General features: G+C 40.2%; 1 protein-coding gene across 2 annotated transcripts; it reads left to right on the plus strand.

Annotated features, from left to right (window-relative positions):
• The first annotated feature begins 15,432 nt into the window (after nucleotides 1–15,432).
• LOC105059853 (GTPase LSG1-1) lies at nucleotides 15,433–34,626 on the plus strand. 2 transcript variants are annotated; one of them, XM_073251587.1, is made up of 8 exons: nucleotides 15,433–15,891; nucleotides 16,022–16,123; nucleotides 16,239–16,325; nucleotides 28,289–28,382; nucleotides 30,990–31,046; nucleotides 33,011–33,090; nucleotides 33,170–33,456; nucleotides 33,544–34,626. In XM_073251587.1, the coding sequence occupies exons 1-8, from the start codon at nucleotides 15,662–15,664 to the stop codon at nucleotides 34,347–34,349; spliced, it is 1,743 nt and encodes a 580-aa protein (XP_073107688.1). In that variant the 5' UTR covers nucleotides 15,433–15,661; the 3' UTR covers nucleotides 34,350–34,626. The 2 variants fall into 2 exon arrangements, with proteins under 2 accessions (XP_073107688.1, XP_010941628.1); XM_010943326.4 differs by having other exon boundaries at nucleotides 33,170–34,626.
• The last annotated feature ends 37,463 nt before the right edge of the window (nucleotides 34,627–72,089 follow it).

A 72,089-nucleotide genomic window follows, 5' to 3' on the forward strand; every position in this document is an offset into this window, starting at 1 on the left:
CCGATGACTCGATTATAGAAAATCTGATTTAAAACTTGAAGAGTATGACTCCAGTTTTTAGTTGGACATAATAATAGCAAGAACGTGTCAGAATAAATCATTATCCTAAATAATGGAGCAATTTGCTGGAATGATTTCAAATAGAAAAATATAGCTAAATTCAAATTGCGAGGCAGAATGCATTGCAGCATTCGATGCTTGCAAGAAAGCTATGTGATTGTACAGGTTTATTGACAAGCTAGGAATGGCACCCTCCGATGATGGTCCTGTTGTATTGTACAGTACTGGAGCCATAGCTCATGCTAAGGAGCCAAAGTCTCATTAGCTTACTAGGTATTTTGCATCGCTACCATCTTATTCGAAAAATCTATTAAAGTGACGTCGAACTTTAAAAGATTGATGGAAAGGAGAATGTAACCAATCTATTTACTAAAACCTCAGTATCTAAAAATTTTGAGATGATAAATCGAAGATGAGTATATGATACTATACTGATTGGTTTTAGTCTAAGTGGGAGTTGGTAGGAAATGTGTCCTAAAGCCAATCGTTTAACGATTGTGCTAAATATAATTGCATATGAATTGATAAATAATAAAACTTATTTGGCCTTATTCATCATAAGGTTACATCTTCTAATAAACTTCTATGCTGTGATAAAGTCTTTAAAATTATTTTGATTGATAAAGGAGGATTTATCGCATAATCCTTAAATTAGTTCGCGACCAAACGATACGCTATTACTAGGACGATAATGATATCAAGTATAGGTCGTTGTGTGCCATATGCGTTGATTGTTCTCATAACTAAATAGTGTGAAGATACTAGTATGGCATGTAGGTGAGATATAGGAGTACATCATCATGGAATGTGATCAAGTGTAGAGAACTCTACTGTCAAGGGTAGCTCACGAAGGGTATGGGTATAAGTATCCCTCCGATCTGAGATCATCACAGTGACTTACAAGTAACTCACTGTACTTTGATGTCAGACTAATTGAGTTTTTAATTCAGTGATAAAATATTTCTGAGTGCAATTAAGTATTTATCAAGTCGATGCATGAGTCAAGATGGGATTGACCCCTCCGAATTAGTAGAAGTTAATGTATCAATGTATTTCAATTTAGTAATATTTGAGCTCGGATAATCCATGAGATAGATTTAAAAAAGATTAAAATACAATGTGACTGACTTATTTAGGATTGACAGTTAAATCTTTGGTCATCCTTGAGTATTAGGGTCAAAGAAATGAATTATACAGTAACCACACGCCAATAGGTTCTTGAATGTTGCTTCATCTTCATTCGACCTATCCGAATATCGGATCATCATTGCTAGATGGTTATATTAATTAGTTCAGAAAGTTATTTCTATGCTACTAGCTTAGGTTCAAACCTATGGGGTCACACTCAAAAAAAATTTTTGACTGATCATATGGTTGATCAACGATTGAGAATCGTTCAAGGGCTTAATCATCAATTCGATTGATGATTAATCTTATGCAAAAGTTGTAATAAATTTATTCACTAAGTATTAATAAATTAGTAAAATATTAATTAATAATTAAATTATTGATTAGCTTAATTTGATTGAGTAAAAAAGATTAAATAAAATCTAATTGAATTAGATTCAATTAGGTTTGACCTGATTAGGTTATGAGATGACCTAATCGCTAAGGGAGAATAGTCCTTGATTTGATCAGGACTTTAGTTCAATCAATTTCTACTTTGATTGAGATTTGATTAAAAATTTATGAACCTAATTAAATTGAGTTTCATATATTTTATTTGGACTAAACCAGATTTAATTTGATTTGGATTCAAATAAGAAAATTAAGAGTCCTTATTGGAATAGGACTCTTCTCCCATGCACCTCCCGCTTTGATGCCATATATCCTTACGCACAAATAGTTTTTGTATGAGATTTTTTTATGCCAAAGAGTTCTTTTCTCTCTCTTTCTCATGTCCAAAATTGGATGAGATCTAATTTTAAAAGGTATGTTGAAGTCAGATTTGAAATAGGATACCTTTTAGATAATGTTTGACATTATCTACAAACTCTCCACGCACTTATTTTATTCTTATATTTTGTGTGATCAAAAATAGGAGTTTCTCACTATAAGAAATTAGATAAGGATCTAATTTAATGTGAAAAATTTTTTGTTGGGGTGTCCCATATTTCTTTTGGGTGTGAAATCATGAGAGGAGGCGACAATGTATGGAAGAGTCCAAACATTGTTGGACTCTTCACTCCACCTCCTTACATGCCTATAAAAAGAACTTTTGAGGTTTCTTTTGTATGTGTAAGATACTAAAAGAAGAGTTCTTCACATGAAGGGGCTTGGGGCATTGGTTCATGGTGTGAAAAAGAGGAGGAGAGTCCTCTCTCTTTGGGTTAGCGCAAAAGATGATTTCTAGGGTTCAGTCCTTAAGGTTTGGGAAGAGAGAAAAATATGAGAAAAAATTATTTCTTTTCTTTTCTTCTTCTACATCCTCATCTCCTCTAGATGATTATATTTAATCTCTAAAAAAGTTTCAGTAACTTGAAGAAAAAAATCTAGATCAGTCAAGAAAAAGGTCTTCGTGCGAGCTAGCACTCCCGAAAAGATCGATCAGATCGGGGCTTCATAGAGGCCGGATGTATGTGCAGCTGCGAACAATCAGCAAGGATCCTCTTTATCATGTCTCTCAGTAATGATGATCATCGATCTACGCTCAGATATCAAGTTCTGAACTCAGATTAGAAGTAGATGTGATTTACTGCTCACATGCATGCATGCTGATTTTGTCTTCAATATTTTTCAGATTTTATATGTAATATATCATGTTATAGATCCTAGAGTAGATTGATTTGATGATTAAATCATATGCATGTTAGATTAATTTGATAAATCTAATTGTCTTCTACTATAATGTATTCGAAAAAATTTTAAAATGTATGCATGAAATTGCCTACGTTTTCAAACACTATAATTTTAACATATTCCTGTGTATCAACATTTTGTTCTTAACATCCACAATAGAACTTATTGACTTTATGACAAAGGTTATAAAATATATAACTTCAACTTAATATTCCCAAATAAGTGTTTGTTTTTAGAAACACTCTCTAAATGAATATGTTTTTGTACTTAAAGTTTATCAAGTACCTTTTATAGTCATAAGTTAGTATAAGATACGTTTCATATGTGGTACTTTTACTATAGTACTTTTTAATATCACCAAATCACCCTAAGCTACAAAAACTAAGAGTTCATGATAACTAGATTGTTGTATTGTTGCTCGAATTGGTCAAAATATTGGTTAGCTTAATTTTGTGGGTTTTCTTAAATAAAGCATGCTGATGTGGCTGCTCAGATAGTTTCATTTACCACTCTTATGTCCTCCATTTTGTTACTTGCTATCACCTTAACGAGATCATTTTTTGGGATTGGTGTTCGAGGCATTGCTACCTAGTACCACTTGCTTCACTACTCACACCACTCAAGGGAAGTTAACCTTTGAGAGCAATATACACTTCTAGTATCGCTACTTACACACCCTAGCATATTCACTGTTTTGACTGTATTGATTGGTAGCCCAATATGGCCACGTGGGAATATGTTGCCTTTATTCAGGTTGCATTCAATTAACCATCCAAAAATATCGTGAAGATTTAAAGCTTGGGCATGTACATCCAAATTAAACTTGTTTCATCTTGATGTATTGTCATGGACTTATTAAAATTTATCAGTTGGATAATTGTTAAAGCTTGTTGATAGGAGTATTATGCAACACCAAGGGCATTGTATGATCCCAACAATAAGTAGTTTAGGAGAGCTTCAGCGTGTTAGAGATGGGGTCCTCATTTAAGCCAATAATATAGACTCATCCTCAAAATTCTCTGTTTCCTTTTCTCATCTTCCTACAGGATACAAAACTTAACAATTTGATCATTGGTGCTATCTTTGAAGGTGCTACTGAGGGAGGGTGGTTTTGGAGGAAGTATTAAGGCATTAGATACACTACAAGAAAAAATATTTTTATGATAAAATTATTTATGACGTAAATATTTTCATCATCACTCATTGTATTTATGATAAAAAAATAAAATTAGTCATAAAATAATAAAATATTTAAGATAAAAATAATTTTTCATCACAAATAGTTGTCTATCAGTGATGATAAAATTATTTCATCATAAATAAGTACTATTTATGATAAATTTTTTTATCATAATAATATATCATTTATTTTAATTTTAAATTTTTAAATATTTATGATAAAAATATTTTAATCATAAATAATTTAAGTATTTATGATGAAAAATATTTTTTCATCGGTAATAAGATTCTTCCCAATAAAAATATTTTCATTGTGAATATTTGGAAAAAAAATGAGAACTTTAAAAAATTGAAAAATTATAGATTATTTATGATAAAAATATTTTATCATAAATAATCTAGTATTTGTGATAAAAAAAATTTTCAATGTAAATACTTGATTCATTACAATGAAAATATTTTTATCATAAAACGTAAAAAAATTAAAAACTTAAAAAAATCAAAAATTACTCATTATTTATGATGAAAATTTTTCATCATAAATAAGTTCTTTTTATGATAAATTTTTTTTTTATCATAAATACTTGATTATCTATGATGAAAATATTTTCATTGTTAATAGTTAAAAAAATTAAAAATTTAAAAAAATTCAAAAGTTGCTCATTATTTATGATAAAATTTTTTTATTGTAAATAAATATATTTTATGATGAAAATAAAATTTTTATCATAAATACTCAATTATTTATAATAAAAATATTTTATCATTGATATTTAAAAAAATTAGTAATTTAAAAAAATCATATTATTTAAGATGAAAATTTTTCATCATAAATAAATAGTTTTTATGATGAAAATAATTTTTTTATCATAAATACTCGATTATTTATGATAAAAATATTTTTATCATCAATATTTAAAAAAATTAATAATTAAAAAAAATTAAAAATTACTTATTATTTATGATAAAAATTTTATCATAAATAATTGAGTATTTACAAAGAAACTTTTATTTTCATCATAAATATATTTATTTATGATGAAAATATTTTCATCATAAATATATTTATTTATGATGAAAATATTTTCATCACTAATATATAAAAAATTAAAAATTTATAAAAAATATAAAATTTAAATTTTTGATATTATGTAAGGCAGCTGTATCTATTTTTTGTAGTAGCTGTATACATCTTTTGTCCTTTTATATGGTAAAGAAGTAAATGTGAGTTATGATTCAGATCGAACTTTTTATATAAAAAAATTATATGAAAGTGGATGATTTTTGCGAATTAGAATGAATAAATCTATTTAAATGAAATGAGCTATACGTTTATTTACGACGTAAGATTTATCTGTTCATCGCTGTCAATGTTATTAGTGATATCAATAAATATTTCTGATGGAGTGTCTGCCTTAAGCTGTATGAAAGGAGCCTCATTTCATGTAGAAGCCATATAGTTAAGCAGCACATTCTAACATATATGCAATATACGAGCTTTGATACTCACATAATTTCTGACGAATTTCTCAAGCTCGATCCTCGCATGCATGCAATATACGAGCTTCTGAACTTATAACTTTCTATCTCTATCTTATCCTCTAAATCTCAATTTTGATGAATTTCTCTCATAATCTTAGAATCACCATGATATTCTCATACTTCGACTTTCAAAATGAAGAATCCAAGAAGAAGAAGAACTTTTTGAAGATTGAAGACCTCAAAACTATTGATCTCCCATAGTGCCCATTTCATTACAGAAGTCAAAAAGCTATTCTTATAACAATTATAAACAACGTAAATTAAATTTTTTACCATAATTATATTTTTTATATATGTAATTTTTTTTAAAGAAAAAAAATTTTTTAAAGAAAAAATTACAAATTAACTATTTATATAAATTTTTTTTATTAATAAAAAATTAATTTTTTTGATGAAATTTTTTAAATTTTTTTAGATCAAAAATTTTTTAGATTAAAAAAAATTAATTTTATTTTTCATCATGAATATTTTTTTAATGTCATTTTTTTGATTAAATTTTTTGGATAAAAAAATTTTTGATAGAAAAAATTCAAAATTATTTTTTTATAAAATTATTATTGAAAATATATTTAATTATTAGTGACACAAAATGAATATTCATCACAAATAGTCTTTAAATTTTTTTTAAGAAAATATATTTATGATGTAAATTTATTTTTCATTGATAATCATATTTTAAAAATATTATTTTAATCAATTTTTGTGAATGAAAAATTTGTTAATGAAAAAAAAAATATTAGTAATGAAAAGATGTTTTCATCAGAAATACTATTTTTAAAATATTTTTTTAATTTTTTTGAGGGAAAATTATTGGAGGAAAAAAAATATTTTTTTTGGCAGTATTTATGAGTGACGGAAATTACATTTCCTTTGCTAGTAATCTTAGTAATGAAGAAATTTTTTTCATCACCAATAATTTATTTTTGAATACTTTTTTTTAAAAAAAAAATAATAAAAATTTTTTTTGACGAAAATTATTGGTGATGAAAATAATTTTCCATCACTAATAATAGTATTAGCGATAAAAATTTTTGTCACTAATAGTTCTGCATTAATTGGACGTCAACTCGACGTCTCTTCGCACGAAACCCTCTTCCTTCCCCCTCCCTCTCCCCTCCCCCCTCTCCCCTCTCTGAGCTCTCCCCTCTCCCCTCTCTTCTCTCCGATCGAGATCTCCCTCTCCCCTCTCCAAGCTATCCCCTCTCTCTTTTCGCCGACGAGCACGACTCCATCGTTCCCATCCGTCGTTGCCACCGTCGTTGTCGTCCGATGCCCCTGTTGCTGTCCGACGCCACTGTTGCCATCCACCGGAGGTAAAGGTTCTTCCCATTCTTTTTTTTTTTGATTGATCGGGCCACCGAGGAGTGGAGGGGGTTGTGGGGGTGGGGGTGGGCGGTCGGGGGTGACACAAGGGCCGGGGGTTTGGAGGATGGAGGGGGTTGCTGGGGTGGGTGGTCGGGGGTGACACAGGGGCGGGGGGAGGGGGGATCAGGGGCCGACACTTGGGTGGGGGGGGGGTCGGGGGGCAGTCGGGGACGACACAGGGGCAGGGAGGGGGTCGTGGGTGATCGAGGGCGACACGAGGGCAGAGAGGGGGTTGCAAGGTGGGGGTGGGCGGTCAGGGGCGACAAGGGAGCGGAGATGGGGTCGGGGGGCGGTCGGGGGCGACACGGGGGCGGGGAGGGGGCCGGGGGTGACACGGGGGTGGGGGTGACACGAGGGCAGGGAGGGGGTCATGGGCGGTCGGGGGCAACACGGGGTCGGGGAGGGGGTCAGTCGGCAGAGGGGGTTGCAGGGGTGGGGGTGGGCAGTCGAGGGCGACAAGGGGGCAGGGATGGGGTCAGGAGGCGGTCGGGGGCGACATGGGGGTGGAGAGGGGGCCATGGGCGGTCGGGGGTAACACAGGGCCGGGGAGGGGGTAGGTCGGAGAGGGGTGGGTGATGGCGGGGAGGGAGGAAGGGAAGAGAGAAATAAGGAAGAAAAAATAAAAAAATAAAAAAATAAAAAAAATTAAATATTAATCAAATATTTTATTATTTGATGAATAAAAATAAAATTTGGATTCACGATCTAAATTAGATCGAGGTCAGGATCCAAATCGAGATTTCGATTTGGGTTGGGATCTAGATCGAGATCTGATCAGAATCCGAGTTGGAATCCAGGTCGTGGGGGGTTGGAGAGGGCACCGACACCGTGGGGGTGGGTTGCGAGGGATGGGTGACAGTGGTGGCACCGTGGGAGCAGGGATCGCAGGGGCCGAGTCCAGACGATGTGGGCTGGGTGACGATGGTGGCACCATGGGAGTGGGGCTCGACGGGGCTGAGTTCAGGTGGTACGGGGTGGGTGATGGCTCCAACGCTGCAGGAGCGGAGGTCGTGGGGGCTGAGTGCAGGCGATGGGGGGTGGGTGATGGCGACGGCACCATGGGGGGTGGGTCAGGCTGTGGGGGGTGGGTCAGGCCGCGGATGGATGATGTTTAGAAAAAAATAATTTTTAGAGAAAAATATTTAGGATAAAATATATTTAAAAAATAATAATTATTAAAAAAAATATTTAGGAGAAAAATATTTAAGAAAAAAATATTTTTAGATAAAAATATTTTAAAAAAAATAAAAAATTATTTATTGTATATATAAATATTAAAATATAGATTAGATCGGGGTCGGGGGAGAGGGGGGTTAATCGATCCGAACCCAATCGAGTCGGCTCTGGGTCAGGCCAAATGTCTGTCCGAGCCCAGCTCGATGGCCAAACGGGCCTTATTTTTTTGGCTAGAGCCTGGTTTGAATGGTTTGCATGTTCAACTACTTATAGTTTATTTTATATTTATTGCATAAATTTTTTAATGTTACTGGTGAAATTTATAAATTTTTTTTATTCTACTAGCACAATATGCATTGCTTTTGCTTATTACAATTTAATTATTTTGTATACTATTTTATATATTTTTATTTATTATAATTAAATATAAAAAATATTTTTATTTTAAAAAAAAATTTATTGAAATTTTTGATGAAAAAATTTCAATACAGAGTTACTCTTTTTTGATAAATTAAGAATCTATCTTTGAATGTATATTCGGAGATGGTAGTTAAATTGCATTAAGCTATAAATTCTTATTCAAAAATTAATTTCGATCGAGATCGACTCTTGGATGTCCCGTATTCAAATTTTTTAAAAAAATAATAATCTTATTATTATTAATAGTTGATATTTTATTTCATTATATGGTATTCAGCAGTTATCTGTCCACTGTTCTCCATATATATAGTGGATAGGGTACATAGGCACTATATTCACATCATATACTTGAAGAACTATGGAGAGATACTGTCAAAATTTTTATAATAATAAAATAAAATATTGATTAATAACAATAATAAGATTATTACTCTTTTGAAAGGGATAGGGCCACACCTGTTAGTAATGATTTGAAATGGATAGGATTATGCAATTTTACTTCATTAAATTGGTGGAAGGAGATTTTTTGTATTACTATTCAGTCTGTATTATTTAATGCATGTTGTTTTGTATAAAATGATCCATGTCTGGATGCAGATCGAGATTTGGTCTGAAATCCAGATCGGGATTCGATCCAGAATCTGGGTCGAGATCCGATTCGGATGAATACCACTGAAAGTTTTTTTGTTTATAATGATTTTTATATTTGTTGTTAGATGGATATCAATAAAAGTTGGATGAATGCTAGAGGTATTTTTTTTGTCTAAATATCAAAAAAATATTTGAGATTTTATTGAGTTTGCACAGTATAAGGCTGACAGTACTAGTCGGATAAAGTATCCATGCAAAAGATGTGTCAATATGGTATATCATCACATAACACTATTTGAGGAACATCTACTACATTATGGTATGGATAAGAAGTATACTTGCTAGATATGGCATGGAGAGGGTGATCCGAATGAAGTTGTACGCGATGATGATGATACTGAAGATGATAGTGATGTTGCTGAACCTGTCGAATATTGGTGGTATAGGAGAACTATTGGATGATTTATATTAGGATGTTTCTTCAAATATATGCATGAGTATTAGTGCATCTGAAGGCAATTCTGATCATGAATACAATATCTGACTTGAGGTAGAAAAAACTTCTGAATAGTTTGCAAAGTTGGTAAGGAATGCATGAGAGCTACTCTATCCAAATTGTGTAAAGTTCTCTAAGTTAGAGTTTTTGATAAAATTTTTTCTTATTAAAATCGTGAATCGATGGAGTCAGAAGTCATTTGACTAAAATTTAATATTGATTAAAGTAGCTCTTCTCGTTGGAGAGAGACTTCCGAAATCGCATTCTGAAGCAAAAATATACATGTGAAAATTGAGACTTGACTATATTTTTATACATACCTACAAAAATGACTGTATATTATTTTATAAGGATAATGAACAGACAACTAAATATCTAAAATAAAGTGAGCTTAGATACAAAATCGATAATAAAAAAAAAAAAAGATACCTCAAAAGATTTTGAGGTATTTTTCATTAATTCTAAGACTTCAAAGGTTGTATATATCCACAAAGACAGCTAAAGAAATAAGATGGCATCATGAGCAGTGGGTTCTGGAGGAGAACATACTTAGCCACCCGACCGACTTCATAGTGTGAAAAAACTTTAATGCAAAGCATCCACACTTTGCGAGTGACCCGCGCAATATTCGGCTAGGTCTAACGACAGATGGATTTAATCTCTTTGGTAATTTGAGTACTTCTTACAGCATGTGGCCTGTAATGCTAGTTGTATATAATGTGTCACTTTGAAAATGCATGAAAGAATCATTTAGTTTTATGTCACTGTTGATTCTGAGTCTGAAAGTATTAGATAATAAAATTGATGTATATCTATGACCGTTAATCGATGATCTGAAGAAGCTATAAAAAAATAGAGATCAGATATGGTACCAGAATATCATAGAACTGAAGTATGGATCCAGTAATTCTGTATTTTTATTTCAGTATAAATGGTGGGATATTAGCAATAAAAAAATTTATATTCATATCGATCCACACTTTATCAGTATAAATTTTGCATGAATATGGTACCAGAATGAGCCGTATATGTTAGCAACTCAAGCGAAATAAGTAATATATTTGAAGGATCTAAAGTATCAAAGTAATTGATATATCGTACAAAAAATAACACCTAGAGGTATATATGATATACCAACCTGATTAGAGATGAATAAAAATTCAGATTTACATAAAAAGAAAATTTTTTAAGAGGAAGAATAAATATTAGCCGAGCTTTTTGTTGATGAATAACTTAAAACAGCTTCTTTAAATGGGACTGATCTGTCGCCCAACGAAGTTGAAGTTGATTTTATATTTAATCTTGATGAGTCAGAGGATAATGATCAGTTCATAAATGATGATGAGATAGAATACGATACATATGTCGATTATTGTGATTCGAAGGAGGATCTGTACATCGAGAAAGATACGAATATTGATGAGTAGATCTATATTCTTTGTTCAATCTTCTCTTGCAATAATGATATGCGATATAATTCTATTTATTAAAATATAATTTATTTATTATTATTATTATTCAGTATTATATTCATTTATATGTCAAAAATTGTAGATATGATACCAAGAGATAGACAATAACGTTCGCGTTCGCAGTCTACCCCAGAAGCTAAGGCACCTTTATCGATTTTCACTGCCGCACCAACTTCGTCACCAGAGTGTCCTGTACTGGTAGGTCCCAGTGAGATAGATCCGAATGGTATTATTATATTTTTTATATAATAATATTTTTTATTTAGATAGCTATCATATTAATGATTTATTTATTGTTGTTTCAGACCAGTCTCCACCAGTGGTGAGGCGAGGGTGAGGTCCATCGAAGAACCTCGCTCTAGAGCACTGGAGATGCGAGCACCCGAGACAGTGTCTCTGTATTAAGATACCATCCAGCTACACTAGACCCATTAGGGAATGGTGTAAGCCATGGCAGATCGAGCTGGACATCACATGCCGTAGCTATACCCTCGTGATGCTTTTCGATTGTCGTCACGTTGTACGAACTCAAAAAGAGATTTTCTATATTCAGTTACAGGTAAAATAAATTATACTGTGAAAATTTAATTGATACGGTATTCTTTTAATATTTGTTATTGGCAGGATATATTTGATATTATTGATTTTGAGGAGGATCGCGTGCGGCGAGCTGTGGATGCTCGTTTATATTTGCATTTCAAGAAGTATCGCCACCACATCTATCAGCATTGGTACCATGTGATGCAGGATCGTGAGTTGGAAGTAGTGTGACAGCGATCCTATGATAGCATCACTATAGATGATTGGGCTCTCATATACCGGCATTACGAGGATCCAGCATATCAGGTTACACATCTAAATTTTTTTTTAGAGTTTAATGATTGAATTATTTATTCTTAAATTTAGTTTGTTACCTATTAATTTGACTACTAGCTGTACAGAGACGATGTGCCCAAAATGCCATGAATCAGACGAGACAGATCTATCGCATTATGGGGGTTCGAGGTCATTCGCTCGTCATATGGAGCAGATGGTAAGTAATTTCTAATTAGTATATTTTAACTTTCTAACTATTTAAAAAAATTTTAATTAATATTCTCAAATTACAGAGAGATGCAGAGAGTGGCGAACTTCTTGATAGGATCGATATCTACCAGCGGATCCACTAGCAACGGTCAGGAGAGTGGATGATAGAGAGCCAGGAGTTTTTTTATAAATTTTTTTAATTATTTTTTATTCACAGTTTGATTTTTAGTATAAAATAAAAATAGCTATAACTTTAATTTTCAGGACCGTATGATAGGCATCAGATCCCAGCCTATCTCTAAGGGCTCGACTGTACCCACAGATGATGAGATCCGTGATTAGGTGCTTGGTATGTGTCCCTGTTATGTTAGGAGTCTAGGACATGGGATTAGTGCTCTCTCATCTTCACGCTCATCCAGGATTGACATCCATGCTGCTTGTGATGCTCAGCTGGTGGAGGTACAGAGGCAGGCTAAGCAACGAGCTGATGAGTTGACTACATGCATCGACGAGTACCAGTAGATCCAAATGATGGAGCAGATAGCATAGATGGAGCAGATGATGCAGCTGATGAGGCAGCAGCAGACCGATCCAAGTTCTTCCGAGTGCTCTCCTTCCCTAGTCCGTTCTCCTTCTAGAGATGCCGATACTTGACGGCTTCTTTATGTAGCTTTTTATTTTTATTTTAGATCTCTTATAATTTTAATTTAATATAATAAAATGATAAAATTTATTTATAGATTTATTGTATAAATTTTTTATTTTTATTTTTATTTTTAATTTATAAAAAATATTATAAATATAAATTAATATATATTTATAAATTATATTTAAAAAAATATATGTAAATTTTTAGTGATAGAATTATTTTTGATGAAATATTAATCACCAAAAAATATATTAGCGATGAAAAATTGATCATAAATAAATTTTTTAATAAATTTAAAAATATTAATATTTTATATTAAATTAATAGTGATGAAAATATTTTTATTATAAATAATTAATAATCTATTAGTGATAAAAATTTACGTCAAAAATTGATATATTTACGATAAAAAATTTATGTCGCTAATATTTTTTAAATTTAATTTTTATAAAAAAATTTAATAAAATTAATAGTGATAAATATGATTCATTGCTATTAATTATATTTTATTAGCGACGTAATATTTTATCATAAATTATTATTTTTTATGACTAAAATTTTTCATCGTAAATAGTTTTCAAAAAAAATATTTTTTTTAACGACGAAAATTTTTTAGTGATAATATAGATTATTGGCAATAATTTTTTTTTTCATCGTAAAAAATTATCAATGATGCTATTATTTACGACGAACTATTAGCGACGATAATTTCATCACTAATAACTATTATCGATGAAAATTTATTATTAGTGATGAATTTTTTACATCGCTAATATCCTGTTTTGTTATAGTGATAGCTAGTATATTAAATATAGATTCAAAGAAAAAGAAGAAAAAGAGGTTAGGTTAGAGAATGTAGTAGGTGGGATCATGATAGCAATAATGCGTAGTTGAGAGCCATTAGATACATGAGATTTTGCCCTGGAGTTTATGTTTGTAAGAAAAGGAGACGAGGAGAAGAGGAATAGATAAGAAAAGATTGAAATTAAAAAGCCCAGTAGTTTAGTAAAATGGGTGATATGTTAATTGATTCTTTATTATTATTATAATTAAATATTAACATTGTAGGTGCATTTTATGATTGGAGGTTTTTATATACTTAATTTCTTTTTTTATTCCTCTCTTTTTTTATTAATTATAATTTTATTAGAGATATTACCAATTATGCTTCTTCAATTAAGATAGTTTAGCTAGAAAAGATATTTGGATTATAAAGAAAAACTCAGTTAAAAGATTGCTATCATTATATTTATAGAGATACAAGAATATTTTTTTTTTGTACCATACCTCTCTATCCTTAACTATGCTTTTTCCTGAAATCCTGAGAATAAATTATATAGAAACATCAAAGAAATCATAGGTGCATTTCATTTGCGATCGAAATCAAAATCACAGTTAGAATTGATTTAATTGAAAATTATAATTGTTATTTTTCTTAACATGATTAATTAAATTGGAATTGGAATAGCTGATTAGGGCATTTTGAAAACTGGATTAAATATAGTGATATTTTTTAAAATTAATTTTTAAATGAATTAAACGAAATACATGCTTTAAGTGCAGTGACTAGGGATGGCAATAGGTAAGATACCAGCAAGTTTTGTCCTCTCCATATCCGAACCAATTTAAAATCTAGCTACTTGAAACTATCCAAACCTGATTATGAAATTAACCACAAATCTCAAATCTATTCCATTTAAAATTGGTATACTGGGTACTCGAATCTGTCCTGTAATAGAACTCCATAAACTAAAAATTTTGTAGCCAAAGAAGAATCCTTTAGATCAAAATTCCCCAAACCCTCCAAAATATCATACTTCTACCAAGATTAAGCTCTCAAAACCTCAAGGAACCAACTCACACCGCCACAACTCCCACAAAATCCCATATGCTGAGCAAAAACCCCAAAACCTAAGAAATCCCTCCGATCCCTCAAGTACTCTCTTTTCCCACATATCTCCAGAGAAAAAGAATGAAATGAAAAGAAAAAGAAGCGAAAAGGAAAAAAATGACCAACTATGTGGAAAAAGGTCTTTACTTTTAATTTTTCTTGCTTTTTTCTTATTTTCTTTGATTTTTTTTCTCCATCCTCAAGAGTCTCGGGTGGGAGGCTTGGAACCTAAGAAATCCCTCCCATCTCCATTAAGTGCTCTCTTTTTCTATGGATCTTCGAAGAAAGAGAATGAAATAAAAAAAAATAAGAAAGAAAAAAATAAAATGATCAATTCATGGGAGAAAAGGTCTTATATTTTGATTTTTTGATTTTTTTTATTTTTTTAAATATTTTTTTTATTTTTTCACTGTTTTCTTACGTTTTTTTCATCCTTAAGAGCCTCAATCAAGTAGGTGGCTTGGGGCGGCCAATACGGTAGCTTAGGCGTTGGCCAGGGGTTAAGAATTTGGATTGCGGATATCCAAGAAGTAAATTTTAAATTCATTTTAAATTTGAATAGATTTTAATTCAAATTTTAAATCTATATCTGCTCTTACTAGGATGTGCTAAATGAATTCTATTAAAATTTGGAAGGGATCGATTATCCAAAAAAAAAAAAAAAAAATCCGTCCGAGTGTCCAGCGGCGACAACTCAATGTAAAAACGGTGGCAGCGGCCAAGTTTTTTTGGCGACAGGTTGCTAACGTGGCCCCGGGTTCGTGGCGGGCGGTGAAATATATTTCTCTCGGCGACGTCTTCCCCCGGGTAAGTGGCGGGCGGCGAAAGCCAAACCAAAGACCAAAAGCTAACGCTCTCTCCGGAAGAGAAGAGAAGAGAGAGACAGAGAGATAGAGAGAGAGGAGAAGTGAGGCTCGTCTAGGGTTTTTGGTGGTAAAAGAGGAGCCAGCGGCGGCGTCGATCGGAAGGAAGGAAGGAGGAGAAGGAGAAGAAGGATGGGAGGGAGGAAGGACAAATCGGAGGGGTTGGGGCGGGCGCTGGTGAGGCAGCACAACCAGATGGTGCGGGAGTCAAAGGAGAAGGGCCGGGCCCTCCGCCTCCAGAACCGGAGGGTCCTTGAGTCCGTCACCGACGTCAGCGACATCGACGCCGTCCTCGAGAAAGCCGAGGAGGCCGACCGCGTCTACTCCCTCGACAACCCCGCCCCCAATCTCCTCATCAATCTGTACGTATCTATTCCCAATTCTACTTTTTATCCAAGAGAAATTGTTTCTTTTACGTTTTAGTCATCTTCTTCATTCCCAAATCCCTAGTTTTTCGATTGCGTGTACAAGTTCTTGAAAATTTGGGTACAGTGATGTGGGCTTGGAAACAAGTAAAATGACTCCAGAGGAGAGGAGGCAGCTACAGAAACAAGAGGAGGCCTTGCATGCCAGCAATCTTCGGGTTCCCCGCAGGTTTGTTGATCGTATGACAACTTGTGTCTTCTTCAAGCTCTATTATTCTTTTGATGCATGCGCTTGTGGTTTAGCTACTCAAGGGTGATGTGTTTTTGACTATGATATGGTGCAGGCCTCCATGGAATGCTACAATGTCGGTGGAAGAGCTTGATGCGAATGAAAGACAAGCCTTTTTAGTTTGGCGTAGAAGTCTTGCAAGGTGAGTTATTTTATAGCATAGTTGCTTGACATCATGTGTGGATTCAATTAAAATGAGCATTATGCAACATGTTTGCTCTTCTCAATAACGAGTTTCGCATGTTTTCTATACTGCTTCCTTTCACATTAAAATCTGAATTAGATGGAAAAATGTTTGACCATATTACTATGAATCATGGGAACAATAGCAAATAACCGGAGTAAAGTTTTTCTTGGCCTTGACTGATGTTTCAGCATGACAATATTTTTTCCTCCAAGAAGCGGCAATTCTTTTTGAGTAAAAAACTGGGTTGCTGGAGCACTGGACTGATGTGTTCTTAGTTCCTGTCATCTCTATCTCTGCAAAAGAAAGACTCATATCACATGTTTAGTCTTCATTTTGCCAAGCTCTTCTTTTTCAGTGATTTATTGTAACTCTAACTTGTTCCTTTCAGTAACCATAACTATATTGGGGTGTGCAACATGGGGTGGTTGCAAATTTTCAAAATCTTTTAAGAAGGTGTGTTTGTGAATCATGTAGCCTCAGGAGGGAAGTTTTTCTGAAAATTAAAATTCAATATTCCCTCAAGGCTTTAGATTAGTTTTTGAAACAAGAATGGTGCGCTTGCAAACTCAAATACGGGGATTGCGACATGAATTTTTCAGAAAGCTATGAGGGGTTGTTTGGTTGGAGGGAGTTGGAGCCTAGAATGGGAATGGGTGACTCCCATTCCAACCGTTTGATTAGAGGGAGTCTTATTCTGATTGTAATTCCAGGGCAGAATGGGAATCCCTCCTAAAACCCAATCCCAACTCTCCCCTAAGAATTCACATCTTTGTTCTGATTCTGATTCCGATTTCAATTTCAATCACGAACCAAACACTTCTGAGGATACGGCTATTCCGATTCTCATTCTAATCCATTCCGATTTCAATTCTAGTCGCGAACCAAACACCTCCTAAATGTGGAAACTTCTTGGTAGCTTACTTATAAAAAAATAAGAATATTATAAGTTGTTGGTACTTGGTGCCTATTGTTCTTATAGGTGGCATAGATGGTGGTTGGTTAAAGAGGGGAATGGAAGTGATTGGAAGTGGGTGGGTGTGAGAGTGGGAGCAAGATTCAAGAGCTTAACAATATTCTGTCTATAGTGTTACACCAGCTTCTAAATCTCTAGAGACTAGTTGCTCACTTGCTTCCTTGGAGAGGGAGAGGGGGGGAGGGAGAGAGAGAGAATCTTTCCTTGCACCTCACCCAAATCTGCTGCCACACTTGCACCCTTCATGTAAGTAAGTTCCAGTGAAAGTGTTGCATGGTTTTGGCTACTAAGGGATCATAACATTGGCTATGTGAAATGACCATGTGAACTACATAAGTTACTCATATAGGTGCTTATCTTACACGGTGCTTCACACCTTTTATGATATGTGTGCGTGCTAGACTTTACATATTTCTCCCGAGGTAGCACAAGGGAAGAAATGAGTCCTTAATTGAACGAAAGTTTTGAAATGAATTTTTCAAAGCAGGTAGATGATATTTATTTTGTGCATCTCATTCTTCTCAAATTCCACATTCTTTAGCAAGGAAAAAAATTCTTATATCTTTGTTGGTGATTTATATGAAGGATCATTAGTAGGATTGTCACATAAACTTAACAGCTCGACCTCAACTTGAGGTTAGCTTGAGAAAAGTTCGAATCATTTATTCTTGGAGTCAATTAAATGTTAATTTGGGTTTAAACTAAGTTTGAGTCAAGCTATAATTCAAGCTTGAATGGAGCTTGATTCAATGTTGAATTAATTTCAGCTCACATTAGGATTATCAAGCTAATCAATTAGGATCGTGTTTGGCTCAGTTCGAAATTAAGCTTGAACTAAGCTTGAAATAATGGCAAATAATTTAAGCTCCATCCAAGAGTTCAAGCTTGAGTTTAATTTCAAATGAAGCTTGATCAGGCCCAAGCTCAATCAAGCTATGCTTGACTCCCCTAATTATTTACATCTTTACTTATTTTTCCCAAGCTTTAATGACCTAACTCAAATCGCTTGTTATGATCATCTATGACCATTTGTACGTGAAGGTGTGGAGCATTATACACTCCAGCCTTTTGCAACTATCTTTCCCTCTTCATTTTTTTGCTCATTTTATTACATATTGGCATACACAAGGATTTTCATACTGTTATATTCATTATCAATCAATATAGCCACAGTATTTGTATGTCTCCATAATCATTGCCCAGTTATCTATAAAATCAGAAAGTGCTTCATTATTGCTGGTAAAGCTACCTCCTAGGGAGCAATTGAGTGTCAACAACTACAAAAAATAACCTCAACCATCTCACAATAGTTGGAGCCAAGAATGAAACCTTAGGTGGGGCAACGATATAATTAACAATATTAAGTTTTCTTATAAAAATTTGCATTAGATTGCTTAGATACTTGTATAACAATGTGAACATCTAATCTTGTATCACATAGATCATACCGCTGAAATTGCATGATGCATCTGAAAGCACTGAATTGCATAATCTAAAAGGTATCCATGTAGTTTATGTAAACTAAATATTTCTTTGTATTAATAAAAAAGTTGTGGAGCATCTAGGTTTCTCTATAATTGAAATACCTAATTAATAACCATGCAATGGAAAAAAGAAAAGAGATGCAACCTGTAGCAACTTTTTCATACACTTCCTAAAAAGGAAAAAGAGAAAGTTTATCCTGTATGTTGTTTAAAAAAAAACTAGTAACTTTGGCTGACCAAGTTTACTATTATTCATCTTATAGAGGTCTGCCTTATTAAAAAAGGTGAAAATATTTTCAATTAAAGAGCTTGAAGAGAATCTATTTTTTACTATGAGGCACCTATAATGATGGAAATATGGAGTAACAATAGCACCTGATCAACTTGACAGATGCACCTAAATGGCAACCAATAAATTAGGTGGGTGTGATCATACTTGAGGGTGAGAATCATAAAGAATCTAAATTTGCAATGCTTTTTAGAGAAGAAAATTAGCATTCATTAAATTATGAATTCCATTTTTGATAAGGAGATTACTTGAAAAAGGTCCTTGCATTTTTAATGTAGTACTTACAAGTTACTTCATGATATTTGGGGATATTGGGGTGGTTATGCCAAAAAAGTACTAAGCAACCCAAGGTTTGCATTTGTATAGGATTAAAATGAGTGGAAATTTCCAATTTAAAAGAAAACAAACACCAAAATTTTAAGGGAGGTGGGGGAATTAAACTTTTAGGAGGGGCCAAATCCCTAATTATACTCTGACCATAATAAGGAATTGATGATATTCAGGGGGGGGTCATGGCCTCCACTATCCCCTTGGTTCCTCCATGCTTTTCACAACTAAATTATTAATTCGTGGATCTTATGAAAGGAACAAGCATGCAGTTGGTTTGTCTAAGACCAATTTAAATCTAACCGAAATTTTTGGTTTCAGCCAGTTTGGTCAGCTTTGGCCAAAATCGACCAAAACAGTTCTTTTTCATTTTTATTTTTTGATTAACAAGTTAATATGTTTAGTTTTATAAAGCACATTTATATAGGTTCTAATCATCAGATCTTTTTTTTTTTAATGTTTAAGCTTCATTGTTGTGATGGGTAAGCTGCACACTGAGGCTCTGAAGTAATGATATAAAAATGGGTTTTGACTTTTTTTTTTTTTTTAGATTCGTTATTAACGTGGAATAGAATAAGATATGCTTAAATGGGTGTTTTGTTGCTTGGTGGATTACTCAAATGAAACAAATAGATTATATTTTTATGGGTCATTAGGATTAATAGAATGAACATGCTTAGATCAGGTTTAGTTGCCTAGATAAGTTATTAAAATGAAATAGAATGAAATATATACAAGATAAAATTTTGGTAGAATGCAAAAAAAAAAAAAAAGAACAAAAAAACAAAAAAACAAAACAAGAGTCAAGATGAAAAATTTACAAAAATTAGATATGTAGGAAAAATCCAAAAGTTATATGAAAACACTATATATTTTATAATGAATGGAAAGTTTAATATAACACATTAAGCTTCAATAGGATTTAATTTCAACCTGAACTCACACAAACCATGGTCCCAAATAACTCAAAACACAACAAAATAATATGCAATAACTTACTTTGACTTTTTTCTGATTCTTTTTCTTGGAATGTTTCACTTTTTTGACCGCAACTTTGAAACTTGAGCAAATTGTTGAAATAGTTGACGTCAAAATTTTACTCAAGGGACCGAAACCGAAACCGAAAATGAAACTGAAACCTAGTCTTAAAACCTTGAGTGAAACTATTTCCATTCCTCAAACTGAGGCCAGGACAAAATTTAAGAGGGTTCATTCCCTAAGGATAAAAAGGCTTTATGATTTTTAGGGGGGCTTTGGCTCCCACTAGTTCCAACCATGTTCTTTAACAATTAAGTTGTTAGTTTGCGGATTGCCATTTATGAAAATTGATCATCCAAATACAATGAAATCAAATTTGCGGTGGTTTCAATTCATCTCCACATGAGTACTGCTTATCCAATCTCATTTAGTCTTTTATTTTCTAGATCTAGAAGGCAGCCTGCAATACTATATTTGCATAGCAATTATACGAAAAATCTACTCTAAGTTTGTCATGTTGCACTTGTGATTGGGTAGGACTTAGTTTCATTTTAAGAAAGCAGATGTGCGTGATGCTACCAAAAAGAAGCAAAGTTGTATGCAAGCCTCCTATAGTAAAAGAAACAATCTTGTATTTAATGTCATGAGGCTTGAGCAACAGCATAAGCCTCCTGGAAGCAGCCACCTATTTGATGGTATAAAATTGGGAGAAAGTGTCAACCTCATAAGTCCAAATAGTTCTTTCTTATGTGGAGCTATAGTCTATTTGTGCATTTGGTGATTCTTTTAGTGGGTTCATACCTATACATGCTTCTTTAGTTATAAAATAGATTGTCTATTGTTAAAAGCAAACTCCTAACCGGTGTTCATGGGGCTTTGCTCTGGAGGTTGTTCATCTCTTATCATGTGCATGGCACATGCCAAACTCTTGGAGACTAAAGTTCTAAGACAATGCAAAGAGGTTTCCTATTATTCTTTAAAATAAATCTGAGTAATTAAAATTTTTTATTTATAGAAGTAATATGGCAAGTGGATTTGAATTAGAAGAGGCTATACTACAAAAACAACCCCAGGCTCCTAGCCCAAATGATTTAGTAGAGGTAACCCATCCAAATTTAAACTTCTTTGATTGTGGGTGAGTTATGATTATAGGTCTTGTATTGGAAGAAGTGGGTGAGGGGGCTGTGGAGAAAATGTAAGAGGGCCATGTGCTAAATAATATAGAGACTTTTGTTTCCTTTGGAGGGTCGTGGCACCTTGCACTTCCTTGGATCCAACATTGCATACTAAGGAGACATTTCTTGTATCATATGTTCAATATTATTGTAGTTATGGTATATACCTAGCTAAACACCTCCAAATATCACTTTGTCACTTTCACATTTTCCTATAAAAAAGTCTTTATATGTTATGATTGTGATGAAGGTTCAGCATCCGCCCATTAGGGAAGAAATATATCCATGTTTTCATGTAGGAGCACACCACCTTGCACATCAATGCGGTCACATTTAGTCAATCCTCAATGTGATGTATGGTCTATTCATAGCCAATTGTGTGCTGCCATATTGGCATGGAAAACCATGTTTGTAAAAGCATTTATACGTTTGATCCCCTTGGAGAATAACCCTGGTTCTGCCCTTGTCTGTATCTTAAAAAAAAAAAGGAACAGAGGATAGGGATATATGAAATTAATAGTCTTATTGTCAAATGGGTTGAAGCCAATCATGTAGACTTGGATGACAATCTCACCGATCTAGATTATGTTAAAATTCTTGGATAGGAATTAAGGTGATGGTTCTTTTTTTGTGGGGGCTTGGAGACTGCTCCCGATATCGCATATCTGCCATCATGATGAGTTGGGATGATGAAACTCTGCAATAAAACCATGGAAAGGAGAAATAGATAAGTAAAAATGGATTCTAGTCTTGGTCTTACTTTGACTGAATTTATTCTTGCATCTTAGGACTTTTATAGTTAGAAATATAATTTAGAGGTTGTGGCATGGGTATTCTCAATTATCCTTCATGTGAGATAGAAAGTGCTGGCAATAATAGCCACAAGGAAAGACATGCCTAAGCACTGGTCAATTTAAGACAAGTCTAGGCGCTGGTCAATTTTTTCTTTTTCCTGATGCCAATATTTGTTTCTTTTAAAGTAACACTATACATGAATATGTGGATCTCGATCAAAGAAAAAAGAGAGTGATGCTTGCACTTATCATTTTTCTCATGGTTATTGTTGCTAATGCTTTTCATTGCATGCAAGGACCAAATAAGGTTGTTTATTGAGTTCTATACTAAAATCAGTGAATTCTGTATTTCTGTCAGAAAATAGGCTTGAAGAGGCAAGAAAAAAATTGGGCAGGGTAACACCAAGATTAGAACCTAGTTTCTTCATCTCTTTCCTCTTTCCATGATTTCGTAGCAGAGTTCCATTGTCCAAGATGTCTAATAGAACTTTTCACCATATTCCTTATCCGAGATTGTTGGCATAATATTGGTCAATGACATCATCATGCATATGGTCAACCTTGTCTAAGTGGTTGACCCTGAGCCAATTGATAACAAAGATCATCAACCTATGCAAGTTTTTCCTCTCATTTGTTCCCTTTTTTTTTTTTTAACTTTTCTTTTAGGGTACTAGATATGTATATGGCCTTACACATCTTGTCCTTTCATTCTAACATGGCATTGTATGATTGAATATGAGCATACCATCTATTTTGTTGATGACTAATTAAATGCAACCACATTAGCCTATAATGCTGCTACATACAAACATGGATGTTTGTCTTTCCCTATAGATGAATGTTGAACCTTGATGACAATCATATTATATAATATCCAAAATGGTAGCATAACTAGGGCATGAGAGATGAGAGGGAAGGGTAGTTTTGGAAAGAGTTGCAAGTTAGAGGTGTGGAGTAAATTGCTCCAATCTTCTTGGTGGAGTAATTTACTTTAGTTTAGCTCAGGTAAAGTTTGACTAGGCTATGCTATCTAGTTTAGTTGTTTTAACTTTCGGTTTTTGGCATAATAATAAGATTGACTTCATTTTATTTTGCCTTATTTCAAAGCCAAAGGAAGCATGGTTAGTAGGGTTGCAAATGGTTGGGTTGACCCATGATCAAACTTGGTCCTAACTTTATTAGAGTTAACCTAATCTGTATTGGATGACCCATGGGTTAGGTTCAAAAATTGAATTTGATCTAAATTTCGAGTTAGATTTGAGCCTTGTACTTTCCAACTTGACCCGGCCCAACCCGGTCCGTATATCATCTTGGTCTAATGTGGGTCAACAAAAAAGGGGGTCTAACCTGACCTAAATTTCATCTGGCCCAGCCCAAAAATCTTAATCATATAAACATCCTTCTCATTCACTCTAAATATCTTTCCCAATTTGTTGAATGAACTCTCATTTAAACTAAGTCCTTTTTTTCTCATTTCAACAACTACATCTCTTCTCATCTATTTTCACTTAACTATAGTTAAACACTCACATTTCATTATTTGTTTTGGTGGATTCTTATTTATTATAATGTCCTCAATTTTTTCAATGTATAGAATATATTCTATAAAATTGTAATTAGTAAAAACTTAATATTGATCAATTATTTGGATGAAATTAGAAGTTTTTGAATGAAAATTCAAGTTTCAGTTTGCTCTTTTTATTTTTATTTAATTTTTTGGTAAATGAATATCTATTTATTTATTATTATATTTTGGATATACAAGAAATAGCTTGATGCTCGACTTGAACTGCAAACCTGATCTAATCCACTTCTGACCCGAACCTGATCATTTCGATTTGGGTTGGGGTTGGCCTGGGTCATACTTGACTCCAATCTAATCCGAATGACCGACATGGTCTAAAATTCTTTCCATGATCTAATCCTGACCATACCTAATCAGGTAATGAGTTGGATTTGGGTCCAATATCTTGACTCAAATATGAAATTGGATTTGGTAAGGGTCAAGCATGGCTTGGTTTGACCCAACCTATTTGCAGCCCCACTAGTTAGTGGATTAAATTATCGGGGTGAGTAGCCTAGAGACAAATAATTAAAACACATTTGAATTCATGCCCATGCTTATGTTTTGTACAAGCATCTCAAACTTGTCTCAAGAGCAGAGATTTATATCTATAAGTTCAATGTTTTTGAAGTGTTTAGAGAAATATTATTAGTAATGCGGCTTTATTCTTTGGGGGTGGCTTCCATCTCAAGAGACACTTACTGTTACTTCATTCATATATTCTCTTCTCTCCTCATTGTTCTCTTTTCCTTATAGAACAACATGGCGAGAAGATGGCCCCTTCTCTTTTTTCTTTCATATTTCTAATCATTCTTGTTAATTTTGTAAAGTCCTCTTTTTAAGGGTTTTAAGAGGTGTCACAGGATGACGAGAATTAAATCTTTTGAGATATGAAGAGAGATACATATAGGAAATATGAATCTGTTAAGATGTTGGTGGCTGAAGAAAATCTTCTCATTCCGAACAAATTATGAGAGAGAGCCACATCAAAAGGTGTCCGAGCTAAAGAAGGTGCTAGAGATGTGATTGAAGGACAAGTATCCTAATGACATGATCGAGTTGTTAGTAATGTAAGCTTTAAACACAAGGATCGCCGGCTCAGAACCAGACCTTATGCTGGGCGGTCGATGGTACGTGTCAGTACGCCTCCGTATTTGACTGTACTAGGCTCGAATCGACACTGAAATGAGGTATGAACCGAGGAGAAAAAGAGAGAAAGAAAGAGGGGGGAGGGAGGGAAGGGGAGATGCCTGTGGTGGCCACTGGAGGGCCGTCGAGGTCTTTTGGGTTCCACGATCCTTCGTGAGAGAAAGTGAGCAGAGAGAGATAGAGAGAGAGGAATGGAGAGAGGCGGTGGAGAGGCCGCCGTGGCCATCAAACGGTCCAAAACAGTCCTACGGCTATCGTGGGTTCAAAAAAGGGGCGAAACTCCTGTTTCATTGTGTTTTTGAAGAAAAACATGATATATAGTGAAGCTAGCAATGTGCTTGCCGACAAACCTATTATGGGACTATTTTGGGCCATCCGACGGCCATGGCGGCCATTCGACGGCCTTCCTGCCGCCTTCCCCTCCTCCTCTCCCTTCTCCTTTCTTTATCTGTCTCTTCTTGCATCTCGTGGAGGGTCGTGGAGCCTGGAGGCCTTGGTGGCCCTTCGGTAGTCTCGACAGATCACTGTTGGTCTTTTTCTTTTCTTTCCTTCTCTCCTCTCTCTCTTCCTCTCTTTTCTTCTCCCTCGCTTTGTTATTGTCGGCGTTCCGAATCGAACGTCCGAATCGTACCGATTAGCCATCAGTATGGTTCGGCATGCCTCAAACCGCTTGATTCGAGGTGGTTCGGCGAACCATGTTTAAACACTTGAAAGTCAAGATAATCCTTTCTTGATCATTGAAGCCTATGAATTCAATTATGTGGTCATCAAATATCAAAAGACTTAAGAGTCATAAAAAATGCATAATGAACACCCCAAACTTGGAATGAGTTCCAATGTAACTGAAGTGAGCAATGCAAGGATTGCATATTTTTAGTTATTATATTTTTCATCATTATTGAAATCGAAATGGAAGTCCTTAATGATTTTGATTGTGATTATTGTCTTTGTTGATAATATATCTTTACAACATTTCAATAGGATCAATCATGCTGTTTAACTTCTTTCTTTGGATTTCTTTATAGTCTACATCATAATTATAATTAAATATGTTCTAAAGACGATCTTTATTGAGGAGACCCATTTCTATCATGTTCAAGTAGCATTCCAAGAAGCATTATATTTATTTCAGATATGACAACCATTGTAAAATAATTGCCTTTAAATTTGTATTGCATAGGAAGATTCACCAAACCAATTTGAACCGAACGGTTCAGGGTGTGTCGAATCATAGCGATAGTCTATCAATACAGTTCCGATATAGAATGTAGAACACTGAAGGAAAGAGAGAAAAAGAGAGAGGGGGGAGGGAAAGGCCAGAGAGGCGGTCAGAGGGCTATGGCTGACTATGGTGCACCGGATAGGATGAACTGAAGAGAGGGATGTTGGGAAATAGAGGAAGAGCCGGCCGTGGCTGGCGGTGGGGCTGGAGAGGGCCCTGTAGAGCCCTCCCCCTTCGTCTGGTTGAAACAGGGGTGAGACGCCCTTGTTTCAATCACAAAATTGTGATTCTTTATTTTTTCACCTAAGTTGCTAGCTTCATTATGAACCAGCAAAAAAATTGAAGGATTGTGATTTTGTGATTGAAACAAGGCATCTCACCCCTGTTTCAATCAGGCGAAGGGGGAGGGCTCTCCGGGGGCCTTTTTGACCCTCTGGTGGCCATCGCCGTGTTCGGCCGGCCTCTCCCTCTTCCTTCCTCTCTCCTCTCCTTTCTTTATCGTGTCGATTCGTGTTTGGTTTGGAGGCGTGTACCGAGCCATACCAACGCTTGGCTCGCACGGGGTCTAGTTTTGGTTTGACGAATCTTAGTAGGAAGAGATGGTTATCAATTTTGATATATCCATATTTTTAAGGAATAAGGAGTAGACATTACTAAAAATTTTCTTATTTTGTTTGTTTTTTTGAAAATGTATATTGGATACCAGTGTTTGTTGAACAGATCTGAAGTAGATAGTGTGGGATGTGCACTACCAAATCTGACCTAGAACGGCTTAGCCGATTGGATTAGTTCGGCCTATATAAGCTCTCAAACCACCCCCCCCCAAACGGCCCCCTTGATGCCTCTCTTGACCTCTCTCGAAGATGGAACCCTAGCTCCATCGCTCTCTCTTTTTGTGTCGGCTGCTGCCAAGAAGGTGGCCCCGCCTCTCTCTCTCTCTTTCTTGATTGTGTGTGGATGGGTGGTCAAAGCCTCCAAGGGCTAAGGATGAAGATGCTTCCTCTCCCTACTCTCCAGCATCCCCCCCCTCTCTCTCTCTCGATCGCTTCCGTATGGATGGCCGAAGAGCTCAAAGGGCTTTGGGCCAAGATGCTCCATGTCCCCTCTCTTCAAAGCATCCCTCTCCCGTCCCTCTCCACCCTCCCTCCCTCTCCTTGTCCCTCTTTCCCTCTCCATGTCCCCTTCTCCCTCCTTTTCTATGTTCAGTATGCCGTGGAATGCATGATACGGACCTGTGCCATATTCCTGTTCGATGAACCTTGTTTGGTACCATATCTGAAATCAAGCACATAGCTTGGGCCGTTTTGGTTTGACCAGTACTTATGTCCAAGACTTCCTATTTTAAACTTATATTATATGTTTTCCATAGAACTTTATTGCTTCCATTTCTGTTGTCTCGGGAGTTTGTGGTTTTTCTCTATGAAAAGGGGGGGCTATTTCATGTTAAGCCTGTAGATTTATTTACTAGCTTGTTTTAGTGTGGTCATAATGCCAGTAAGTTTATTTTCAAATATCTTCTATTTGTTGATCCCTTGAACCATTTGCTATTATCTGTAAGCTTCTCACAATTTGAATTGAAGTACATTTTATCTTTATGAGTCAAAGTTTTGTCTTACTAATAGGAAATAGTAGTTAGAAACCACTTGAATGGCTGGCTTCATTATTGGAATATGCTTTAAGCTGTGGGCTTTCCATTTGAATCCTGATTCTTATATTGTACTTCTGCAGAATCTTATAGGTTCGAGTGTATCTCTATTATCTTTAATCTTGTCTGGTTAAGCTTTTAATTATACTCTCTTAAACTTCTTTTCTTTGTAAGGTCAAGTTGCTGATTGAATCTGAACTTAATCATTTTATTCTTTGGCTTGACTTGTCAATCTTATTCATTTGGTTAATATACTTTGTATTAGCTAAACTATTTTTTTAATATGCATCTATCTCAAAATAAGATCATTTATTTCAGACTTGAGGAGAATGAGAAGCTTGTTCTTACTCCTTTTGAGAAGAACCTGGATATTTGGAGACAGCTCTGGAGAGTGCTTGAACGAAGTGACTTGGTAAGGTTCCTTTTATCTGGATAAGTATTTGTTAAGATTAACAAAATATTTTGGTTAAGAAGGTAACTTTTTTGATTAGGGTTGCTTGATGAATGTTCTCATCTAGTTTTGATTTAACTTTTTTTTTTAAAAAAAAGAAATTGATATCTTCCTCTTGCTTGCATAGCAACCAACCTGTGAGAGAAAATTTAACCAATTTGTTACCATTAATTGATTGTCTTATTCAATCAACATGCACTGGGGACTGGTTTCATTGGGAAGGGGAGGTTAGTATGTAGAGCTCCTAAATCTTCCGGTTGACCACATTGATGTAATTCTTTGTGCTCAAAATATAGATCACCGGTCATTGCCAGTCTTATGTCTGCACAGATACTTGGTGAATGATACTGATCTCTACATGTTCCAAATACGTTGAATAGAGGTTGGTCAGCAATGAGTTCTTGTCAACCTTCCCAAATGCACCTTCTTGCTAGTATTTAAGACCACCTCAGGGATATTGGTTCCTTAACATCTGATGGTTCATAAAATAGCACATCTGTGCGTCTACTTCCTAATTTTCAATGTTCATCTAGTCGATATATTGTCATTTAATTGCATCAAAGTTTTTGCTGTTTTTCTTTTACATGCTGATGATTTTATATACCATTGTAGCTGAGTTGTCCCCCTAGTGCTCCCCCTCCCCCAAAAACAAAGGCACACAAAACCTCAATTAATTGATTTAAAAAAAAAAAAAAAAACTAATGTCATCTTGTGAAGGATCCTGTTGATGGATTTCATATTTTATACATTACTATTTTCTTTCTTTAATGATCCTAATATCTTAGGTTATCTATGCAATAAGCTCCGTATGAGTCACACCTCCTGTAGGTCCTGTTATCTTATTGTTTCATTCAGCCATTATTAGTTCATAAGGTTGTGAAGAAGGTAAATCAAAATTTAGAGCAAGATCAAGATTATTACTCAGATGCATTACGCTGAATGATCTGTATCTATGAAAGCACAAAGCAGTACATTACCTTGAATTAAACAAGGAGTGAAGAGCATTTTAGGTAATTTACTCTCAACATATGTCAATTTAAATTCAGATTCATCAATACCTTTGGAGTAAAATATTGCTCCTTCCGTCTTATGATAAAACCTTTGCTTTTTTTGAAACAACATGAAACATTGTTTGATCTGTGCCAATAAAAGCATGATCATGGGATACATTTTATTAGTTAATCAAGAAATAAGCAATAATATCTAAAGCGGAATCCAAATGCTTGTGTAGTGTATAGCCTTTTCCATTCAGACATTTAGCTAATTAGTCTTGCTTTTGTGTGACAGGTTCATTCTTCTTGGATATTCTTTCTGATGTTTTTGTTTGGGTGGTAAATATTGGTATTCATGTATGTAGATGGCAGTTTTACTAACTAATCAAGGAAATATCCAGACAAAATTTCAAATTTAAATTGGATGGAACTCCAGAAATAAAAGTCATAATTGAAAGTTGGCTTTGCATAGTTATTATTGATCAATGGTTTACATGAAGGTCACCAATCTTGTTGTGATTATATCTACCTTTTCATCATTCAAAGAGTAGACAGTTGAGATGTACCTGTTGAAATGGAATAGTTGTCATATATGCTTGTTCTTGTAAGAATCAGATTATTATTCCTCAACAGTTATACTATCATACTTTTAGCAATCACCACACCTTATTAACCAACAAAGACTGCTCGGCAGTTTGCATACTACCAAAACTGTCACCTACAGGAGAATGGATATGGGTGCTTGATATGCATGTCAAGCACCACAGCATGGGTAAATACGAACCAAGTCACGGAATTAAAATTGTTTTTTTTCATTTAATGGAAATCTTGGCTTATCTCTTATTATCTATAATTTTTATTGCCTTGCAGCTGTCAGTCTTGTTACACTTACCCACGTGAATGTGTCATATCGATCTCTATATATGTTTATATGCATGCTTTATGTGGGGAGCACAGTAACCAGACTGGTCGTTAATGTGCCATATAATGGCAAAAGGAAAATTAATATGATTAAGCAATTTACATGTTCTTAAGTGAGACCATGTGAGGGCATCAAGATAGGGAACATTCATGAGCAGCATAACAAAAGACCATCCTACTTAGCTGTTTGAAGTTGCACTTAAGCCTAGTCATGTGTTGTTGACAGTGTTACCATGGTGCCTACCCAACGTTTCCTGTTTTAATCTTCTCCTCTTCCTTTCGGGTAAACTATCATAGTTTTCTTTGTTAGAAAAGAAAGAAACTTGCAATACATGCACACACACACACATGCACACGTCCGCATGCACAAGACAATCACACAAGCCACCAAGAAAAGAAAAGAAAAAGTTAAGGAAACAAGTGAAGTACTGGCTGTGGAAGACTATCTCCTAACACAAGCGGCTCCTTGCCTAGGGGTCTCTCTCAAGGGATTTGTTATATTAACTATCCTTTTTGTTGGTCATCCTGTTTAGGGCTGGAGAATGGTTTAATTATACTATAACAGTTCGTTCAACTGATCTTCTAATCATTTGTTTTTAAATTAATGGCAAGTCTTGCATGCTATATGAATACTGATATTATTATTTTTTGATAGCTGGTAATGGTGGTTGATGCTCGGGATCCATTGTTTTACCGTTGCCCTGATCTTGAGGTATGTCCATCTTGCATTTATAATGCCACTCTATTCCTATGTTTTATTTATTCACTTGATGCTTAATAGTCACAAGAGTGGAGAATTGTCACAAATTCTGCACTGACAGTACATATTTACCACTTGAATTCTGTAAAGGATAAACATGGTCTCAAAAACCACCAGAATGGGACAATGCAACTGATACTATCCATTCAGATATGAAACCAGTTTTGGGTGCTGGGATGCCAAAACCCTGTGTATTAATATGTACTGGCCATACCAGTCTATCAGTGTATACCGGCTATACCTTATCGACCATACCAGTGTGTTCCAACAGCTTTTCGTTCTTTCTTTCTTTCTTTCTTTCTTTCTTTTTCTCAAGCTATTTGTTTTGGTACATATGGTTGTTTCTGGCACTATACCAGTACTGCACCTGTTGGAAAAGAAATTATGAGGTTTGGTACTAGATTTAAAACCATGGTCACAAACTTAGCATGTTATGATAGGAGAATTTTTTTTTGTTGATTTATTTCATATCTCTACAGAGTTGGGATTGTAAGTGATGATTTGAATGCTTTCTCTTCTCTAGTCTATAACATGACTTTAATCCTACGTTGCATATCGTAGCTTTAGAAGTTACATGAGGCGAGAAATTATATTTATATACTTTATGTTTTTGAGACTGGCATGAGTTAAGGTCGGTTTCTCTAGAAATGCTATTAAAGGCGCAGAAACTGAGTTAGGCTAGTTGAAAGGTGTTTCAAAGACTCTCACTGTTCAGAATGTTATCCTCATGCAATCAACAATAGGGTCCAGAAAGCAGGGTTGAGACCTTACAATTGAAAGAACAAATCATGGGCTAGCTGGGTGGAAATTGAAGACCATCTTCCTTGGTGATAGGCTGAACTTAGAAAGTCAGTGCTTAGTAGCTTTCGGATGTATATTACTCTTTTTTCCTCTAGAATTCCTGTGGCAGCTGGGGTGAAGATTCAACCTCTAATAATTGCTCGAACAGCAACAAAGTTACAAATATTTTTGCTACTGATTTTGTTGATTTGATGATTTTGGAAACCTCGTTAGAAAGAGAGAGAATGACTTAACTTTACAATATGGATGGCTTCCTGCATATGGAAATGAAAAGAGATTTACAAAATTCATTTGGTTCAGTGATGATACTTCGAAGTTTACAATGTGATCTTAACTTGTTATTTGATTGTGGGAAATGTTGTCTGTTTTAATTGATGTAGGATATTGTAGTCAAAATGGATGATGTGGATAGCGTCTATTTAGTTCACATGTTCTTTTTTGTTTTTTGTTTTTTCCCTACAAAAGACAATCTGTCTTGGATCTGTAGTGGAACCCAAAATACAAAAAACTGCAGTTGCTACTATAACTAAAGAAATGATGTTAGAGTTCATAGACATACTATTTGTAACCAAATACAAGCTTTATAATTTTAAGTTGTACTGGAAGCATTGCCCGACCTGTACCTATCAACATCTTCATTGTTATCAGTGCTTTCAGTTATTTTCCTCCATCTCTACAAAATGGAGTGAGTTTGCTTTCATTCTTTTGGGAGTTTGTAGTTACCTTGACAAACTAATCTTCCATTAGTGTTTGATGATAGAACCCAGTTGGCATGCTCAAGGAATGTCCGATTCAGCAGGTTAAGTTTCAATTGTAAACCAACTGGCTTCTTAGTTCCTAGACTGTTACCATGTCATTAGCATAAACATCAAGTGTACATCACCAAAAATCCTTCAATTTACTATTTTGGACCAACTAGGAACTCTTGAGTTGGATTGCCAGTTCTAGTGCCTCTCGATATTTTGAGAAGTTTAATGCTGTATCCCTAACCAGCTTTATTAGTTGAATTTCCAAGTAATAAAGGACGTCCGGACAGGGCTTTGATCATCTTTCTATTATGACTGGAAAAATCCCTGTTTAGTATCTCAGATAATTACTTTTTCTCTGATCAACAGGAATACGCACGTGAAATTGATGAGCACAAGAGAACATTGCTTCTTGTTAACAAGGCAGATCTTTTACCAATTGCCATAAGGTTGGAACTAGTGTACTTTTCTTGGACATTTAATATCTACCTTCGTATGCAAGTAATCATTTGAAGTTGATAACTGCAGGCAGAAATGGGCAGAATACTTCTGTCAACACAACATCCTCTTTTTATTTTGGTCCGCCAAAGCTGCTTCTGCTGCTCTAGAAGGCAAGAAGCTGAGCAGTCAATGGGAGGAAAATAAGTGGGCAAAAGAATCTACATCAGATTTACATACCAAAATATATGGCAGGGATGAACTTTTAGCTCGTCTGCAGGCGGAAGCTGAGGCTATTGCAGAGCACCGGAAGGCTTTGAACAAGAATGAACCACAGGGAGAAAATTCTTCAGATGCTGGTTCAGTCCATTCAACAGGTATGCATGTTGTCGTTGGATTTGTTGGGTATCCAAATGTTGGCAAAAGCTCTACGATAAATGCATTGATTGGTGGGAAGCGAACAGGGGTTACTTCAACACCTGGCAAAACAAAGCATTTTCAGACACTGATAATCTCAGATGAGCTTGTCCTTTGCGACTGCCCTGGTTTAGTGTTCCCTTCCTTTTCCAGCTCAAGGCATGAAATGATCGCATCAGGAGTGTTGCCTATCGACCGGATGACTGAGCACAGGGAAGTGGTGCAAGTTGTTGCAAATAAGATTCCCAGGCATGTTGTTGAAAGCATATATAACATAACCTTGCCAAAGCCAAAACCATATGAACCACAGTCAAGACCACCCTTGGCTTCAGAATTGTTGAGGGCATACTGCTCATCCCGTGGGTACGTAAGCTCAAGTGGACTGCCAGATGAAACGAAGGCTGCTCGCCAGATTCTGAAAGATTATATTGATGGGAAGCTTCCCCACTTTGAAATGCCTCCTGGAGCAACTGGCAGGGGTGCAGAAGGGGATTCAGTGCATGGATTGGTCGGCCCAAGCTTATTAGCAGGTAATGAATCAGATATTGCGCAATCTGATGACTGTAATGACCAGATCTCTTCCAGCTCCGCTTTAGTTGATACTGGTAAAGTGGATGTTGGGCGTGTTCTAGATGATTTGGAGTCATTTGACTTGTCTGGTGAGCTATACTCTAAAACTTCTGCTATAGTGAAGCAAAAGAAGTCAGCTAAACCAGAAAAACATCATAAGAAGCCTCAGAGGAAGAAAGATCGCTCTTGGAGAGTTGGAAATGATAATGGTGATGGAATGCCAGTTGTAAGAATGTTTCAGAAGCCTGCTGTAGATCTGGCAGTCGTAAGAGCCTCTAATTGATTAGAGGCCTGCTCTTTATCATGCGTTAATCTTTAATTTGAGATGGGATGATAAGAGTATTATTGTAGACGAAGTATCAAGGGGTCTTTAATCTTGCACTGCTGTGTCACTCAATGCCCGCATACAAAGCAGATGTAACTTATAAATGTTAATATTAGCATATCCACTGCTTTTGGATAATTCAAATGTAATGTCCGTATGAACCTATGATCTGGACTGACCTGATTTGTTCTGTTACACCCTTGAAATATTTGTTCAGTTCCATCTTTGATTTCAACTAATGATTGCACTAAAATGGTGGCAACATCAGAAGGCAAATGAAAGCAAATGAAATACATGCATATAAGCTGCACTTTAGTCGGTATGGATTCCGTGCAAATGAGAAATAATCAGCAGAAAATAACCTTTTTGTCCTGGGCAAGAGTTTTCATGGGTCGACCATCACTATTGAGCTAAACTCATCCGTCATGATTCTCCAATGGATCATGCGAGTATCACGGACTCACAGCCCGAAAGCATAAATTGGTGAGAGGATGGATATAAGGTAATAAATTCCTGTGGCCCTTTTTAATTAATCAATATGGGATTATAACAACCTCTCTTATCCAATTTTATGATGCTCTCGTCGTGATTAGCTTCTGCTCGGGAGGTCTACCTATGGCCTGGATTTGTTTGGGTCCTCAACTTTCGTATCCTTAAGCAAAGGATTACGGAAAATTCTTTGTGCATTACGTACGATGCAATAAAAATGATTTGAAATATATCATCTAATTACATTAAAATATATGATTATTATTTTTCAATACGTACTTATTAGTGTATTTAATATTTACAGTCTATTTTTTTCATTTAAAATTTTGAATGACAAAAATGTCTCTCTTTTTTTGAAAAAATTATGACATCCTGTGTGGATATTATGATATTCTATGTAGATATTATGACATCTTATGTTGCAATCATGACTTTCTGCACAGGATGTCATAATTTTTCATATGATGTCAAAATTTTGAAAGAAATATTTTCGTCACATAAAAATTTTATAAATTTTTTAATGATAAAAATATCCTTTTTTTTTTTATAACATCCTGTGAAAAAAATTTGACATCGTATGTTAGAAGCCATAATTTCAATACAGGATGTCATAATATCAACACAAAATGTTATAATTTTTTCAGAAAAAAAAGAGATATTTTTGTCATTCAAAATTTCAAATGAAAAAGTGGAATCATGAGCATTAAATGTATGTTGGAAAGAAGTCACTATGTGGTTCAATCGGATGAAGCGGTATGCTTTGGATGCGTTGCTCGTCGGATTTTCTACACCGCAGGCGATGCACAAAGAATTTCTCGAGAGATTATATGACTAATAAAGATTATAATACATAATGAACCTCGCTCTGATACTATTTATCTTGGACTCGCATACCAGAAGCTTAATCTATTCGGAGGAGGATCGAATCAGACTAATAAATCTACGTGGTACTTTTGTTTCAAGTTAATGTGAGACTATGACATAAGGTGGACTAGAACTGTTGCTAGGTCAGCTTGTCTGACTAGACCTGGCCTATGAACCCAAAGAATGGAAAGGAAAAAGAATGAATAAAAGGAGGGAAAGATGCCTCGGTAGGACGGGCAGGGCTTGACGACGGCTAGAGAGTAATGGAACTCAGCCATGCAACTGTGTGAGAATCAAAATGGCCGACACTCATGGATCACACATTAAATTATGATTGTTGATTTGGCGGCCAATTCTTGAAGCAATAGTTTAAGGTTCGCAGAACGTCTTTCGATCATACCAAGCGCTTAATTACTATTTGTTTTAGTGCTCATGAGATGAGCAACTTGGCAACATGCCTCTGAAAAAGGTGTGAAAAAGGATGGTGGGTTCTAAGGAGAATCTTGATACGTACTTATTTAGATTAAATATATGTTAGTGCACCAACTATACTAGAACACCTACTAGTCATGTCTAATATGTTAAGCATTTGGCGTGCTAGATCAACCACTGTCGTAATTTTTCTGGCCTGTCAAATTTGGACTACTCTCTAATCATTTCTAATTTGTGTAGAATTATGCTAACCTCCGCCCTCTAACTAAACTGCACAAACCTTTGTTCTGTCAACTGAACCATACAGCCTTCTGCTCTGCCTGGAATTCCCCTTTACATTGGTTATGATGTCTGAGAGAACTCCACTTGTAGCATATGATAAGATCACACTGTTTTTCTACCTAACAGACCAGTGGACTCATTAAAAAAGCACAAACTACACGAAATATTCAACCATAAGAAGAATCCCCCAATAAAAGTAAGAGGTCTGTTCTTTGCGATTAATTCAAGGACATTGTTGATGTTGTTGGGGGATACCCGCTGACCGACCGACTGTCGGAGGGTCCGACCGATCGGAGGGCCCGACCGACTGGACGGCCCGACCGTCCGACCGCCGTACGGCCCGACCGCCCCCGTTGGACGACTCTGACTGGCCGAAAGGCCGACCGATCATCGGTCGACCGACTGACGGGAACCATCAGCGACTAACAACCGTCCATCCAATGGCCCATCGCCGACTGGGGGTATGTCGGGCGTATCCATCCCGACCGACCGAACCCCGAGGTTCGATGGCCGACTTACATGACGCTCGCCGACCAATGGAGGGGCCCGACACCACTTCGCTGGCTACCGACGTTGGGTCGGTCGGCTCCTCCAACCGCCGTACAGCCGCCAGACGTTGTCAGCTCTGACACGGACATGCGGCACAGTTACCTAGGGGCATTATCCCGCCGAGAGCCGGGTCAACCCTGGTGATTAGACGGCTACACGGTGACATGACGTTTTCACGGCGGCTCTGGCGGCCCACAGTGAGTTGACAGTTCCTCACTTGTCCGCGCCATTAATGACGGCGCCATACCGTGCTCCACTATATAAACCGGGGAAGGCAACAGTGCAAGAGGTCGATCCGCCCGTTTCTTCCGCATACGCAGGCTCGCTCCTCTCTCTCTCTCCCTCTCTCTTTTTCAGAGCTCTCCGTCTGCATTTCACTGTTGCCCAGTCACCTCTCTGACTTGACCGTCGGAGGGTCCCCGCCGGAGCCGCCTCCGGTCAGTGCGGACTTCTTTTTGCAGGTGCACGCTTCCCGATGATCGGGCGACGAGGCGATTGGCCGCAACAGATTGGCACGCCAGGAAGGAGGTACAGCATGACAAAGACAAGAGCTCAACGATCAAGAGTCACTGGGTCGGCCAGGCGCTCTTCCCGCCGGGAAGAAGCCTCCCCGCCCCCACCGGCGGCGGAGCCTAGCTCTCCGCGCCCTGCAGTGACCACGGAGGCCTAGATTGCGGCCATTGTGCGGCAGATGACCGTACTGACCGACGCAGTCAAAAGCCTCCAGCAACAACCGGCGGCCCGACCTATGCCTTCCAGGAGCAGCCGCCGACGGCCGCGCCGACCCCTGTCACCTCCATGCGAGCGCTCCCAACAGTGCTCCCACGGAGAGGAGGAGGGGCGACCACGGCGCGACGACCGACGGTCTCAGCGGCCCTCTCCTTCTCCGTTGGAACGGGCGAGGAAGGAAAAGCGGCCGCGCACACCGTCGGCCTCTCTTTCAGAATCCTCCGGAGGCTCCACCCCTGGGGTCTCCCAGCATCGACGAGCGGACGACTACGAGCGACGGTTCGAGGAGATCGACCGCCGACTCGCCCAACTGCAGATGGACGGCCAGAAGTCTTCGAACGACGTCGACTTCCAGACCGCCCAGCCTCTCTCTCGACTGGTCCTCGACGAGCCGATTTTCAGTCGGTTCAAAATGCCGAACGTGGAGCCATACGACGGCTCCACCGACCCAGTCGACCACCTCGAGAGCTACAAAGCTCTCATGACGATTCAAGGGGCAACCGACGCCCTTTTCTGCATCGGCTTCCCCGCGACGCTCCGCAAGGCTGCCAGGGCTTGGTACTCCGGTCTTCGATCGGGCAGTATCCATTCCTTCGCGCAGCTCGAGCACTCGTTCGTGGCCCATTTCAGCACCAGCCGAAAGCCGCCGCGAACGTCGGATAGCCTTTTCTCCCTCAAACAGGGGGAAAACGAGACGCTCCGACACTTCGTGGCGTGATTCAACGCGGCCACGCTCGAGGTCCGGGACCTCAACGAAGACATGGCAGTTTCAGCCATGAAGCGGGGCCTGAGGTCGTCCCGATTTACTTATTCTCTGGACAAGACCCTCCCCCGAACATACGCCGAGCTACTGGAGCGCGCATACAAGTATATGCGCGCGGACGAAGGAGCGTCCGACCGACGCTTGGCGGAGCCCAGGGGTCCGAAGGAGAAGCGGAGAAAAGGTCGGGAGCCCGCCGAACCAAGCAGGCCCCCGACCAATAGTCGGCTTTCTCCACCCCGACAGATCCAAAAATCACCCCGGCGACAGACCCCGAGGCCGGTGCGTCCCAGGTATGACTCCTACACTCCTCTCTCCGCTCCCCGTGCGCAGATCCTGATGGAGATCGAGGGGGAAGAGTACCTGCGACGGCCTCCGCCTCTGAAGGCAAAGGGCCTCGACCATCAGAAGTACTGCCGGTTCCATCGGAGCCACGGCCACGACACCGAGCGATGCATCCAGTTGAAGGATGAGATCGAAAATCTCATCCGCCGGGGGTATCTCGGCAAATTTCGAAAGGGTCCGCCGACCCGACCGACTGCCGATCGACGCCCCCAGCCGACTGAAGAGGCGCCGACTAACCAGCCGACGGCTGGAGTCATCAACATGATCTCCAAGCGGCTGGGATCGGGACGTCTACAGGGGGGGAGCCGACGAAAAAGTCGCGCCCGGACGACGTAATCACCTTCTCAGAAGACGACGTTCGGGGCATCCAGACTCCCCACGACGACGCTGTTGTTGTGTCGGCGACAATAGCCAATTATGATGTAAAACGAATTTTTGTTGATAATGGAAGTTCGACAAATGTTTTGTTTTACTCGACCTTCTCCCGAATGCGACTGTCAACTGACCGACTCAGGAGGGTCTCCACGCCCTTGATCGGCTTTGCCGGAGACACCGTCACGACAGAAGGAGAAATCACCCTGCCCGTGACGGTCGGTACCGAACCACGGCAAAGCACGGTCTCCCTCATTTTCGCGGTCGTCCAAGTTCCTTCGGCCTACAACGCCATACTCGGGCGACCCGGATTGAACGCCCTCAGAGCGATCGTCTCGACGTACCATCTCCTTGTTCGATTCCCGACCAAAAACGGAGTCGGGGAGATGCGCGGAGATCAACAGCTCACCCGACGATGCTTCCAAATCTCCGCTCAAAACGACGAGACAAAGGACCCCCTGACAATCGACAAACTGGATCAACGGGAGGAGGAAGAACGGGGTTCGCCGGCCGAGCAGCTCGAGGCGATCCCGATAGGAGAAAATCCCGACAGAAAAGTTTGGGTCGGGTCTCAATTGCCCGACACAGAACGCCACCGACTGGCGGAACTGCTGACGGCCAACGCCGACATATTCGCTTGGTCGGCAGCAGATATGTCGGGCATCCCTCCAGAAATAATTACTCACCGACTCAACATCGACCCGACAATGAAGCCGGTGAGGCAGAAGAAAAGGTCCTTCGCCCCAGAAAGGCAGAAGGCCATCGACGAAGAAGTGGACAAGCTGCTCGAAGCAGGCTTCATCCGAGAATCTACATATCCCGATTGGCTCGCCAATGTCGTCATGGTCAAGAAAGCCAACGGAAAATGGAGGATCTGCATCGACTATACCGACCTCAACCGAGCCTGCCCGAAGGATAGCTTCTCACTCCCGAAGATCGACCAGTTGGTGGATGCGACGTCCGAATTTCGACTGCTCAGCTTCATGGACGCCTTCGCTGGGTACAATCAGATCCGAATGGCGCCTAAAGACGAGGAGCACACCGCGTTCGTGACTCCCAAGGGCCTCTACTGTTATCGGGTGATGCCCTTTGGATTGAAGAATGCCGGCGCCACCTACCAGCGACTCGTCAATAAGGTCTTCAAAGACCAGATCGGGCGTAACATGGAGGTGTACGTGGACGACATGCTGGTAAAGAGCACGCAGATCCCGGATCATGTTCAGGATCTCGAGGAGACCTTCCGCACCCTTCGACGACACCGAATGAAGCTCAACCCGACCAAATGCGCTTTCGGGGTGACCTCAGGGAAGTTCCTCGGATTCCTCGTTTCTCAGAGAGGGATCGAGGTCAACCCTGAGAAGATAAAGGCGATCCTCGACATGCGTCATCCGAACACCAAGAAGGAGGTCCAACAGCTGAACGGAAGAATCGTCGCTCTTAGCCGATTCATTTCCCGATCAGCTAAAAGGTGCCTCCCGTTCTTCAAGACCCTGCGTCGGGCGAATGGTTTTTCTTGGTCGGATGAGTGTGAACAGGCCTTCGAAGACCTGAAAAGGTACTTGGCTTCCCCGCCGCTGCTCGTGAAGCCGCAAGTCGGGGAGACCTTGTATCTCTACTTGGCCACATCTTCTGAGGCGATCAGCTCGGTGCTCGTTCGGGAAAACGAGTGTCGGACTCATCAGCCCATCTGCTATGCCAGCAAAGTGCTCCACGGCGCCGAAGCCAGATACTCGGAGACGGAAAAGATGGTTTTCGCCCTGACCGTCTCCGCGCAACGGCTCCGACCATACTTCCAGGCTCACGCCATCGTGGTACTCACCAACCAGCCCCTGAGGGCCGTACTGCGCCGACCCGACACATCCGGACGACTCGCTAAGTGGGCGATGAAGCTTAGCGAGTTCGACATTCAGTACCGGCCAAGGCCTGCCTTGAAGGCCCAGGTCTTGGCCGACTTCATCGCCGAATGCCCGACGACCGACCGAAGGTCGGGAGCTGAAGGCCCGGGACGAGATTCGGTCTCTGAGCCAGACCCGATCTCCACCTGGGTACTCCACATCGACGGAGCCTCCAACGCTCAGGGAAGCGGGGCCGGGCTCCTGCTCAAGAATTCGGATGGGGTAGTCACCGAATACGCCCTCCGGTTCGACTTCAAGGCCTCCAACAATCAAGCCGAATACGAGGCACTCCTCGCGGGCTTGAGGATGGCGAAGGAGTTGGGCATCGACAGCCTCCGGGCATTCTCCGACTCTCAGCTGATCGTGGGGCAGGTCAAGGGCGACTTCGAGGCGCGAGATCCGACCATGGTCAAGTATCTTCAGAAGGTAAAAGATCTCGTGGCCCACCTCGAGTATTTCGAGATCTCCCACATCCCCAGGACGGAGAACGCCCGTGCCGATGCTCTCTCCAGATTGGCAACGTCGGCCTATGATTCTTTGGGTCGGACGTTTGTCGAAAACCTCCAGCAGCCGAGCATCGATCGGGTCGAAGAAGTACACCAGCTAACGTCCGAACCAAGTTGGATGGACCCGATCGTCCGGTACTTGTCCGACGGGACCAGTCCCGAAGATCCCGCGGAGGCCAAGCGACTCCGATGGTCGGCGTCACAATATGTGATCATGGACGGCCGACTCTACAAGAGGTCGTTCTCCCTCCCTCTGCTCAAGTGCTTGGGACCGACCGACGCTGACTACGCTCTCCGAGAGGTTCACGAAGGAATTTGTGGGAATCACTTGGGGGGCAAGTCCTTAGCCTTCAAGGTCTTGCGACAGGGCTACTACTGGCCGACCATGAGGAAGGATGCGGCGGAGTTGGTCCGAAGGTGCGAGCCATGCCAGAAGTATGCCAATATTCAGCACCAACCGGCCAGCCAAATCGCTCCCATTGTCGCTCCATGGCCCTTCGCTCAGTGGGGAGTCGATATTCTCGGCCCCTTCCCGCCAGCGTCAGGCCAGAGGAAGTTCATCGTTGTCGCCATTGACTACTTCACGAAGTGGGTCGAGGCCGAGCCCTTGGCGCAGATCACCGAGCGGAAGATGGAGGACTTCGTCCAAAAGTCCATCATCTTCAGGTTCGGATTGCCGCACACCATCATCACCGACAACGGACGGCAATTCGACAACCAAGACTTCAAAGACTTCTGCGCCAGGTTCCACATCCGTCACCGACTAACTTCAGTCGGGCACTCACAGTCCAACGGTGAGGTTGAGGTGACGAACCGAACCCTGCTCCATGGACTCAAGACCCGGCTGAACGAAGCCAAAGGTCTCTGAGTCGACGAGCTGGGCTCCGTCCTGTGGGCTTACCGAACGACCCCCCGCGTCCCGACCGGAGAGTCGCCATTCAGTTTGGCCTACGGGACAGAAGCTATGATCCCGCTCGAGATTGGCCTGCCATCTTCAAGGGTCGAGCAGTACCGCGAGCCGGACAACTCCGAAAGCCAGAGGGCCGACCTAGACCTTCTCCCCGAACTGCGAGATGAGGCTCAAATCCGAATGGCCTCATACCGACAGAGGGTCGCCCGGTATTACAACGCCAAGGTCAGACCAAAGCTCTTTAAGCCTGGCGACCTAGTCTTGAGGAAGGCAGAAGTGTCGAAGCCCTTGGACCAAGGGAAGCTGACTCCCAACTGGGAAGGACCCTACAAGGTTGCTGACACCTTCGGGCCGAGGGCCTACCGGTTGGAGACCCTTGAGGGGAAGCCCATTCCCCGGACTTGGAACGCCGACAACTTGAAGCTGTATTACCAGTGAATTCTGTAATTCAATTGTCGGAATACAAGTTCAGTTTGAAAAATCGGAGTTCTAACTCTTCGACTACTGATCGGCGCTCAGCCCCGACGCATCGACGCGGACCTGGCACCGACGACACATCGGCCCCTTACACGGACCGACGCATCTACGATGACGGGAGTCAATACTCCTTCGACGACTCGTCGGACCTTCACGAGGGCCGACGGACTCTTATAAACGGGAGTTACACTCCTTCGACTTTCGGCAACACATCCGCCCCTGACAAAGGCCGATGCAGCTGTTGCAACGGGAGTTCATACTCCTTCTACGGTTGAATTTTCGGGCAGAATCCATCGGCCGACTGGCCGATCGGGCCCCGACCGAAGAAAGGCTAAAAGCCCACGCGGCTATTGCCGCGACTTCCGACCAGGCTACGGCCGGGCGAGGGATATTCGGCTTACCACCGTCTATCACATGACGCGACCTTAGTCGCACCCACTACTCGCCGACCGACCTACGGCCGGCTGAACGACACTCAGCTTGCCACCGTCTGTCAAACGACATGAAACCCGACGCAAGAGCATGGGGACCCGACTTACTATCGTACCCCCGACACTGCGCCGGACGATGATCGACTAAGTGCATCTACGGAGGTCCGGCTGCCGAACCTTGGCAGGTTCGGTCGGCTTCCGACTCAACAGATGGACCCGACTGGCAACTTCGACTACCCGAAGCCGACCTAAAGTCGGGACGCATTCTACCTTCGGGGCTGCACAAATTGTCGAAGTCCTATCGGCTTACGTAAGTTGGCGACTTGCTTAAGTTAGTGACTAAGGTTCCACGTCGCAGCAATGGTCGGCATTACAAACAAGAAGGAAAAGAAGAAAATTTCATTCGTTGATAAAAGGAAATTACAGAGTCGGGACGAAGCCCGATTACATGTATTTTCAAAAAGACAAAAATAAAGATGGTCGGCAGGGCCGATCACCTGTCCTGGTCGATCTCTTCGACCGACGGAGGATCGGGGATGATCGGCGTCTCGGCCATAAGCGACGCTTGGTCGGCCGCCGAGGGATGGGCTTCGGTCGACAAAAGAACTTCGGTCGGCACCTGCTCCGGGACGGCTTCCTCCACCACGATGACGCCTCCCGACGGCTGGTCGGCCATCTCTTCCGTTCCTTCTTCTTCGGCTCCTTCCTCGGCGAACGGCGGGACGACGCGGCTGACGTCCACCTCCGGGTACAAGGCATGGACGGCATCCCGACCATCCTCGAACCCGACCCGGTATGAGGCGAAGCCCGATTCGAGCATCTCCTCCCGGTATCGGTCGGAGGACCGGAAGTCCTCCACCGCCCGTTCGGCCGACTCTCTCACCGACACTGCCTCATCCTCAGCTCGGGTGAGCTCCTCCCTCGCCGACTCCGCCTCGGCCTTCGCCATTTCAGCATCGATCTGGGCGATGGACAGCTCCTCTTCGACTTCCGCGAGCTTCTCCAGGCTGGCCCGGAGTTGCTCGCGTTCCCCTTTGAGTTCGGCGGTTGCACCATCCCGTTCGCGTCGAAGGCGGCGTACGGCCCGACCTTTGTGCTTGGCCTCCTTCTTGGCCGACTGCAGTTCGGACCCAAGCCGGGAGACCTCGTCGACTAACTTGGCCTCCCGGTCGGCCGACTGCAGGAGTTGTTCGGCCAACATCGCCCTCTCTGCTTCGGCCGCCGCCGACCTCTCCTTGAAGGCTGCCCGAACGTTGCCGAACCTTCGGTACCCGGCCTCAAGTTCGGACATTATGAAAATCAGCTGCCGATCAAAAAGCTTCGTCAGAATTGCATGATAAGCAAAAATTCCTAAGGAAAATCTCTAAGGAAGAGAGGACCCGAAGCTTACCTCGACCATCGTCGGGTAGAACCGAGACAACATCTCGGACACCTGCCGAGTTCGCAGCAACCCCACATCGGTTGGGAGGAGGATTCCTTGGCACAACCTCCTCGCAAAATCGTGGTCGGCCAACGCCGACGCACCCTCGGGGTAGTAGTTGCTTGGAGGCATCGACCGACCCCCCGACCTATCCTCCTCCGCGGGCTCCATCGGGGCTTTCCCCCGATCAGCTGCCCCGACCGACGGGACCGGTAGCGACGGGACGCTGGAATTTGATCCTGCGCCCCCGGTTGCGCCGATGGACGCCGCCGGACAATGTTCGGTTTCCCGAACGTCATCCGGCTCCACCCGCATAGGCGAAGACACCGATACTCCTTCGGCCGCCTCTTCAGTCGGCCCCTCCTCGACTTGGACCGCCGGAGCCGCGAGAGCTATGACCGGCTCCGACCGGTCGGTTGCCGATGACTCGACGATCGGCGGGGCTGGGGTTGGCTTCTTTACAGGACGCGAAGGGCCGGCCCCCGATGCAGGCCTCTTCCTCTTGGCGAACTGCCGAATCTCGGCATCAGTCGGCCTCATCCTCGGTGGTGTCCCTGCAATACCGACAAAAGAGTTAATGGCTGGACCAAAAGCCGACCAAAAGATGGATAAAAAAGAAAAGCCGGAGGATCGGGCGATACCTATTCGGGGGACCAGACTCAAGCCGGCGTCATAGAGAGCTTGTTCGGTAACAAGCTCCCTCTGCTTCGGTACCGACATGTCCTTCAGTCGGTGGAAGTCCTCCCGGTCGTCCGCATCCACCCGGCTGTTTTCGTTTGCCTCGGTTCGGGGTGTACCCCAACGAGAAGGAAAGCCCCAAGAAGAGGAAGAGGAAACAAAGAAAAACTGGTTCTTCCATCCATGAATGGACGATGGAAGACCAGTTATGAAGGCAAGACCCTTCCGGGGGTTGAAGAGCCACCACCCTCGGGCTTTAGGGTGGGGTCGGAGCACAAAGAAGGCCCGGAAGAGGGAAACGCGGGGGTTGGTCGGCAAGAGCTGACATAACAGCGCGAAAGAAATGATTAGCCGGACAGAGTTCGGCGCCAGTTGCGCCGGACAGAGTCCGTAGTAATCAAGCAGATTTCGGACGAACTCCGAAATCGAAAGTCGAAGACCCGCACGAAGGTCCTCAACATACAGCGCCAGGTCGCCAGGCGGAGGGTTGTTGACCCGACTGCCGGCCCCTGGAGCGGAGAGCCGAAACTGCTCCGGGATGCGATAGTGCTCCCGAAGCTGATCGACGTTCGGCCCCGAAAGCGAGGAGGCCTCATCTTCTGGAGCCGATCGGGTGTCGTCGGTCGGGTTCCCCGACCGAGCTCCCTGAGTCGGTTTCCTGGTCATTATGCAGGGACCGAAAGAGGAGAAAGAGAAGAAAGGAAGGAAGAAGGGGAAGGAGGACCACGAACCGGATCCGGATGGACCCTTCGCAGGCGAAGAAGAACTCTGCCCGCGACGACTGAAAAATCGCCCGGACAGAGTTTCCCCAGCGAAATGTGGCAAATGTGGGTCAGGGTCCGGGAGGTCCTATATATATAGGGCCGACCGACGGCCGAGATCCTTCCGCGCCGACCGAAGACCTGCAGATGCGCGACGCGTGGCGACCGCCGGTTGGCGGAGGATTCGGCGCGCCCCGTTCCGGGACGGCCGCACCGCCCGCATTAAATGACAGAGGGGGCGCCAGCCAACCACCTTGACACGCGGCGCGCGGGGCGCGGTCCCGCATTCACGCACCCGCGCCGGTTCGCGTTCCCGATGGGACGCCTGGCAGCGGCCCTCTCTTCCGCGATCGGCGCCGAATATCCGATCGACTGACGCTGTATCGTCCGGCGCCCGATCTTCTGACACCGACGTGACGACTGACGACGACAAGACGTGGTGTCTGACACCTGACGCCGATGTGACCTCTGGCGACGACTGGACGTCCGGATCGCTGGGCATTCATGAGGCGTCTGACATCAGATCATCTGACAGTACGGTCGGATCTACACATGCGACAAATCCACTCCCAGTCGTCCGGGATTGCTGCCCGAATGGAAGCCTCGGCCAGTCCACCACCCGACTTGGGAGTGGAGGGGGGCAACTGTTGGGGGATACCCGCTGACCGACCGACTGTCGGAGGGCCCGACCGACCGGAGGGCCCGACCGACTGGACGGCCCGACCGTCCGACCGCCGTACGGCCCGACCGCCCCCGTTGGACGACTCTGACTGGCCGAAAGGCCGACCGATCGTCGGTCGACCGACTGACGGGAACCATCAGCGACTAACAACCGTCCATCCAACGGCCCATCGCCGACTGGGGGTATGTCGGGCGTATCCATCCCGACCGACCGAACCCCGAGGTTCGATGGCCGACTTACATGACGCTCGCCGACCAATGGAGGGGCCCGACACCACTTCGCTGGCTACCGACGTTGGGTCGGTCGGCTCCTCCAACCGCCGTACAGCCGCCAGACGTTGTCAGCTCTGACACGGACATGCGGCACAGTTACCTAGGGGCATTATCCCGTCGAGAGTCGGGTCAACCCTGGTGATTAGACGGCTACACGGCGACATGACGTTTCCACGGCGGCTCTGGCGGCCCACAGTGAGTTGACAGTTCCTCACTTGTCCGCGCCATTAATGACGGCGCCATACCGTGCTCCACTATATAAACCGGGGAAGGCAACAGTGCAAGAGGTCGATCCGCCCGTTTCTTCCGCATACGCAGGCTCGCTCCTCTCTCTCTCTCCCTCTCTCTTTTTCAGAGCTCTCCGTCTGCATTTCACTGTTGCCCAGTCACCTCTCTGACTTGACCGTCGGAGGGTCCCCGCCGGAGCCGCCTCCGGTCAGTGCGGACTTCTTTTTGCAGGTGCACGCTTCCCGACGATCGGACGACGAGGCGATTGGCCGCAACAGATGTTATCCTGAGTTTCTAGCCTTTTGAAGGCCGACAACAGTATGATAGAGTAGCAAATAAGAATCTAACACCCAAAGCTTGCTTATGAACCTAATGCCTTGATCCAGTTGATGATTTTCCTTGTTTTATGGAAGTGCAAGGTTAAATTCTGCTGTTGTCACCATGCACCATGCCCATGAGTCATCTACCATATGGTTTGGACAATGAGGCGACGCAGCAGAATCTCAACTCTTGACAAAATTTTAGCTTTTACAATTTCAACATTTATGAAACACCTTAAAGCATAAATTTACAAAATATACACAATGGCTTAACCAATTTTACCTCACAAATTGTAATGTAATGCTTTATATCTAAAGCTTCTCTTGTATGCTTATTATCATTTCTTAGGTTAGCTGGTTAATCACTCTAAGTCCTATCTTATTATTAGCCCATCTGCTCCTACTGTAAAGCATCTTATCTTCTCTAAAATATATCTCAAAAATTCACAGAAAGAAGGATAATATACACTAGAGAAAAAATTGTTGCATTAAAAAATGTTTCTAAAAAAATCTTATAAAATTTTGGCATTATGCCGATCTTCAGAAGTTAGATATTTCTCAAAAGATATTTAAAAATTTACAAAAATATTTATCAACTCAAAATATTCAAATACACCGCTTAACATAAGATATGTGAAATTCCACCTATGTCCAACATCAAGCTTAAACTTTTTGTATGCCTTACCATAAAAGTTGCTCGAAATTTTGTTTTCTCAAAGAAAAATATTTGATGAATCGGATGGTATTCCTAATTCAAATGATCAAGCGATTTAAAATACCTAATCAATCTTGATCTTTTGATAATTCTTTTTATCAAAAGATTATGTTAATTGTTAAATGACCTCACTATCCTCAAATATATCCATTATATAGTTTTTTTTTTTTTAGGGGGAGGGGGTAAAAGTAATATTTTTTTAAAATTTTATCATTAAAATCAAGAAAAATAATATTATCATTATGTTACCATTATGGGCTTGGATAGGCTCATAATGGGTATAATGGTGCCGTGCCTAGCACGGCCTGCCGGGCACGGCACATGATGGGCTTCTTATTCAAGCCCGTTGTGCCAGGCTGGGCACGGCTTGTGGGTCGTGCCGTCCCCAGTCCTAAACGGGCTCGTGCCATGCTCAAGCCTGGGCTCACAAATCTCAAGCCCAGTACGGCACGGGGTTATGGGCTATGCCTAGTATGGCTCGTTACTGTTCATTATGGATTGTGCTAGGCATGGCCTATTTTGGGCAGGCACCGACCCATTGGCCACCTCTAAATGGGAAGCCATCCTTAATCACAGGGCACGAATTTTGATTTTTTTTTTTTTTTTATGGGGACATTCTTCTATGGAGCAAAAGTTGCATCTTATTTCTTGAGACACAATTTGTTCTTCTAGGTGGCTGATGGTTTGGGTTTCCATTTTCTTTAGAATATGCAAGATATCATGCTTGGTAAACTGGTTGCTTATCCTGTGTTGCAACCTATGTTGTGGGCTCATTTGGTTTCTTCTAAGCATCCGTTCCAATGATCTTGGATGTCATATCATAAGCCAGCTCATTGTTCTGCTATTTGGCGTAGAATCTGTTCTATTGGAAAGAAGGTTCAATTTCAGTTTACGTGGCTTATAGGTACTAGTGCTTCTATCAATATTTGGACTGATTCTTAGCTAGGGAATGTGCCACTTTGTAGGTGCCCCTCTTTTACTAATGTGGATTGTGATTTTATCCTCTATTTATGTCACACCCCCGACCATAAATTTAAATTAAAATAAAATTTAGAAAAATAAACAGCCGCCGCATACTTATAGAGTACTACCTCTATAGACATGAAAGACATCCAACCTGACAAAATTTTAATATAATATCCAAGATAGCATATTCATCACACGGACAGTGATATTAATAGAACAACTAAACTATTATATATATTAATTTTAACTTTAACTTTTACAGTAATTCACATCAATTTTATACAAATATCATTATATATTTTGTTGTCCTTGGAAACTAACCACCTTTCACAAACCGGTCTCACCTTTTATATACAATCCTAAAATTCCAAGATTTGGCCCAAAACTAGTCCTGGAATTTGAAAACAATAGACGAAAGTTCATGAGCTTCACGGCTCAGTAAGTAATAGTTACATTTATAAAACAGATTTAAATCATGGTAATCTGTAACTCAAATGCATCATACAAAATATTATATGAAATTAATATATAAGATACGAGTTTAGTATAAACTTAATTTCATAATACTATAATTAAATATAGGTACTCAATTCTTGTAGCTCTACAGCCCCTATTGTGGCACCACGATTACCTCATGTGGCAAGAGATCTCAGGTCCACGCTTATCCCCTATAGTACAAAATCTCAAATCCATACTTACCCCCCATGATGGAGATCTCAATATCACCATGATCAATCTCATGGTTGGGATCTCAGATTAGGACATCATACACAGTAAGACGGAGAGTCGAGTGAAATATATCAATAACTATATATAATTCATATATTTCTTTCTTTTTCGATATATCTTAAATATAGTTTTGATATAACTTGTTATAACTTAATACAATTTGTTACAATTCGATTTAACTTGATATGGCTATGATACATGTATCTGAATAGGCAATAATCATAATTTATCAAGCCTGATTTGATCATAGTATGTAACATTATTTAGTTTAACTTATAAATCTTGATTCGCTGATTACTTATTCATAGCATATAACTTCTGTGCATGATTAGATCAGAAATCAATTAAAGTAATTTATATCATATCAAGAAGATATAACAATTTCATGTACAATCAAATTTAAATATATCTATAATAGATTGTATCATTTCAATTGAATAAGATGATTTTCACTTGATTCAAATTGATCATGACAAAATATAACTTACAATAATTTGTATCACATCATAAGATGATATAAATGTTACTTATCTCAAAGTTACCAATAGCTGAACAATTAACCACTTTGTTAGAAATTTTTGGAACCTAGTAATCTACAACGACAGCTAAGTTAATAGGCTCTAATAAAGTTTAAACTAATTTCTAGCAATTTTTTCAACTTTTTTAAGTCTCAATTTTTAGAATTTTTCTATTTTGTGAAAAAATAAAGAAAGAAAAGAGGAGATACAATATCCTCTCCTTCATTCTTTCCCCCAGCAATAGCCCCAATCCACTAATTATTTATCCTAATTCAACTCATCTAAAAATTTTTAAGTTTTACCATCAAGTCAACTCATAAGTCAGTAATCTCTAGTTAAAATTTCAATTTAAATTACTTAGCCAATACAGAATTAAAATTCATGGATTCTGCATAGACAAAGTTAACCCGCCCCCAAACACAACATCCATTTTTTCAAATTTTCTCTATTACAATGCTTAAAGTTTTTGTGTTCTTTATCCTACTATTCATTCCATCATCTACTAACTAATTTATAACAAGAATCAACTACATACAAGAGTTCCACCATCTAATAAATAATTCTAAACAAAATTTAACTACATACCAAAAGTTCTAATATCTACTCATTAATCTCTAATTGAGATTAATCAAACAATACAATAGGGATGCTTAATCTTATCTGCTATGATGAAGAGCTCTCCTACGGTAGCAACCATAACCACCAAAGCAATGACAAGGAATAAGAAGAGAAGGAAAGAAAAAAAGAAGAGGAAAAGAGAGAGGAGAAGAGAGTTCCCGTATTCCTTATTTCTTTCTTTCTTTCTTTTTTATTTTCTTTCTTTCTTTTTTTTTTTGTTTACCTATTTTTCAACCCACTCACACATGCAAAGATTGAAAGAAGCAAGAAAGGAAGAGAAAAGGGCTATGGTGGGGAAACCACAGGGGAGAGGGGAGAGCTCGAGGTGTTAAAGAGGATAAGAGAGAGGGAGAGAGAGAAAATGCAGGAGATAAAGAGCAAGAGAGAGAGAAAGGCACAGGAGATAGAGAGGGGATGCTAGGGAGAGAGGAGAGCATGAGAGAAAGACAGAGAGAGAGAGTGAGAGCAAGAGAGAGAACAAGAGAGAGGGCGCAGGAGAAGGAGAGTGAGGGAGAAGGGGTTCTGTTCCAAATCGAAATAGGGAAGGGTTTCACACTTCTTTCTCCTTTTTTTTCTTCCATGATGGGGTTGCACATGGCTGCCCCCATGAATAGCCATGGGTCCACGACATGGAAACCCCCATGTGGCACACGAGAAAGGCCCTAGGTTGGGTCGGGTCTTATATTTCCTCCTCCATTAAATAAATTTCATTCTTGAAATTTTGCACCTTCAAACTTGAATCACATTCCTAATTTATCATTGCTAAATTTATACTATTAATCACAAGCTCTACTGACAAATTCCATCATCATTGCTCACATATTAGTTTAAGGCTAAAATCTTAATAGAGAGGATGCTTTTAAGATCTTTAGCAAGCTTATTATAGTCCTTACAAATTTTTAAATAGACTTTTAGATAGTTGGCTTTACCAAACTATATATTAACTCTTAAAGAACAACGATCATTAAACATTTAAGACTTAGTATCAAGAATCATTAAACATTTATAGAGTCATGTTATTACCTAGCCTTAGGCATGCTTTAATTTTTTTTTTTCAATTAGAGTGCTAAACTGTACTCACTTCAATATATCAACCTAGATCAGCTTGATCATTTTAACATTTACACTACTATAGTCTTCCTTTCTTAGCTATCATAATTCCAATTCTAACATTCTTTTCTAATATCAAATTTTCTAGAACCAACTGATCCTTTTCTTTTTTTCTTTAATGACCTATATCAATATTGTTCCACTGGATTCAAGCATTTATCTCTATTTGACATGCTTGCAACCTTGACTAAAGTCCTATATATTTTTTTCATAACATTACTGTTGGGTATAAAATACCCACAGCCGAAGTTCTCAGCAGAATCAACTCCGAGAGGACCCCGCCCGGACTCCTACGGGAGCCGGGCTCCGCCCACGACTCCAACTTCAAGAGGGACTCCGCCCGGACTCCTACGGGAGCCGGGCTCCGTCGCCAACCTCGACTGCCGGTAAGCTCCGTCCGGACTCCTATGGGAGCCAGACTTTGCGCCTGACTTTAATTGCAGGGGACTCCGCCCGGACTCCTACGGGAGCCGGACTCCGCCCGCGACTTCAACTCCGAGAGGACTCCGCCCGGACTCCTACGGGAGCCGGGCTCCGCCCACGACTCCAACTTCAAGAGGGACTCCGCCCGGACTCCTACGGGAGCCGGGCTCCGTCGCCAACCTCGACTGCCGGTAAGCTCCGTCCGGACTCCTATGGGAGCCGGACTTTGCGCCTGACTTTAATTGCAGGGGACTCCGCCCGGACTCCTACGGGAGCCAGGCTCCGCCCGCGACTTCAACTCCGAGAGGACTCTGCCCGGACTCCTACGGGAGCCGGGCTCCGCCCACGACTCCAACTTCAAGAGGGACTCCGCCCGGACTCCTACGGGAGCCGGACTCCGTCGCCAACTCCAATCGTCGGTAAGATCCATCCGGACTCCTACGGGAGCCGGACTTCGCCTTCGACTTTAATTGCAGGAAGATTCCACCCGGACTCCTACGGGAGCCAGGCTTCGTCCTCGACTCCAACGACTGCAGACAGACTTCGTCCGGACTCCTACGGGACCCAGACTCCGCCGATAATTTCGACCGCAAGTAGACTCCGCCCGGACTCCTGCGGGAGCCGGGCTCCGTCCTCAACATCAACTGCTGGTAAGCCCTGTCCGGACTCCTACGGGAGCCGGACTTCGCCTTCGACTTTAATTGCAGGAAGACTTCATCCGGACTCCTACGGGAGCCGGGCTTCGTCCTCAACTCCAACGGCTGCAGAAAGACTCCGCCCGGACTCCTACGGGAGCTGGGCTTCGCCCTTGACTCCAACGGCTGCGGACAGACTTCGTCCGGACTCCCACGGGAGCCGGGCTCCGTCCACGACCCCGACTGCAAGTAGACTCCGTCCGGATTCCTACGGAAGCCAGGCTCCGTCTTCTATTCCGACTGCGGGAAGACCTCGTCCAAACTTCTACAAGCATCGGACCTCGCTACCGACTCTAACCGAACTTTGACCGACCAATCTGGACCCCCTGGTAGGCCACAGTAACGGACAACACTGCTCCACTCCCTGCGGCGAACCCTACGCAGCTCCATTACTCCCTGACAGGCCGTATTAACGGCCATGATTCTGCTCCACTCTCTGCGGCGGATTGATGTATTGCATTTTTATAGTAATTATTATTATTAGTTTTTAATGATTTTGATAAAATTGGTATAATAATTAACTAAATAAATATAAGAACCTGATATGTTTTATGTCAATTGCAGGTAATTGAGCCAGGTCACACCTAATTGGGCTTAACCATGTTTTAAAGGTCAAATTAAGTGAAAATGGTTGAGTTCGATTCAGCAGGGTTTGTCATCCGGAGTCATCAGGTCTTGCATCAAAATCAGAGTCCATCTCAAAGCAGAATAACCAAATCAAGATATCAATGGACCCCACACCTTATCCTTTTTGGCATCATCATCTAGAAAAGAAACTAGAGGTGCAGAAAATAAATCAAGCAGTTAATCTCTCCCATCTAGTCAACCAATCTAAATTCTAGATATTTTGGTGTGAGGACCCCTAAAAGGTAAGCTACAGGACTCCAAATTGAGCAAGATTAGATCCTACAGAATTTTGAGAGAAGCAAGAAAGGAACATAATTTACAGAATTGAATTTGGATTCCAAATGAGGTGGCTACAATAGGTTGAAGTTGGTAACAATGTTGGACACAACAAGAAACACCCGATACACCCAGATTCTTCTTAGTATTTCTTGGCACAAAGATCTGATATGGCAACTAATTTTGGATGGCAAAGAGCTATCTTGGAAAGAATTAAATGGAAGAAAATCAGAGTCCAAACTAATTCTGCATGAAGAGCAAACTGAGAAAGAATTGAAACTAATTCTTGAAAAACTTGATTTGGGCAGCCGAAACCTTACCTTGTTTTGCAGATTTTGTGGACCCAGAAAGGAAGAAATTCTTCTCCTCTAATTAACCATGCCTCCTTTCCTTCTTTTACTATGGAAATCATAATAAAATCAGAAAATTTGGGCAGCATAAGGAGTAGATGGCTGGTGGTTGCTTAAAACCTATCCAAAGGAGGAGAGATTCTATACCAAATAAAAAGAATGATATATAGAATAAAATCATGAGAAAAATACCACCTTAACCCTAGCCCTAGCCCTATTTAAGGATCCTAAAACACCAGCAGGAAGGGAGGAGAATCATCTTTGAAAGCTAGAAATCAAGCAAGGAGAGTTTGGAGTATCTGGAAGATTTGAAGAGAAGATTCATTCGGCTCTGCAATTCCTTCAGAGTTTTTTCTTTCTCTTGTTTACTTTGAATTTATTTTCTAGAACTCATTGTTAGGATGATTTTGGTGTTTTATTCAAGTAAACTTGAGTTTGATTTTGTTACGATGAAAAGCTAAATTTCTAGCTAGGGTACCTGATGTAGCTTGAATTAAATTTCAATTCCAGAATCTTGTATTAATTTTCTTTGTTAATGCAATTGTTTGTTATTTGCGCTTAATGCTTTTAAGTATTATTATCTTTGGTACTTGATTGATTTCGATTTATAATTGGTACTGGGAAGGAAGATTATAAATTAGAGTTAATAACAAACATCATAGGAATAATAATTGGAGCGGGAGCAGAAGATTTGACCTGTGGGATCTTGAAAATAATCATTGTGCTTGTTGAACTAATTAAAATCTATTTTACTATTGGAAGATAGATTATAGATTTTAATTAGTATATTTAATAAGACTCGGGAGAGATTATTAAATAATTTAGGATTATTTATCCTTGCATTAATAATTAAATTTAGATTATTAATCGGAATAGCTGGAATTGATAATTGGTCCAAGTGAAATCAGATATACCCTAGTGCTTTATCAATCGAATTTTGATTCAGCTTTCATTGAGTTCTTTAGAGTTAATTTTATTTTTCATTATCATTCAGTTTCGATCGTTTAGATATTAATAAAATCAGCGTTCATTTTTGGTAATTAAACTCAGTCCTCGTGGGAACGATCTCTTATTTACCATTATATTACTTGAGCGATTTCGTGCACTTGCGAAATAGGCTATCAAGTTTTTGGCGCCGTTGCCGGGGACTGGTGCTTTAATATCAAGAATAGTTGATTTTACTAGTAATCTAGATATTTTATTTCTTAGATATTTAAAAAAAAAAATTACTGACATTTCATAATGCTTAACTAATATAGTATAACCAAAAATATTTAAAAAAAAAAAAAATCAAACTTGATTGGACATCTTGTTTCTTTGCATTGCATCTCCATAATTAACTTTAAGGGCACTTAACCCATTAATCAGATAAGGTGGGGATTTGATCACCCTTCCTTAGCCCAAAAACCACATCCTTCATTCTGCATAACCTAGACCTTAATCTAAAATCAATTAAATATTGGCCCTAGGATATTCGAGCTCAATAGGACAAGAAAGCCCTAAAGTTAGACCGGGTTCGAATTGATTAATTGCTCGGTGTCTAAGGCAAGTGGTTTAAGAAGGTGGTTTTCAATTGGTTCCGTTGTCTGACCTGGCCAACTCAGTTGGTGTCTAAGGAAAGCAACAAGCAGGGGACCTCCCACATCTTACACTTACCTGGCCGAGACAGTTAGTCAGTTTTGGGCTTGGAGTGCTTGAAGGCGATCTTGGAACAGTTAGGAGCTGTCTAGATCTAGGTTAACCTTAGGATAGAAAGTCCATTTTGTGCTAACTTGTTTGCCATTAAAATTTAAACCTAATTAAAACACTCTTCTCTTTCATCTCTAGATTTAGGACTCCTTAGGACTCATTTCTAGCACTCTTTTCTCTCTCTTTCCTCTTCTCTCTTCTTAAAAAAAAAAAAAAAAAAAAAAAAAAGATAATAATCTTTCAAAATTACAACTTGGAAAAGAGAATTGGGTCGACTGGTGAGAATTGAATCAAATCCCATTTCAAGTCAAGAAATTGAACGCACTTGTAAACAAAATATTAAAGCAGTCAGAGAAGGGAAGAAATCTGAGGCAAAAGTAGATCCAAAAATGGCTGAAGATCCAAGGAGAGAAGTAATCCTAGTAGGGAATAATGAGGTTGCTAGAGAGGCAAACCCCAGGGCACTGCGGGATTATGCCATGCCTACCGTGAATGGAGCTTCATCTAGCATCACAAGACCACCTGTGCAAGCAAACAACTTTGAGATCAAGCCTGCTTTGATCCAAATGATCCAGACAGCAGTTCAGTTTGGAGGATTGCCCAATGATGACCCTAATGCGCACATTGCAAACTTTTTGGAGATATGTGATACCCTTAAGCATAATGGAGTGTCAGATGATGCAATTCGGTTAAGATTGTTCCCATTTTCACTTAGAGACAAGGCTAAAGCATGGTTACAGTCTCTTCCTGCTTGCTCGATCACCACTTGGAATGACTTAGCACAAAAATTTTTAGCAAAATTTTTTCTACCTGCTAAGACTGCCAAGTTGAGGACTGATATCCAAACCTTCGTGCAATTTGACATGGAGACCTTATATGAAGCCTGGGAAAGGTTCAAGGATCTGCTTAGGAGGTGTCCACACCACGGGCTGCCTAAATGGTTGGTTGTGCAAACCTTCTACAATGGGCTGAACAACCATACCAGAATTAATATTGATGCTGCTGCTGGAGGTTCATTGATGGGGAAGTCGCTTGATGAGGCCTATGATCTTTTGGAGGAAATGGCCAACAACAATTATCAATGGCCCAATGAGAGAAATATGGCGAGGAGACCTGCTGGGGTTCATGAGATAGACGCTATTACTGCACTCAATGCAAAAGTAGACACTCTTTTCAAAAAATTAGATCATTTGTCTATTAATGCTGTCAATACTTGTGTGCAGACCTGTGAGATGTGTACTGGGCAACATGCTACTCGAGATTGCCCGATTGACAGCTCATTCATGCCTCCAGTACAAGAACAAGTGCAATATGTGGCAAACCAAAGAAGGCAACAGAACAATCCATACTCAAATACCTACACGCCTGCCTGGAAGAACCATCCAAATTTTTTCTGGGGAAATCAACAGCAACAACAAAATTATCAGAATAGAGGACCACCTGGTTTTCCACAGCAAGAAAAGAAGTCTAATCTGGAAGAATTGGTTGCAACACTCACTAAGGCCACTACTGATTTCATGGGTGAGACTAAGGCAAACTTTCAAAACCAGCAAGCTGCCATTAAAAACTTGGAAATACAAATGGGACAGTTGGCCAATATGGTAGCTAACAGAACTCAAGGGTCATTGCCTAGCAATACTGAAACGAACCCGAAGGAGCATGTGAAGACAATTACCTTGAGGAGTGGAAAACAACTAGAGGAACAACAAGGGAAAGAGCCTGTTAAAGAACAAGTAAAGGAACAAACTCAAGAAGAGACTATGGTCAAAGAGAAGCTAAAAGAGAAAAAGGAAGAGCCAGTAAAGCCCTACAATCCACCAGTTCCTTTTCCTCAAAGGCTCAAGCAAAGTAAGGATGACAAGAACTTTCTGAAGTTTTTGGAGGTCTTCAAGAAACTACACATAAATATTCCATTTGCAGAGGCATTAGCTCAGATGCCTAGCTATGCCAAATTCTTGAAGGACATCCTTTCCAAAAAGAGAAGGCTAGAGGACCATGAGACAGTCATGCTCACCGAAGAGTGCAGTGCAATCATTCAGAACAAGTTGCCATCAAAATTAAAGGATCCAGGGAGTTTTACAATTCCATGCAATATTGGCAATATCGAATTTACTAAAGCATTGTGCGATTTAGGTGCTAGCATTAACTTAATGCCTTTATCTGTTTTCAGGAAGCTTGGACTAGGGGATGTGAAACCGACCAGTGTCTCATTACAACTAGCTGATCGATCGGTGACATATCCTAAAGGCATAGTGGAGGATGTATTAGTCAAGGTGGACAAATTTATCTTCCCAGTGGATTTCATTATCTTGGATATGGAGGAAGATAGAGAGGTTCCTTTGATATTGGGACGTCCATTCCTTGCAACTGGCAAGGCACTTATAGATGTCCATGAGGGTAAGCTTACTTTAAGAGTGGGACAAGAAGAGGTAATTTTTAACGTGCTTAATTCATCTAAATATCCTCTTGAGAATGATGAATGTTTTAGATTAGATGTGATTAATAAATTTGTTAGTGAAATAATTGACAATTCTGAATATGACTTGATTGATGGTGTTAAAAATAAACAGCATGTTGATGTATTAAATGATATTGAGAAAATACAGGATTCAGTAGAGGCTAAGCCAAACCCCAAGCTTGAGCTTAAGCAGCTCCCTTCTCACTTAAGATATGCATTCTTGGGAGACTCATCTATTTTTCCTGTCATTATATCTGCTCATTTGTCTACTGAACAAGAGAAAAAATTGTTGCATGTGTTGAAAAAGCATAAGAGAGCATTAGGCTGGTCTATTGATGATATTAAGGGAATTAGTCCCAGTATATGCATGCATAAAATTTTAATGGAAGAAAACTACAAACCTTCAATTGAGCATCAACGTAGGTTAAATCCTAATATGAAGGAAGTAGTTAGAGCTGAAGTAATGAAGTTACTTGATGCAGGAATTATCTACCCTATTTCTGATAGTAGTTGGGTGAGTCCTGTTCAAGTAGTTCCTAAGAAAGGGGGGATGACTGTTATTACAAATAATAAAAATGAGCTGATACCCACTAGAACAGTCACTGGTTGGCGTGTGTGTATTGATTATAGGAAGTTAAACAAAGCCACACGAAAGGACCATTTTTCTTTGCCTTTTATTGATCAAATGCTTGAGAGATTGTCCGGATATCCCTTCTACTGTTTTTTAGATGGTTATTCAGGATATTTTCAAATTCCTATTATACCTGAGGATCAAGAAAAAACTACATTTACTTGTCCATATGGAACATTTGCATATAGGAGAATGCCATTTGGGTTATGTAATGCACCTGCAACTTTTCAAAGATGTATGATGTCTATATTCTCTGATATGGTTGAAAAATTCATTGAAATCTTTATGGATGATTTTTCAGTTTTTGGTCCTTCTTTTGATATGTGTTTGACTAACCTCTCCCAAGTTCTACAGCGTTGTGAAGAAACTAATCTTGTGTTGAACTGGGAGAAATGTCATTTTATGGTGCAGGAAGGAGTAGTTTTAGGCCATAAGATTTCATCTAGAGGGATAGAAGTAGACAAAGCAAAGGTGGAGGTCATTGAAAAATTACCACCACCAACATCTGTTAAAGGAGTGAGGAGTTTCTTAAGGCATGCTGGCTTCTATAGAAGATTTATAAAAGACTTCTCTAAAATTACCAAACCTCTTTGTAATTTATTGATCAAGGATGCGCCTTTTAAAATTACTGATGAGTGTTTGGTTGCTTTTAACAGATTAAAGAGAGAATTAATCTCAGCTCCTATCATCACTGCACCTGACTGGAATCTACCATTTGAACTCATGTGTGATGCAAGCGACTATACTATAGGAGCAGTCTTGGGACAAAGAAAGGAGAATAGACTTCATGTGGTGTACTATGCGAGTCGAACACTGAATAATGCACAGTTGAACTATGCCACCACAGAAAAGAGTTGCTCACCATTGTTTTTGCTTTTGATAAATTTAGGCCATATCTTATAGGAGCAAAAATAATAGTTTATACTGATCACTCAGTAATTAAATATTTACTTGAAAAGAAGGATGCGAAACCGAGACTAATTCGTTGGGTGCTCTTATTGCAGGAATTTGACTTGGAGATTAGGGATAAGAAAGGAGCAGAAAATCTTGTAGCAGATCACTTGTCTCGGTTAGAGTTAAGTAAAGAAATTGAGAACACTGAGGTACCCATTAATGAGTCATTCCCTGATGAACAATTATTTGCATTACTCACATCTAGTACACCCTGGTATGCTGATATTGTTAATTTTAAGGCATGTGATATTATTCCTTCGGAATTTAATTACCAGCAAAAAAGAAATTTTTACATGATGCAAAATATTATTTTTGGGAGATCCATATTTATATAAGTATTGTCCAGATCAGCTTATTAGGAAATGTGTGCCTGATGATGAAATTAAAAATATTTTAAAACACTGCCATTCATTAGAGTGTGGAGGCCATTTTGGACCCAACAAAACAGCTGCTAAAGTATTACAGTGTGGTTTTTATTGGCCTAACTGTTTAAAGATGCTATTGCTTTTGTTTCTTCTTGTGACCGATGTCAAAGAACTGGAAATATTTTTTTAGACAGGAAATGCCACTAACCAATATCCTTGAAGTAGAACTGTTCGATGTGTGGGGATTAGATTTTATGGGGCCTTTTCCACCTTCTCATTCAAATCAATACATCCTGATGGCGGTGGATTATGTATCCAAATGGATTGAGGCAGTAGCACTTCCCTCTAATGATGCCAAGAGTGTGCTCAAGTTCTTAAAGAAATACATATTCACACACTTTGGTATTCCAAGAGCTATCATCACGGATGGAGGTAAGCATTTTTGTAATCGTTATTTGGATTCTCTATTGATAAAATATGGTGTTACTCATCGTGTAGGAACACCATATCATCCTCAAACAAGTGGACAAGTAGAGATCTCCAACCGTGAAATTAAAAGAATATTGGAGACTACTGTCAACTCATCAAGAAAGGACTGGTCCCTAAAATTAGATGATGCGTTATGGGCATATAGAACAGCATTCAAAATGCCAATTGGGATGTCCCGTATCGTCTAGTTTATGGAAAAGCATGCATTTACCTATGGAGCTAGAGCATCGAGCTTACTGGCAACTAGGTTACTAAATTTCAATATGGAAGCTGCTGGGGAGAAAAGGTTATTGCAGCTTAATGAACTTGATGAGTTCCGCCTCCATACATATGAAAATGCAAGAATTTACAAGGAGAGAACGAAAAGATGGCATGACAAACATATTGTGAGGCGTGAATTCCAACCAGGACAAAAGGTGTTGCTGTATAACTCTCGCCTAAAGCTATTTCCAGGCAAGCTCCGGTCTAGGTGGTCAGGTCCATTTGAGATTATACAAGTTTTTCCACATGGAGCTGTTGAGCTGAAGAGTGGTGATAGGACCTTCAAAGTCAATGGGCAAAGGTTGAAGGAATACATAGATGGAGGATTTGAGCAACCAAAAATCTCCATAGCACTGACATAATGCATTGGGATAGTCAAGCTAACGACTATAAACTAGCGCTTCTTGGGAGGCAACCCAAGCAAAAAAAATTATTTTCTTTATTTTTTGAGTCAATTTTAATCCTCACTATATTTTCAAGATTTGAATGAATGTTGTTCACTTTTGTAGGCACATTGAAGAAGACAAGAGAGATGAAATGACTGAGGACGAGTTGCAAACTCGCACAAGCGCATAGGCACGCTACAAAGGGAGTACCCCTAACCTTTAAGAATGCCTTACTATAATATGTATTGTGATGATGATCTTGTCATTGAGCACAATGTCCAATTCAGATTTGGGGGTGCATTTGCATGAGCATTTCGTGTTAATAATATAGGATTGCCATTATGTTTGCATCTTTATCTTTATTTTTTAATAAAATTTAAAAAAAAAAAAATTGAATGTTGATTCATTGATCACTTGTAAGGATATAGAGGGGGACAATTTTACTTTTGTGTTATGTTTGGCTATCTTAGCTTTAAATTTGGAAGTCAAATTCAGGATTGACTATTTTAACTTGTAAATACTTAAATAAAATCTCGTATAGGAGATAGTTACTTTGCTTCGCCAATCCTATTTGTGAGCTTTGTTGCAATAAAATGTAGACAATTTACTTGGGAGAAATGATATAGGCATTCCTTTGGCATATCCTTTTTGACCCCTTGTATTTTCTTTTCATCCTATCTCATATCTACTGTTCATATTTTTTGAGAATAAATTGATTATAATGGTTAGAGCATACTAATTTTTAGTTTTCTTCCCTTCAAAAAAAAAAAAAAAAAAAAAAAAAAAAAAAAAGCACAATCTACTCGCTGTTTCAAGTTGCCTAGTAACTAGGAGCATTCATGAGCCCATGTTTCTTTTACGTCAAACAGTGACTTGAATTATGAGTATGCAAAGCACTTTGAGTATATGACTTGCTGAGTAACCGGGTGCTTCATCACCAATGTCGTATTCGCATAAAAAGGCAAATGATGACTTAAGGAAGAGTGCCAAAGTGTATAGGCTGTTCTAAAAGTATAAAATAAAACAAATAAAGGAAGGGATGTAAAGCATAAGTAATTGAGTATGCTCTGATTTATTGTGGTTAATTTATTTTCACTTATGTGACCATAACCATCATTCTTGTTGCTTGCTTTCCATTTTTTTTTTTTACCCGAAAAAGTCCTATTGATCTCTTGAGTACGTTGTTTGACTATGGAGATGGGCTGATAGGATTTTGCATTCAGGATTGGATGTTTGAACCAATTATTTTATTAAAACTAAAGGAAGCAGGGTAGCTATTGATTGTGCGTAATTTTGTTTGAGTATGAATGAGTTTGGAATAGTTAGCTTGTGGGTTTGCCTTTCGTTTTGGGTTGAGGTGGTTAAGCCATGGCATTTGGGTATTACTCCTTTGTGTCTAGATGGATTTTGAGTATATTAATGTTAAATAAAGTTTTTAGCATAATTTTTTGAGATTCTCCATTTTTGATTTGGACTTTTCTTTTGCTTGGGGACAACCAAAAACTTAGTTTGGGGGTATTTGATGTATTGCATTTTTATAGTAATTATTATTATTAGTTTTAATGATTTTGATGAAATTGGTATAATAATTAACTAAATAAATGTAAGAACCTGATATATTTTATGTCAATTGCAGGTAATTGAGCCAGGTCATACCTAATTGGGCTTAACCATATTTTAAAGGTCAAATTAAGTGAAATTGGTTGAGTCCGATTCAGCAGGATTTGTCATCCGGAGTTATCAGGTCTTGCATCAAAATCAGAGTCCACCTCAAAGCAGAATAACCAAATCAAGATATCAATGGACCCCACACCTTATCATTTTTGGCATCATCAGCCAGAAAAGAAACTAGAGGTGCAGGAAATAAATCAAGCAGTTAATCTCTCCCATCTAGTCAACCAATCTAAATTCTGATATTTTGGTGTGAGGACCCCTAAAAGGAAGCTACAGGACTCCAAATTGACAAATTAGATCCTACAGAATTTTGAGAGAAGCAAGAAAGGAACATAATTTACAGAATTGAATTTGGATTCCAATGAGGTAGCTACATAGGTTGAAGTTGGTAACAATGTTGGACACAACAAGAAACACCCGATACACCCAGATTCTTCTTAGTATTTTTGGCACAAAGATCTGATATGGCAACCAATTTTGGGTGGCAAAGAGCTATCTTGGAAAGAATTAAATGAAAGAAAATCAGAGTCCAAACTAATTCTGCATGAGGAGCAAACTAGAAAGAATTGAAACAATTCTTGGAAAACTTGATTTGGGCAGCCAAAACCTTACCTTGTTTTGCAGATTTTGTGGACCCAGAAAGGAAGAAATTCTTCTCCTCTAATTAACCATGCCTCCTTTCCTTCTTTTACTATGGAAATCATAATAAAATCAAAAAATTTGGGCAGCATAAGGAGTAGATGGCTGGTGGTTGCTTAAAACCTATCCAAAGGAGGAGAGATTCTATACCAAATAGAAAGAATGATATATAGAATAAAATCATAAAAAAAAATACCATCTTAACCCTAGCCCTAGCCCTATTTAAGGATCCTAAAACACCAGCAAGAGGAGAGGAGAATCATCTTTGAAAGCTAGAAATCAAGCAAGGAGAGTTTGGAGTATCTGGAAGATTTGAAGAGAAGATTCATTCGGCTCTGCAATTCCTTCAGAGTTTTTTTTCTTTCTCTTGTTTACTTTGAATTTATTTTTAGAACTCATTGTTAGGATGATTTTGGAGTTTTATTCAAGTAAATTGAGTTTGATTTTGTTATGATGAAAAGCTAAATTTCTAGCTAGGGTACTGATGTAGCTTGAATTTAATTTCAATTTCAGAATCTTGTATTAATTTTCTTTGTTAATGCAATTGTTTGTTATTTGCACTTAATACTTTTAAGTATTATTATCTTTGGTACTTGATTAATTTGATTTATAATTGGTACTGGGAAGGAAGATTATAAATTGAAGTTAATAACAAACATCATAGGAATAATAATTGGAGCGGGAGCAGAAGATTTGACCTGTGGGATCTTGGAAATAATCACTGTGCTTGTTGAACTAATTGAAATCTATTTTACTATTGAAAGATAGATTATAGGTTTTAATTAGTATATTTAATAAGACTCGGGAGAGATTATTAAATAATTTAGGATTATTTATCCTTGCATTAATAATTAAATTTGGATTATTAATCGAAATAGCTGAATTGATAATTGGTCCAAGTGAAATCAGATATACCTAGTGCTTTATCAATCGAATTTTGATTCAGCTTTCATTGAGTTCTTTAGAGTTAATTTTATTTTCCACTGTCATTCAGTTTCGATCATTTAGATATTAGTAAAATTAGTATTCATTTTTGGTAATTAAACTCAGTCCTCGTGGGAACGATCTCTTATTTATCATTATATTACTTGAACGATTTCGTACACTTTGCAAAATAGGCTAACAACGACCTTCTTTTCCAAGGGATCCCACAGCCTGTATCCCTTAACTCCTCACGGATAGCCTAGAAACACCATCTTGCGTGATCTGGCGTCTAGCTTGCTCCACTCACCAGCTCCAATGTGCCACATAGGCCCGTGCACCCAAATACCCATAGATGGCCCAGCCCAACTGTCCTCCCAGACCACACCTCCTCTGGAAGCCTGCCATCCAACCTGGTGTGAGGTGACCGATTGACCAAGTAACCGGCTGCATCAACTGTGTCAACCCAGAACACCTTTGGAAGCCCTGCCTGCAGCCTCATGCATCGTGCCTTTTTCGAAAGTATTCTGTTCATCCTCTCGGCCACCCCATTCTGCTATGGAGTCTCCTTAATTGAGAAGTGTCTCCTGATCCCACACTCCTCACAGTAATCCTGGAACTCTTTGCTGTGTACTCCCCGTCATTGTCTGACCTCAGACACTTCACGCTCTTCCCCTGCTCCTTCTCCACCCTCAGCTCTCCAGATCTTGAACTTGGTGAAGACCTCTGACTTCTCTCTCATAAAGTAAATCAGAGTTTTTTTGAGAAATCATCAATCAGGGTCATGAAGTATCTGGCCCCATTCCTAGCTGAAACTGGGCTGGTCCCCACACATCTGTGTGTACTAACTCCAGAGGGGCTGCACTGTAGGCTGTACTGATGTTGAACTGAACTCTCCTCTGCTTTCCCATCCTGGCAAGGCTCACAGATCTCCCCTATAGCACCATCCTCCAGATCAGAGATGAGTCCTCTCCTGCTCAACTCCCTCAACCCCTTGTCACCCCATGTGGCCTAGGCGGTAGTGCCACATCCTGTAAGCCCCCTGCTGGTCCTGTGCTGCAGCTGCTGCATCAGACTCTTCCGTCATCACAGATCCCTCCATGCGATAGAGGTTATTGTCCAACCTCCTGCTCTCATCACCACCATAGCTCCATTGGAGATGTTCAGTACTCCGCTTCTAGCCCTACTGCTCAAGCTGTATCCACTGTGCTCCAAGTAGCCTAGTGACACCAGATTCTTTTCCAGCTTCGGGACGTGCTTTACATTTGTCAATGTCCTCACAATCCCATCAAACATCCTCACCCTGACTGTCCTATCCCAGCCACCTTGCAAGGATGATTGTTGCCTAGAGTCACTGATCCTTCATCTACTTGGTGTATGTCGCAACCAAGATCTGTGTGGTGTGTAGTGATGTGAGTAGCAGAGTCTAGTGTCCACTCCTCTGTGTAATGCCTGTGACCATCTGATACCAAATAGATCATCCTCCACCTGCTACCCAGCAACTGCACTCACTGATTCTGAGCCACTTCTTTCTCCTTCTGCTCTTCCATAGTGGACATTCTCGCTTGAAGTGCCCGAACACGTTGCACTCGAAGCATTTCATCTCTTTCTTCTCCTTCCTGGACTTGGACCGCCCCCTGGACTTGCTTCTGCCTTGCCTCTACCTGTCCTCTCTCCTACTGCCAACCTCCTGGGGAGCCCGATCTCTGGTCAACTTTTTTTCTCTGCTCATTAGACCTCAGCACCGAGACCATGTCCTCATAATTCCAGAGTCTCCTTGCCGTAGAGCAGTGTAGTCACCAAAGAGTCATATGATCCTGGCACGAACACAAAAGCAATAGGGACTTGTCCTCCTCATCCAGCTTCACCCCGATATTCATCAACTCCATGCACAACTAGTCGAACCTCTGAATGTGGCCAATCACATCAGATCCCTCCTGCATCTGAAGACTGTACAACTTCTTCTTCAGTGCTTGTTGCATATATTCTTCTCCATATATATGGTGTGCAACTTCGACCAAAGGCCTTCGGGGTTTTTTTTTTCCAGCACCGAATACAACGTCGCATCTGCAAACATCCTCTGATCACCGAGCATGCTTTTTTCTCCAACGATGCCCACTGTCTATCTGTCATTCCCTCAGACTTCTCTTCCAAAGCTTGATCCAGATCTGCTTGCACCAGAAGATCCTCCACCCGAATTTTCTACATGGAAAAATTTCTCTTGCCATCAAACTTCTCAAAATTGACCTTCATATTGCTGCCCATGACTAGATCTAAGCCAAACAAGCAATATAAAATCAAGAAGTGTAGAAAATACCTTGATGGTACCTTGCTGAAAATTTTTAGCACTTGGATCTTCAACTTCTCATGCTTGGAACCGCTTCCCTCACCACCGTGACTCTAATACCAACTATTGGAGCACAATCCCGGCTCCTCCCATGGACCTTGGGTGCAGCGGAACCTGCAACGAACAGATCTGGAGACTTCTGGACATGATCTAAGGCTCTTGAACGAAATCAGCCTGGTTGCTGTCTTCTTCGTCAGCCTTTCGTTCCAGATAGAACGCCTCTGAAATCACCTCTAAAAAATTCAATATCTGGTACCCAACCAGATCAGGCCTGGACCGAGGTCTCTCAATTTATAGATCTCAAATCGGGATTTCTAGATAGAGAAGAAGGTAGATAGAGACAGACCTCATAGATCTGTCCTGCTGCAGCCTTTCCTGTAGATCTGTTGATGGAGATCTCACCCGTACCTCAACGACCTCAGATCAACTCCAGATCTGAGAGAACTTATATCAACCTCTTCACAAGAGATTTCAGATCCTGGACCTGGTGCTTGGGTGGCTGCAAGAGAGGAAAAGAGGGATCTGGTTGGCGGCACAAAGGGGGAGGGGGCTAGCGCTCCTCTTCTTTTTTTCCTTTTATGGACTGGCGCCAAGAAACCCTAGGGTTTCTTGCTCCTGGGGCATGGAGAATGGCTGGAGAGAGAGGGAGAAGAGAGAGAGAGTTTGAGAGAAAGAGTCTGGTATTTTTTGGCTTGATCAAACCTATACAAGTACATGTATATATAAACACAGGGTCAAGTGACCCAAACCCAAAACTCCCTTGACCAACTCTATGGGAGATTAGGTTAACCCAAGCCCATGTACACCCATGACTCGACCTAATCTCACCTATCCTGGGCCCAGACCTGGCCCATAAAGAGTTGGTCCTTAAGGCCCACATAACCTAGACCTCAAGAACTCGAAAGGTCCACAGCCTTTCAACCTAGGGCCCAACTAGCCCTAGAACCTCCATGAAGCCCTCATGAATGATGGACCTTGGCCTTAGCCTTGGTCCCCTGGGCCTTGGGCACACCACCTGGATCACAACATAGATTCTCATACCAAATATGTACCACTTCATAATGAAGCTGAGGAGAACATAGAAGTGGAGGCTGCCCAACCAATATTATCACCAGCAAGATCATCTCCACCACCACAAGCTACACTGGCTTCTTCAAGTCATTCTATATCAACAAGAAGTCATGGAAGAAAATTTAGAAGTCTTAATGATCTTTATGATGAAACAAATGCAATTGAACAAGTTGATTTATATTGTTTATTTGCTGATGTTGAACCTCTAGCATTTGATGAAGCAGTGCAGAAAGCTGAATGGAGAAAGGCAATGAAGGAGGAGATCCATGCCCTAGAGAAAAATAATACGTGGGAGTTAACTACACTTCCAAAAGGACAAAAGGCGATAGGCATTAAGTGGGTGTACAAAGTGAAGCACACTGCTAATGGAGAAGTAGAAAGATACAAAGCTCGTCTTGTTGCCAAATGCTACAAGCAAAAGAAGGGATTCGACTATGATGAAGTCTTTGCACCAGTTGCTCGACTTGACACCGTGAAGCTTATCTTCTCACTTGCATCCTATCACAAGTGGAAGATGTACCATATGGATGTGAAGTCAGCATTTCTCAATGGCTACCTTGAAGAAGAAGTCTATATTGAGCAACCGGAGGGTTATATCCTTAAAGGCATGGAAGATAAAGTGTATAAGTTACGAAAAGCTTTGTATGGGTTGAAGCAAGCACCCCGAGCATGGAATACACGGATCGATCATTATCTCAAAGGATACGGCTTTGTCAAGTGCCCCTATGAATATACCACCTATGTGAAGAAAAAAGGAGATGATATTTTGATTATATGTTTATATGTAGATGACCTTCTTGTGACAGGTAGTAGCAAGGAAATGATTTATGAATTCAAAGCAGCTATGGGCAAGGAGTTCGAAATGACGGGTGGAGACTTGATGTCCTATTTTCTTAGCATCGAGGTAAAGCACAGAGAAGATGGCATCTTCATTTCTCAAGAGAGATATGCAAGAAACATTCTAAAAAAAATCAAAATGGAGAGTTGTAAGGAAGTAAACATCCCGGTGGCTTATGGAGAAAAACTTAATAAAGAAGGAGAAGGCAAGGAGGTGAACTCGACTCTCTTCAAAAGTCTTGTTGGAAGTCTTCGCTATCTTACTATAAGTTAGCCCGATATTGTTTATGGAGTTGGTTTGATTAGTAGATATATGGAGCATCCAAAGGAGTCACATTGGATGGCAGCAAAGAGGATTCTTAGATATCTTAAAGGAACTCTTGATCATGGTATGTTTTACGCTTATTCCAATGATGCAAGTTTAATTGGTTTTTCTGTTAGTGATTGGGGTGGAGATCTTGATGAATGGAAGAGCACTTTCGATTAGTTTTTTATTTTGGTGCTAATGCTTTCTCTTGGAGCTCAAAGAAGCAATCTATTGTGGCACTATCTACATGTGAGGCGGAGTATGTTGCAGTGGCATCATGTGTATGTGAGGCTATATGGTTGCGCAATTTGCTAGAAGAATTGGGTTATCCACAAAAGAGCCTATAAAGATCAATGTTGATAACAAATCTGCTATTGAGCTAGCCAAGAATCCAGTCCAACATGCAAGAAGCAAACATATCGACACTAGATTCCATTTTCTTCGTGATCAAGTCAAAAAAGGAATTGTGGAGGTTGTGTATTGCAAATAAAAGGAACAAGTTGCTGATATATTCACAAAACCACTCAAAAGTGAAGATTATCAAAGGCTGAGGAAGATGCTTAGAGTCATAGCACCAAGATGAACAAGTTTAAGGGGGGAATTGTTGGATTATTTTAAACTTATCATTAAATGACTTTGGAAAACTAAAAGACCTTTGGAAAACTAAAGGGTCTCTTGGAAATCTGAAAGGCCTCCTTGTAAAAAGAATAGGCTTCTTGATAGATGAAGAGTTAAATACATAGAATTCTGTAAATACTTCTTAGTATTCCATGCATGAATTAAATGTTATGGAATATAAAAAGGCATCTAAGCATATATAAATAGGAAGGTGATTTGTCCATTGTTGTATGCGAAGCAAGTATTCTTCTTATCATCTTTCCACCATAAAAGAAGAGTGTTTATTATTTTTATATTTGAGATTCTTCAATTCTATCAGGTGGCACAGATATCTGAAAATGAAATCATCAAAGCTCTTTCCCAAGTTCAATCAGATCACGCTCCTAGGCCATCGGGCTTTCAACCTCTCTTCTTTAAACACTTGGCAAATTATAAGGAATGATTTGATAAGGGTAGTTCAGGAGGTGTTCGGAGCTTGCTCTATGCCAAACAGCTGGAAGGATACTTATGTGATTTTGATTCCTAAGAAGGATAATCCAAGGGAGAACGATTATCAGCCCATCAGCTTGTGTAACACTATCTACAAGCTTGTGGCAAAGATCATTGCCAATCGAATGAAACCTCTCCTAAATCTTTTGATAGCACCAGAATAAGGAGCTTTTGTGCCCGACCAAACTATTTCTGATAACATAATGATTGCTCAAGAAGTCTTTCATTCTCTCAATGTCAGATCTACGAATCAGCCTCTAATGGTGATCAAAGCTGACATGGAGAAGGCACATGACCGAGTGAATTGGAGATATCTGAAAACTGTTCTTGGCCACTATGGATTCCATCCTAAGTTTATTCAGTGGATAATGTGCTGTGTGTCTTAGCCCAGGTTCTCTATTTTGGTGAATGATGCACCTACCTCCTGATTCTCATCTTCTGGTGGGTTTCGACAAGGACGCCCACTATTGCCATTTCTTTTCATAATTTGCTCTGATATGCTGTCCAGATTGCTAGTCTCAAGTTCCATTGGATGGTATTCATGGTTATCAATCTTGCCAAGGTGGGCCTAACATTATCCATTTGCTTTTCACTGATGATATTCTTCTCATTGTTAGGGCCACAAAAAAGAATGCTCGGGTTCTGAAGGATTTGGTGCAAGGGTATTGTAGACAAGCTGGCCAGTGGGTGAACATCAACAAATCCCAAATCCGTTTTGGTAGAAGAGTCAGGCAGTCCACCAAATAATATATTCTGAACCTTTTTCGTGTGCCTTTAAACGAAGATGTATGGTATTATCTGGGAGTTCCCCTATCAACGTCATCTCTATCTTCCACTGATTTCAGTCCCTTAATAAATTAGATTCACAAAAGGTTGGAAGGGTGAAAATGGAAGCATCAATCCCAGGCCAGGCGTCTGACTCTGTTGCAATCCATTATGAGTGCAGCCGCAGTATATCTTCTCTCTAACGTCCCTGTCCCCGGAACTAAAATCACTGAGCTGGAGAAAATATTTAAAGCATTCTTCTAGGGTCATGATGTGGGTGTTCAGAAACTTCATTTGATCTCATGGGATGTGGTGTGCTCTCCTAAGAGAGAAGGTGGGTTGGGTTTACAGGCTCTCAAGATTCAGCA

The sequence above is a fragment of the Elaeis guineensis genome, chromosome 2 (assembly GCF_000442705.2).
Source record: "Elaeis guineensis isolate ETL-2024a chromosome 2, EG11, whole genome shotgun sequence".
Lineage (NCBI taxonomy): Eukaryota > Viridiplantae > Streptophyta > Magnoliopsida > Arecales > Arecaceae > Elaeis > Elaeis guineensis.

Bases quoted from the DNA above. Each gene is read 5' to 3' on its own strand.
- LOC105059853 (XM_010943326.4), top strand. From the start codon at position 15,662: ATGGGAGGGAGGAAGGACAAATCGGAGGGGTTGGGGCGGGCGCTGGTG. The intron at 28,383-30,989 runs GTAAGGTTCCTT...ATTTTTTGATAG, and splicing joins TGCTTGAACGAAGTGACTTG to CTGGTAATGGTGGTTGATGC. The intron at 31,047-33,010 runs GTATGTCCATCT...TCTGATCAACAG, and splicing joins ACCGTTGCCCTGATCTTGAG to GAATACGCACGTGAAATTGA.